Source organism: Miscanthus floridulus, chromosome 6 (assembly GCF_019320115.1).
Source record: "Miscanthus floridulus cultivar M001 chromosome 6, ASM1932011v1, whole genome shotgun sequence".
Taxonomy (NCBI): Eukaryota; Viridiplantae; Streptophyta; class Magnoliopsida; order Poales; family Poaceae; genus Miscanthus; species Miscanthus floridulus.
Window position 1 is genome coordinate 29,596,736 of NC_089585.1, and position 72,089 is coordinate 29,668,824.

General features: G+C 44.2%; 2 protein-coding genes and 1 pseudogene across 2 annotated transcripts; 2 read left to right on the top strand and 1 right to left on the bottom strand.

The window, feature by feature from the left end:
* The first annotated feature begins 6,800 nt into the window (after nt 1-6,800).
* On the top strand, nt 6,801-7,453 carry LOC136457982 (proteinase inhibitor PSI-1.2-like). The gene is made up of 2 exons (XM_066457998.1): nt 6,801-6,919; nt 7,099-7,453. The coding sequence occupies exons 1-2, from the start codon at nt 6,874-6,876 to the stop codon at nt 7,293-7,295; spliced, it is 243 nt and encodes an 80-aa protein (XP_066314095.1). The 5' UTR covers nt 6,801-6,873; the 3' UTR covers nt 7,296-7,453.
* Nucleotides 7,454-22,247: 14,794 nt separating this feature from the next.
* Nucleotides 22,248-22,755, bottom strand: LOC136460420 (uncharacterized). Its single transcript, XM_066460122.1, has 2 exons — nt 22,488-22,755; nt 22,248-22,414 (listed from the first exon to the last, which is right to left on the bottom strand). Exons 1-2 carry the CDS (start codon nt 22,753-22,755, stop codon nt 22,248-22,250), a joined length of 435 nt encoding a protein of 144 aa, XP_066316219.1.
* A 15,385-nt stretch (nt 22,756-38,140) lies between these two features.
* LOC136457983 (temperature-sensitive sn-2 acyl-lipid omega-3 desaturase (ferredoxin), chloroplastic-like) lies at nt 38,141-39,143 on the top strand (annotated as a pseudogene).
* The last annotated feature ends 32,946 nt before the right edge of the window (nt 39,144-72,089 follow it).

A 72,089-nucleotide genomic window follows, 5' to 3' on the forward strand; every position in this document is an offset into this window, starting at 1 on the left:
TTCTCTGAACACGTTGGGTGGTAAGCCTTTTGTAAGCGGATCCGCGAGCATCTTTACTGTACTTATATGCTCAAGACTTATGACTTGATCTCGGACTTTATCTTTCACAACATAATACTTTATGTCAATGTGTTTGGCAGCACCATTTAACTTATTGTTGTAAACATACTGTACTGCCGGATTATTATCGCAATATAATTTTAGTGGTCTATAGATGTCAACCACCTTCAAACCGGGTATGAACTTCTTTAACCAGTTCACTTGCCCCGTTGCCTCATAACACGCTACAAATTCGGCATACATTGTGGACGATGTAGTGATAGTTTGTTTTGAGCTTTTCCATGAAATAACTCCCCCTGCGAGAGTGAATACATATCCAGACGTGGATTTTCTATCATCTCCCGCATAATCAGAATCTGAATACCCCACTATATGGAGTGAATCAGATCTTCTATACGTCATCATGAGGCCTTTCGTTCCTTGCAAATAACGCAAGACTTTCTTTACTAATTTCCAATGTTCTATTCCAGGATTGCTCTGGAATTTGCCAAGTAACCCGGTAACAAATGCCAAGTCAGGGCACGTGCATACTTGAGCATATTGCAAGCTTCCGACAGCTGAAGCATATGGAACCACTTTCATTTGATCGATCTTATATTGGTTCCTGGGGCATTGAAAATCCCCATATCTATCGCCCTTGACTATAGGAGCAGGTGAGGGACTACATTTGTGCATACTGAATTTCTTTAAGATTTTCTCTATGTATGCCTTTTGTGACAGTCCTAATACCCCTTTACTTCTATCTCGGTGAATCTCGATCCCAAAAACGAACGAAGCTTCACCAAGATCTTTCATATCAAATTTTGAGGACAAAAACTTCTTTGTCTCCAGTAGTAGACTGACATCACTACTAGCAAGTAAGATATCATCCACATACAGGAAGGAAGATGAACTTCCCATTCTTAAACTTTGTATAGACACAATTGTCCTCTACATTCTCTTTAAACCCAAAATTCTTTATTGTCTGATCAAACTTCAAGTACTACTGTCTTGAAGCTTGTTTTAATCCATAAATGGATTTCTTTAGACAGCATCCCATTCGTTCTTTTCCTTCCATGACAAAACCTTTCGGTTATGCCATGTAAACATTTTCCTCCAAGTCTCCGTTGAGAAATGTCGTCTTTACATCCATCTGATGTAATTCTAGATTGTAATGTTTCACTAATGCTATTATGATTCTAAAGGAATCCTTACATGAGACTGGAGAAAAGGTCTCATTGTAATCAATCCCTTCTCTTTGCATAAAGCCTTTTGCCATAAGTCAGGCTTTATATCTCTCTATATTCCCTTGAGAGTCAAGCTTTGTTTTGTAGACCCATTTACAGCCTACTATTTTTGCTCCTTTAAGAATTATCTCCAAATCCCAAACTTTATTGGCATTCATAGATTTTATTTCATCTTCCATGGCCTCAAGCCACTTTGATAAATGATTACTTCTCATGGCTTCTTCAAATGAGGTGGGATCATCCTCCATTTGAAATTCCTCAGTATTGTATACTTCATAATCAGCAGGAATAGCTGATTTTCTAACTCTTTGAGACCTTCTAGGGCCCTCCATATTTGGCACATCTTCTGTTTGAGGCTGTTGTTGCTCTCCCTCATGTGTGGTAATTGGTTCTATAGGATCCTGAAGAATAGGTTTCTCATCATCATTCATTGTTACCACAGACGGAATAACAACAGGTGCTAGCACCACAGTATCTTGTATTGTCGGTGCAGCGACAGCAGGTAGTGAGAAAAATGGCCCATGAATCATCGGAGTGGCCGCATACACCCGCTTCTCTTCAAGGTCAATTTCTCGAGCTACCATGCTCCCCTCATCAATTTATTCTCTAGGAAGACAGCATGTCTCGTTTCCACAAACTTTGTATGTCTATCTGGACAGTAGAAACGAAAACCTTTTGACTTTTTTGGGTAGCCAATGAAATGGCAACTTACTGTTTTGGGATCTAGCTACCCAATGTTTGGGTTAAATATTTTAGCCTCAGCAGGACTCCCCCCCACACATAAGTGGTTTAGTGAGGGTACTCTTTCTATCCACAACTCATACGGTGCTTTGGGCACCGACTTACTTGGTACTCTATTAAGAATATGAATGGCGGTTTTTAACGCCTCCATCCATAGGCTCATCAGTAAGGTGGAGTAACTTATCATACTGTGCACCATATCCATCAGGGTACGATTGCGCCTTTCAGCTACTCTATTCTGCTGAGGTTCGCCCGGTGTAGAATACTGGGCTACTATGCCATTCTCCTGTAAGAACCTTGCAAAAGGTCCAGGAACTTGGCCATATGGGGTATGCCGACCGTAGTACTCCCCCCCACGGTCGGACCTAACTATCTTAATCTTTAAGTTGTGTTGGTTTTCAACTTCTGCCTTAAATATCTTAAATTTATCCAATGCTTCTGTTCTTTCTTTGATTGGATAAATATAGCCATAACGGGAGTAATCATCTGTGAATGTTATGAATGAATCATAACCATCCACACTCTTTACAGGAAACGGACCACAGATGTCTGTGTGAATAATCTGTAGAATTCCTGCACTTCGTTTGGCATCTTTCTTAATTTTCTTTACATACTTTCCTTTTATGCAATCTCTGCATTGTTCTAAATTTGAGAACTCTAATGGAGGAAGAATATCATTCTTAACTAGTCTTTCTATTCTCCCCTTCGAAATATGGCCTAAACGATAGTGCCATAATTTCGATAACTCATCGTGAGCTCTCTTTTGTTTTTTGTTTAGATCCACAGACGAGGATACATTCACATTATCGCATGCAACGTTCCCATCATCGCATACAACATTCACATCATCACGTAGTGATAACAAATAAAGCTCATTTTGTAAGATAGCAAGACCAACACATGCATCATTAAATGTTATCTTACATTTGCCATTTCCAAAATAGCAATCATATCCATCATTGTCCAAACATGAAACACTTATTAAGTTTCTCTGTAACGAGGGAACATAAAGAACATCTCTAAGTATAAGTTTGAAACCATCAGCAAGCTCTAGAGAAAGATCGCCAACGGCTTCAACTTTTGCTTAGACTCTATTTGCTACTTTAACGTGTCTTTCGCTTCTTTCCGTAGTCCTTGTCGAATGAAATCCCTGTAAAGAATTAGCAACATGAACAGTTGCACCTGAGTCAATCCACCAAGTAGATTTCGAATACTGTACATACAGGGATTCATTTATGAACGTAATAATGTTCTCACCTTTCTTTGTCATGATCATCTTTAAGTAATCGGGATATTTTTTCTTATAATGTCCCGTCTTCTTGCAATAGAGACATTGGTCTTTCTCTACTGTGAACTGGTTCTGCTAAGGCTTATGCAGCATGGGGCTCTTTCTCTTTGACTTTGAGGAGAAGTTGGCATTATTATTCTATTTCTTGTTGTCTTTCAAATAATTGATAGTGCCACCATTGGCAGCTTTCATTCTCTCCTCCTCTTGCACACACATAGCCATGAGCCTCTCCATGTTCCACTTTTCGAGCTGTATGTTGTAGTTGACAACAAACGTGTCAAACTCTTTTGGCAAAGAAGCAAAAATTAGATGGATAAGGAACTCATCCTTGAGAGCCAGATCCATTGTTTTTAGCTTGGATGCCAGATTGCTCATCCTTAGTATGTGCTCTCTTATGCCACCATTACCTAAGTACATCTCTGTCACCAGCTGCTTTATCAGCTGGGTAGCATATGTCTTTGAAGAGCCAGTGAACTGACTCTTTATTCTTTCGAGATACGCGATGACGGTGTCATACTTTGGGATTGAGCCCACAATTACAGGCTCAATCGTGTTCTTTATCACAGCCAAACACTTCTTGTTGGTAGTAACCCATTTCCTATGCTCAAGGTCATAGGACATCTTTAGGGATGCAAAATCTCTCTCTCTGGTTGCCCAAGCGGCATCAGCCTCGTTTGTCTCCCTCACCGGTGTCATAGGCTCTGTGGGACATGGTGTGGTGACTACCCGGTCCACCTCAGCCAAGATAAAAGGCCAGGTCTATCTTTTTCTTCCACTCAATGTAGTTATCACCTTTGAGAGTGGGGATCTTTTTGATACAACTCATCAAGTTGCATCTGCCTAAAAACACAATTCAAATAGAGTGAAAACATAAATAATAACAATAACAATTGCATGCCTTAGTTCCAATGTTGGTCAAAATTAAAACATGCAATTGTTCTCTATGCTAATTCTACATCACCGTTGGGCAGAAACAGAATTAATGTATGATAAAGCATCATAATATTGCCATTAATCAACGTTGGTCAGAATAATAACAATATTATGATCAATTAAAACATATCCATTTTTCAAAATTAAATTCTCCCGTTGGTTCGAATTTAATAATGAAAATAACATATTTAAATACGCAGCGGAAAATAATTCAATTTGATGAATTTTACCCACAGGAAAATCCTCTTTTCTATTTTCTTTTAGTCATTTATCTATTTTTCAATTTTCTGGAAAAGAAAAAAATGCAAAAACGGGCTCATTCTTTACTGTTTCGGCCCAAAACCGGTAAAAAGCCGGCTCGGCCCACCTCTCCGCGCGCACACAGGCCGCAACCTGGGCCTGGGCCGGCAAAGTCGCTCGGGCTTGCGCGCCCGCCTGGGCCGCGAGTTGGCCTGCTCTATCTCGGCCATCCGCGCCGATCCGTTCAGATCCGACGGCCGAGCAGTGAGATTGGGTGAATAAAACCCGCTGACGCCGGCCTCCTCCCGAAAACCCTAACTCACTTTCTCCTCTTCTCTCTCTCTCTCTTCGCCGCTCTCTTCTTTCTTTCCTCAGCGCAACTACAGCAGCCACCGAGTGACTCGAGCGGGCGAAAACGGTGGAGCGGGTAGAGCCTCGGCGCCGTCGCCGGCCCCCTCACCGGCGTGCACGCTCCCCAGATGGTGAGCGCGCCGCCGTCGAGCGGCCTGGCCGCGGCGCCCCTTTTGGCCAGAGCTCGGCGAGTTGCGCCCCCGGCTCGGTCTTCTTTTCCCCGCGCGCCGGCGTGATAGCAGCGCTGCGCAGCGGCGAGGTAGGCCACCCCTTCCCCATCGTCCCCCTTTGGATTTACTTCGTTTGTTCGGATTCAACCGATTTGGGGATTAGAGTTAGGGTTAGGGTTTTACTGTTTCTCTTCCCCGTTGAAGACTTTTACGGGTTTAGGGTTCGGCTCTTACGTTCTTAAGGCCGAAACCCTCTTCTTTTTATCCTTTCCTTAACCCAGTTAGGGTTAGGGTTCAACCGAACCTTCTTTCCTTAACCCAGTTAGGGTTAGGGTTCATCCGAACCCTCTTTCCTTTTCTTAGATCCGAACGGATCTAAACTGATAAGCTAGATCTATACCTAAACATGGCTCTGGTACCATTGTTAGAACTGTAGGATCAAAGGGATCATAGATCTAGCCATAGATTGACACTATTCGGGATAAAAGACGTAGTACTTCCTAATGCATGTAGAACTAGAGAGAAGGGAGAGATAGAAGATGGTCGTGTCAGACCTGAGACCACAGTGGAAGAAGATCCGCTTGTGTCCGCCATGGGATCGATGTCTGCGCTAAGGCAGCGTCGGTCGGTGAAGACGGGGTCGGTGATGCGCGGTGGCGACCGGCGGTGAAGAAAGTGGAGTCTGGTGGCGACGCGGCTGGTGTCTTCCCGTCACTGGCTGCGCGTCCTCTAGATCGGACTAGGGTTTTGGTGTCGGTGGGGAGCTCGGCTCTGATCAACCTCGTAATAAGAGTCGCTGCCCCCCACCTCTTTTTATAGCGCAGGGTGACAGGGGCCCTCCAGCCATGGTGGGCTAGGCGCCCCCGATCAGGGCGCGAATCAAAGGCCCAACTGGGCCGTTGGATCCAGTTAGGTTAGAGATGGCGAAATCTATACCGGTCTTTATGTGGGTCTCGACCGTGATGTCACCTTTATATAAGTGCCATTATCCTCCTTAGAGGCGACATTGTTGCATCTCATCCTACCCCATCATTAGGTGTTCAGGTCAAAACGTTGCCCTATTCTAGACAAGTGGCGGCGGCAACTATAGTCGTATCTTTGTTGGAAGTGCCCCTTTGGAGGATTTTTGTGTGGCTGTCCTATTTATGCATTTATCATGATTGCCCAATTCAAAGTCTTCAATAGCTTACTCGCAAAAAAAAGTCTTCAATAGCTATTGGTATCCAGCATATTCCCGATGCCTATTCCGGTGGAAGTGTGGATGCTTATGTTAGAGGTATTGGTTTGGTGGTTAGAGTTTCAAGTAGCAGATAGAGCTGTTTCTCTTCTCCTATACTATTCAGCTCGTATACACATTATGGGACAAGCTAGCCACGAAAGGACGATTACTCAAGCTGCAATCTGAAGATTTTGAATCTCTTGCTTTACTTTAGTATCTCTTTGTAATGATTGTCAATGCATGCATCTTTATTAATTAGAAGAAAGTACGGGTACAAGAAAGTCCGTTACCTCTTGCAACAATTATCTTTCCTTGGTCAAGCCGAACCATGGACAAACCGCAACCTGCAACAGTTCGTTACCATTGCAATGACGATTCTGGTCCAAGATCCAAAAAGGTCAACATCATTATCATGTAGGCATGTGGCCACCAACAATTCAAGCCTGACTTAGTTGACTTCAGATTCGGAGAAGTGTGCATTTCAACGTAGACGTACGCTGGAGCACACAGCAGTGTTCCAAAAGAGATGGCCAGCAGCAGTTTCCTATATATAAAGGGACCAGCCGGCCGCTTGCATTGGCGAAGACACCACCATTTCACAGTTGCCGTGGTCAGATCGACTCAGCGCTGCTCAAGGGTGAAGGCATGGCTGCATCCAGATTCTACGTCACCTGCGCCCTCCTCCTGATCGGTAAAATCCTCAATCCTGTATCATCGAACTACTCAGATTGAAGGCATAGATAGATCAACTAATGAGCGGAGAAACCATTGAGCTGTTCATGGTTTCTATGGCCGATAAGTTGGCTAATGCTGTTTTGTTGTCTTTTATTTCATTATAAAACAAGGATGCATGTGCGTGTGTGACCGCAGGTGTCGTGCTGCTGGGGCAGCAGGGGCAGGAGGGGATAGAGGGCGCCGTCGCCTGCCCCCAGTACTGCCTCGAAGTGGACTACGTGACCTGCCCGTCGTCCGGCTCCGAGAAGCTCCCGGCGAGGTGCAACTGCTGCCTAGCGCCCAAAGGCTGCACGCTCCATCTCTCCGACGGAACGCAGCAGACTTGCTCTTAACTGGGATGGCCGATCTGGACCAACCTGCTGCTTTGCCTGCGGGCTTTGGCAAATAAAGCTATATGGCGTCTATGGCCTGGCCGTCTGAATAATGTGCGATCGTCTATCGATTTGCACGAACATCTATATAAAATAAAAACTAGTCCTTTTTCTTTAAAGATTGGTGTGCAGTGCATGTTGTTCCCTTTGACGGCTCATTTTCGAAGGCTAGGGGGTTAATGGATGGTTAGATCTACGGAAAATGTCACATCTAATCTACCTCTTGCTTAGTTCGATTTTCCTCCTTGATTCTAAATCAGACATCTTTTTTCCCTCAATTCTTAAAATGATTTAAATTACCGCACTATCCATATTATCTAGATTAGAAATATTTTTAATGTAATGACAGGAACTCTGTCATTCATCAATTAATAAATAGAGAAAAAAGTTTATATACAAGAGGCTCTAAGACTGTCTCCAATAATGTTACCCAGACGCAAAATGAGTCCTACACAGTATTTTGCGTATCAGGAAACGCGGTCCAACGGAGCACGCAAAGAGATGACCCATTTTGCATACCGCCCGAAACGAGAGGCAAATAAGTGTCTTCCAGGGAGAAGACGTAAATCTCGGACGCCCGGTGGATCCCGGCGAGGCGAGCCCACGGCCGGGAGCCGCCGGCGCTTCCAGACGGGTCGACAGCGGGGCGCGGCCGGCGGGGCAAGGCAGGGAGCGGGGCAAGGCGGGTCCACGGCGGGCGCGGCCTGCGCGTCCAGGCGGGCCCGCGGCGGGGAGCCGCCAGCGCGGAGAGGAGCGTGGCCGGCGCGACCGCGCCGAGGAGCCGTCGACGCTCCGATCAGGCGGCCGCGCGGCCTAGATCCGGGTGGCGCGCTCACGCTCCATGTTGAGGAGGCTGGGGCGCGCGTAGAGGGAGGAGGATGGGGCGCGACGGAGCTGGCCGGGGGGAGCGGCGGTCGGCTTGGGGCGGCACGGAGGCAGAGGAGGAGGCGCGGAAGCGGAGGGGCGGGGAGGAGCGGCGCCTGCGGAGAGAGAGAGAGAGAGGAGAGGGAGCAGGGGAGGAATTTTTTTTTTTGCATCGGCTGTTGGAGAACATATGTAATGGGTGCGGTACTCATTCACTGTGCGTGACTTAAATCCGGGAATGGATATCTGGTTTGGGTATGCACGGTTGGAGATAGCCTAAGGCCAGGAAGACATAAGTGCAACATGAAAGGATCGGGCGACTAGGAGCTGACCAATTCGGCCCACTCTTTTTATTCTTGGGCCACGCTCCGCCACTGTGGTTGACACAGTAGAACGGAACAGTTAACTAAAAAGGTATTTCTAAAAAAAAGTTAACTCAAAGGTTTGAATCTGAAGCAAAAAAAAAAAAAAAAAACAGCAGAAAGCTAATAGGAGCGTGTTCTGAAGTACCTCCTATATTTCTCCAAATTTTCTTTGGTTTGCTCAGCCACCTGAACGGCTGAAGAGTGATAGTTGTCGAAAAATCTAGTGGCTGAACTGAATGGAAAGGCTGCGCTCTTTCAGCAGGCTCCGCATGATGTAAATGGCCTATCCATTGAAGGTGCGCCATTGATCTTTAGGAATTGAAAGCAGCGTTGTTTTCCACTAGTCCAATATATTAGATATTAAAAAAACTACTCTCTCCATTCCAAATTATAAGACGTTTTGATATTTCTAGATACATAATAATTTTTTTTGTTATGTATCTAGATATAACTTATATCTAGGTGCATAGCAAAAGTTACAAATCTAGAAAAGCCAAAACGCCTTATAATTTGAAATGAAGTGAGTAGTAAATACCTAATAAGGTTTTGAAACCACAAAAAAAAAAACGTTTTTGCAAATCTAAAGTCCTATGGCCTTCATATAAGTGGTATTTTAAAAACCTTAGGTAAATTAATGTTATGTAAATACCATTGAGGCCTCCATGGCACCGCATACTACACTACTGCCATTTGAATTGGCAGTAACTAGTAAGCAGGTACCGCTAATTGAACATGTGATTTTCTTGTGCAAAACAAATTGAACATGTGATTTAAATGCAGTTGGCAGAACTAGTTGTTTTAAAAATCATTTGGTTGGAATGACTGGTTTTGTAGTCCAGTCAATTGAACTCATCAATTGGTTGTTTCTAAATAGACCCAATTGCCCTGAGTCCTTTTGCAAGGATAAAAGGTCACATAAAAATACATTTGAGCAATTTTGTTAATAAAAGGCTAAGAAATGTAAATAATACACTTTATAAAAAAAATCTAAGGTTTTATTATGTATGTTGGAAAACATGTATGTGAGATAATGGATCTAAAACCATCTTCAGAAGTTTCTTAAAAACGCTTGGTAAACCAATGTTTATGCCAAGTGAATTAAAATGATTGGAGAGCTCTATTTTTTCTTCATTTCTCCAATAGTTTCTAATAGTTAGATTCCTAAAACTCACAAAACGCAAGCGCAGAAGGCATGCTCAATGTGGGAGTTGAGAGGGAGATTTAACAAGTGGTTATTTTTAGAGAGTTGTTTTGCAAAACTGTTGAGGACCTTTTCCCCCTCTTCCTTAAACAAATTTATGAATTGTTTTAAGGAGCTTTTGGAGGTGCTCCTCAATACCAAAATGGTAAGTGTATTTGAACAGGGAAAAATCATATGAAATAGATTTTGTTCCTTAATGCAATATGTTGTCATTTGCTAAAGGATCAACATCATTTTAAATTCGTGCACTCTGAATACAAAACTATTGATTCAAGTTTTATGTCCTGAACTTATATATAATATTATAATTTGACTCATTGCTCGTTGAAGTTCGTAATATTTGACGTTTTCCTATACGGAATATATGCTTGTCATACTAGGACGGAGGTACATGAGTTTGCACATTATCTTGTTATTTTTAAAGTGGAAGTGAATATGTATAAGCATTTTCACGTAAGGAGTAACATTTATAATATTTGCGAAATTAGAAAATAGTAGAGAATAACCAAAAGAATCATGTTTTTTTTAGCAAAGCTAGCATCGTAACAGGAAAATTTTACTAAATAAAAGCATGTAAAAGCTATTTACTCATCATCACAAATTGGCAAGAAAAGAACATGCAGAGCACACTAGTATCTCACAAGAAAAAATAGTATAATAATAATAAACTCCATATAGCGCCTGAAAGCCGCGGTACCGCAACGATCCTGGTTACTGTTCATGTATCGGCCCTCCAGTCGCTGCCCTCCACGTAGTCTGCTCCCGCAAACGATCCCCACCTCCTCTGCTCGGCGCTGCGGCTGCCTACGCGGCTACGCCCGTCTCACGGTTGGGACACGCGTTTCCTCAGGGCCACTCAGGGCTCCTTTGGGTGCTGGGTCAAAAAAAAACACATGGGTTTAAGCCTCCAAGGGGGAATTCTCCACTGAACTTGCCACCCCTGTTTCCCTTGGGAGAATAAATTCTTATTGGGATAAAATTATCGGGTGCCATTTGGGAGACACAGGGATATAAATCCCGGTGTGGGGGGGTATGACCCCGGATACCCACGACATACCATATGGGCTGCGCCCCCAGGGGCGGCCCAGCCCACAAGACGAAGCCTTGCGAGGCACGACTCTGCTCGGCGCCTCCCACAAGATATCTAAAGGATATCCTGAAGATACTGCGAGATCTGTTAGGATATGTATGATCCCTAGATTCTTGTAATCAGTTATTACTTTTCGTTTATCTCCTAGATCTAACCGACTTGTAACCCTGCTCCCCGGACTATATAAGGCGGGCAGGGACCCCCTCTAAACACACGCAATATCATACGATAGCTAATACAAACCAACAGACCACATGAGTAGGATATTACGTCATACTGACGGCCTAAACCTGTCTAACTCATGTCTCTGTTGCCTTCTTATTCTTGATCTCACGCTCCCTTGCCGATCAATCTACATTCGTGGGATACCCCTCGGAGGACTGCCGACGATATTTTGTCGACAGTTGGCGCACCAGGTAGGGGTTGTGCGTGTTGTTTTCCTTGTCGAACAAGATGGTTTTTTCCGTAGGCTCTTCATTCCTCCCGTAGCCCGGCCAGATCTTCACAGTCGGATCAATCTCGTGGATCATCAATGCTGATGGAGTCGGAGAGCTCCTCGAGCCGGTGTAGATCAATTCTGTGCTGACCACCCCTGCACCTATGACTGTAGATCCGATCTCGGAACCACTTCCGAGGTCGTCTTCGTCAACAACCCGTTGCCTGCTTCCTCGCTACCAAAGGAGGCAGATCAACAGCAACGATCTAATCGCATCCATCGATTAGGTTGGTCACAAGCTCGTCGATTGCCTCTCCATCGCCGAATCGACTCTAGACATCCTTGTTCAGCGCCGACCACCCACCAATCTACAGCTCTCGGAGGCTGCTCGGAAGATTCCAGGAGTTATGGCTCTGCCCTTTGGGCTCACCAACACCGCCACCACTTTTCAAGATGCCCTAAGGGGCAAATTCGCCGACCAGGTGGGAGACGCTCATCCTTCACCGACCAGTTCGCCGACCAACCTCCGCCAGCCATCAACATGCTCCATGTCAGCCGGTACCCTGGGGCGTCCCTCCACACCATCCTGGAGGAGAGTCCAGGCTTAGAGTCCCAAGACTCCATAGAGACCCTCGCCGAAACCTCCGCTGAACAATTTCCTCTCCCTCCTCTCCGGGGGGGGGTGCGATCTTCAACGTCAGCGTCGATAGCCCCCCTCGAAACGGTGAGACCGAGGAGGAACGCGCCGCTCGCGAGAACAGGAACATCAACCGCGCACAACACCAAGCAAACGAGCACACCCTCGTGATGGCCGAGCAGTAGCTTGACTCGTAAGGGAGGCCACTCTAGTGCAACCTCGATGAAGAGTTTCTCCGCGTTGATGGCCATGACGTTTTCAGGACTCCGAGCGCCAATCTGGCAGTAGCCGCCAACAAGCTCACCCGCCTCCCGTAGATGCCCGAGCTCGCTAAGGTCACTGCCATGCTTAAAGCAGCGCACTGTCAGGTCAATGAGATCCGCCAGGATCAGAGACCCTCTTACTCCACCACTTCAATTCACCGATCAGTTGCCACAAGGACCGACCGCCGCCAAAGTCGCTTCATCGACTAGCACCGCGACGACAGGCAGCCCCCCAAGGTGGAGCTAGGGGCAATCACGCCGAACATCACCGCCAACATGACTAGGAGGTCGACCAGGACGTCCAGGTGCATCTCAACAATCGTCAAGATGCATGATGGCGCATCGACGAACACCGATTTGGTCGCCATGAAGATGAAATCCGCCGCCGTTAGGAGTACGAACAAGAGTACGGTAACCCAGACTCAAATGTTGAACCACTCGCCGGTGGCAATACCATTGACGACGGCGTTGACAACTCCGAGGGGCCTCCAGCATTTACAAGGACACTCTGAATGCTTCAGTGGCCCTGTGGTTTCAAGATCACTGGGGTCGAGCCCTACGAAGGAAGAATGAACCCGACGCAGTGGCTACAGGCTTATGCCACTGCTGTTTGCACCACCGGAGGAGACTCTAATGTCATGGCAAACTATCTTCCTGTCATGCTGACGCTTGCCACCATGAGCTGGTTTACCAGCCTTGCCCCGGACTCCATTAGATCCTAGGAGGATTTGAAAAAGGTCTTCACCGATAACTACATGGCCACGTGCACTCGGCCGGGCACCAAGCACGACCTAAACCGCATCGACCAGAAGCCGCCTGAGCTCCGCCGTAGCTACATCCAACGCTTTTCCGAGATGAGAAACTCTATCCCCAACATCATCACCGCCTTCATCTGAGGACTCCACCACCGTGAGCTCCGCTCCAAGTTCAACCGCAAGCCGCCTACTAGGATTAGCGAGATGATCACAACCGCCAACCAGTACACCGATGCTAAGGAGGCCAAGGTGCGCTTCAACGAGGATGTGGGCACCCAACGACCAACATGCCGGTATGACGACCGCCCCGCCGACCGACGCCATAGTGACTGTTGTTTCGACGACCATAGTTATCCTTATAACAGCAGTCGAGATCGACAAGAAGGACCTAGTCTGGCCAAAATCACCACCGCCGGCCAGACCACATCGTTGCTGCCATCAACGAACCTCGAGCCAAGCGCAACTATGATGAGCAGTACAGGAAGATCCTCGATGGCCCGTGCCCGCTCCACAAGAACACCAAGCACAAAATGAAGGACTGCCTCGGGTTGGCTAAGGAATTCTAGAACAAAAAGCTGGACGATGATGCCAATGATGGAGCCAGAGGTCACCGACCACCTGGGGGTAATGGCAATGCCTTCTAGGACCACGATAAGGTGGTCGCCACCATCTTCGGGGGCCTTGCCTCCACCGAAAGCAGAAGGGAATGGAAGCTCGCCATACGGTGGGTGCTCAATGTCACCACAGAGGACGCTGTCGCCAACCCCAGCTATCGCCCATGGTCTGAGGTCTAGAAGTTGTTATACGTCGTCCTGATTACGTCGTGCAAACTCCGCCACTACTTTGAGTATTATAAGATCACCGTGGTCACCGAGTTCCCTCTGGAGGACATCCTCCGCAACAAAGAGGCCAACGGTCGTATCATCAAGTGGGCTGTCGAGCTCGGCACTTACTCCATTGAATTCAGAAGCAGGCCTACAATTAAGTCTCAAGCGCTCGCTGATTTCGTCGCTGAGTGGACCGAGATCTAAGAGCCCATCGCTGCTACCTACCCTAAGCACTGGATGATGTACTTTGACGGTGCTCTCAACATCAATGGTGTTGGTGCGGGCATTCTGTTCATCACACCGACCAAGGATAAGCTCCGATACATCCTCCGGATACACTTTATGGCCTCCAACAATGCTGCCGAATACGAAGCATGTCTCCACGGACTCCGTATAGCTATTGAGCTCGGCGTCAAATGCCTTATGGTATACGAGGACTCTACGCTGGTCATCAACTAGCTTAACAAAGATTGGTCTTGTTCCAACGATAAGATGGACGCTTATTGTGCTGAAATCAGGAAGCTTGAAGGGAAGTTTTATGGTATCAAGTACCACCACGTGGTACGCGACCAAAATTAGATCGCCGATTACTTGTACAAGTTGGGCTCCTCTCGTGTCTTGGTTCCGCCCGAGGTCTTCGTCCAAGATCTTGTGGCACCGTCCATTAAAGAAGAAAAAGAAATTCAAGAAGTTCCACCCGCCGAGCAGCTGGTACTTAAGGTACCTTTGCCGGCCACCGATTGGAGGGAACAATTCATCAAGTACCTCTCTAGCGCCGAGGTACCAACCGATAAAACTAAAACCGAACGCCTAACTCATCGGAGCAAACATTACGTGCTGGTAAACGACAACTTGATGAGGAAAAGTGCCAAGGAAGGGATTTTACAAAAATGCATCACCCAAGAAGACGGAGTGAAGTTGCACCTCGAAATTCACTCTGGTTCCTGCGGCAACCATGCGGCCTCGAGAACACTGGTCGGCAAGGCTTTCTAAGCTAGTTTCTATTGGCCCACAGCCATCTCTGATGCAGAAGACCTCGTTCGACGTTGTGAAGGATGCCAATTTTTCGCTAAGCAAATACACGTGCCGGCGCAAGAACTACAAACCATCCCAGCTTCCTAGCCCTTCGCATGCTAGGGACTAGATATGATCGGCCCTTTCAAACCAGCACTAGGTGGTTTCCGGTATGTGTATGTCGCCATCGACAAGTTCTCCAAGTGGATTGAATATAAATCGCTCGTCTCGGCTACTGCAAAGAAAGCAGTTGAGCTCTTTGAAGATATCGTCCACAGATTTGGTCTCCCAAACAGCATCATCATCAACCTCGGAACTACATTCACTGGCCATCACTTTTGGGATTTCTACGAAGACCGTTGTATCTCTGTCAATTACATCTCCGTTGCCCATCCTAGAGCCAACAGTCAGGTCGAACGGGCGAACGGTATGATACTGGATGCCATCAAAAAGAGATTATTTTAGAAAGACGATAAACATCCGGGCAGATGGCTCAAAGAGCTACCAGCTATAGTCTGGGGATTGCATACTCAAGCTAGCCGCAGCATCGGCGTGTCTCCATACTTCTTGGTTTATGGCTCAGAAGCCATACTTCCAGCAGATATCGCCTTCCGAGCACCTAGGGTGGAAAATTTTGATGAAGAACAAGCCACAACTGTTCAGACAGAGGACGTCGATAGGGCCGAGGAGGAACGCCTAATCACTTGTGTCCGCATAGCCAAGTATCTAGAAGGCTTGTGAAGGTACTACAACCGCAACGTCAAGGTCATTCATTTGCTGTCGGCGACCTTGTCCTTCGCAGAAAGCAGAAAACTGAAGGGATGCACAAGCTCTCCTCCCCCTAGGAAGGACCTTACGTCGTCAAAGACATTACCTGACCAGGGTCTTATCACCTATGTGACTTAGATAGAATTGATGTTCCTAACTCCTGGCATATAGAGCACCTCATACATTTCTATCCCTGAAACGCCTCAGATATGTACTCTCCACTTTATGATGAATAAAGTTTTGATTTCCATAATTTTTCTCCATTTTTTCTCCACTATGGTTTAAATCTCCACTTACAATCACCAGGTTTTTACGCCACTTCATGACGAGCTCCACCAACATTGTCGCTGACCACGTTTCTCCAAAATTTCAATTCACCAAACGTATTCTCCAATTCGCCGAACGTATTCTCCAATTCGCCGAACACGTAATCTCCAATTCATCGAACGTATTCTCCAATTCGCCGAGCGTATTCTCCAATTCGCCGAACATATTCTCCAATTCGCCGAACATATTCTCCAATATGCTGAACACGTAATCTCTAATTCGCCGAACGTATTCTCCAATTCGCTGAACACATAATCTCCAGTTCGTAGAATACGTTCTCTCCGAACCGTCACAAAATATTTCTCCAAAACGCCGAACATTTTGCTCCAAATCTCTAAGATATTTTGCCGATCAACGAGCAACATACTTTGTTTTCTGTTCTCTTCAGAGAAAACCCAGTCTCCGATCTCTCCCTACACGTGCTACGGGCTCCGCGCTCTGCGTTATGGGTGGTCGGTAATGGTTCCTTGGTCACGCCTGTTCATCCTACATGTCTACAGGCTCCGCGCTCGACGTTATGGACTACGGGCTAGCCAAGGCCGAGGGCTCAGCATAGAATTAATTTCTCGGAAGCTGGTTATATTACCTATATCTCCAAGTTATTTTGATAACCGCCATGCAGCCCACATTCCGTTCTTTTCTCTATGGAGAAGACCCAGTCTCTGATCTCTCCCTACATGTGCTACGGGCTCCACGCTCTACGTTATGAGTGGTCGGCTATGGTTCCTTGGTCATGCCTGTTCCTCCTACACGTGCACGGGCTCAAGCTCGACGCTATGGACTATGGGCTATCCGAGGCCATATGGGTAAGTAGCGAACCAACTGCTCGAACTCTACTTACACTATGTGGTTAAAACTATGAAGATTATTTTCACTAAAATTCAATCTAACCGCATCCACATGCACCATATAATATTTATCGTATACATAAGTGTTTTTTACGCCTTCGTGCGTTCTAGCTACACTGTCTAGAAATTACAAATGATATCCGCTAGGTAGATCATTGTGCTCCGCCACTGCCGTCCATTTCGCCGAACAGGTCTATATCGCTTGCCAACTTCTTCGCTACATCCTCCACCTCATCCTCCAGCTGCTGGGTCTCTGCCTCACTCAGTCCTTTGGTGAACCCGTGATGAGTACAGGCCCGATCTTCCGAGAGGTAGCCGGTAAGTTCGATTTGTGGAGATCTCGACGTTGGCGATCCGGCTTCAAATCAGACATGATTCGAACCCTGCAACCGTTACACCACCGCTCCGTTGGTTATCAACCAAGCACAACTTGATTGACCTCGCCAAGAAGGCTTTTCCTGCAAGCGAATCGAAGAGCACAAGCAAGAAGGTAAAATACGCAATCTGAAATTGCAAATATGAATGACGCGAATATCAATAGAGGGTTCAAGAACTCGGTTACAAAGGACTAATCGACACAGTGGAGGAGATCAAGAACGGGGGCCCTGGATCACTGTAAAAGGATTTGTCACCACAGTTACAATGAACGATTCAGTTTCTCGAGGGAAAACTAAACTCTAAACAAAACCCAATTGTGTAGCAGCGGCGACGGCTGTGTTTATAGTCTAAGACTCGACCTAGGGTTGGGGACGGCCAGGGGTTGGGCGCCCACAACTTGGGCTTAAGGCCCGACACGATACATGGCCAAGTTGGCCCAAATAGGTGATGCAGCACCTTGCCGTGGTCACACAGAATGATCCATGGACCTTCTGGAGCTGGGACCAGATCCAAAACGACGGCATCATCGTCCCCTTTCCAACGCATCCAAGAACAGCCCGTTTCGATGTCGTATGAGGAAGTTATGACCAAAATAGTAACGACGTGTCTGCTGAATCCGAGGACGACATGGCAGCTGAGTTGGAAACGAATTGCAACTTGGGGAAGACCATGGCGTCGGTGTGTCCAGCATGGCGATGTCCTCATCATCCTCCCCTTCTCGAATTGGAGTCGTCCTCGACTCCATCTTGGCGATGTCCTCATTATCCCCTCCTTGTAGAATTGGAGTCGTCCTCGACTCCATCCCATCATCAGCGAACTCCTGCAAAAGGTTAGTGACAGCAGGCAATGCACCAGACATAAAAGGTTGACAAAACATAGTATAACATGGTGCATCAGGATTATCACATAACTCAGCAGTAGCAGGAGTTGTAGCAAGAAAAGCACCTCCTTTTAACTTAATCCCATTATTTTTAGCAATGTCTGTTGGAGGTTTATTTTTGATCTCATTAGCATGTTTAATAATATCCGTAGGAGACAAAGGCAGCAATGTAATTTTCTTGTCCTTATGTATGATAGTGTATGTATTAGTTCTACCATGGTGTAAGGCATCATTATCAAATTCCCATGGGCGACCTAACAAAATGGAACAAGCTTGCATAGGGACAACATCAAAATCAGCAGTATCATGATAAGAGCCTGTGAAAAAGCTAATGCGTGCTGATTTAGTTACCTTAGTCTTACCACTATTATTGAACCATTGAAGTTTATATGGATACGAATGTTGTCGTGTGGTCAAGCCAAGCTTGTCAACCAAATCTGAACTCATCAAGTTGTTGCAACTCCCGCTATCAATGATAGTGAGAACACGACAACCCTGCACAATGAGATACATGTGGAATAAATTATGGCGTTGGATCTTCATCTCTTCTTCATGACCCACACGTGTACTCAACACACGCTGCACAAGAAGGCTAGGGTAGTCCGCGGCAGCAGCCACAGAGTCAATGGTGATGGCCTCCTTGTCATGATCGCCCTCGATGGGATCTGCATCAATGTTAGCAGCAAGGGCTAAATCATCTTCAACATCACTAGCACTTACATATCCATCCTCGGTAGCAATGAAAGCGCGACGACTGGGGCATTCCTTCATGACATGTCCCATGCCTTTGCATCGGTGGCAAATGATTTTAGAGCTGGACGAGGAGGAGCTAATAGAAGCACTCGGAGTGCCACCTTTCTTCAGCTGTGGAAACTGCACATTAGACAATTTACTTACCCCGGAAGAAAATGGAGGTGTAGATGGCTGTGGTGCAACAGGAAGCTTGGGCGTCTCCGGCTCGGAACGCTGCTGAAAATTCCTCCCATTGTTAGACCTGAGAGGCTGGTGTTGTTTGCGTCCCTGTACTTCTGGTTCGGCCTTAATAGCAAGACGATACAATTGGGAAAAATTGTGCCATTCTTTGTAATCAAGTATGTTCTGTATATCATGGTTTAAACCACCAAAAAATCTAGCACTAGCATCATCATCATCTTCATTTATACCACAACGTGCTAAACCAATAAGCAATTCTTGATAGTATGCTTCTACTCCTTTATCACCTTGTTTTAAAGTTTGTAGTTTCAAACGTAAATCACGTTGGTAATAAGGAGGAACAAAACGAGATTTCATACGTTGCTTTAAAACATTCCAAGTTTGAGGCACAGCAACAGCATTATTGGCATTGCAAAGATCACTCCACCAGAACAAAGCAAAATTAGTAAACTCACTGGTAGCAAGTCTAACTCTATGCTCAGTAGGAACATTAATGGAATCAAATTTTTGTTGAACAGCAAGCTCCCAATCTAAATATGCCTCTGGATCAACATTACCAGCAAAAGGTGGTAGACTAAATTTAATTTTAGCAAAAGGATCATTATTACCATGATTATTACCTGCCATACCGCGACGATTGAAGCTGAGGCGGCGACGGGCACCACCGTCAGCATACGCATCTTCATCACCAGCATCTTCATCATCAGCACGATAAGGTGGAGGGCGTTGCTCAAGCTGTTCAATGCGGGTGACCAGATTGTTCACGTTGCGCGTCAGCTCGGTCATAAGATTACGTTGTTCAGTCATGAACGTTGCAAGCTCGCCCTTGGACACGCACTCATTGAAGTCCGTCGGAGTTCCTGCCATGGTTAGAAGATAGAAAAAGACAACACCAAAGTATTATCCCTATCAACTAAAAGGAAACAAGTGGTGGTGGTGAAAGTGGAATGCAAAATCACAAGCGGCTTACTACCGTCTTGCCTGTATTCTTACCAACGCCAAACAGGAGCAAAACCAAAGTGGCGAAGCAATCTGTTGTTGAGCATGGGTAACAGTTGCAAGATGAACCTGTGCTGACAGAAGAATATGTGGAGCTATGGGTAGGCACACAATATGACAGCAAGGATTAGCAATTAACGAGTGTAGAGTAGCGATTGTTCAATCTGGATCCAAAGTACAAATCACAGTTGCTGGCTAAGACGTGTCGAGATGTAGCGCAACAAGGTGAAAACAAAGAACGATCGAAAGAACTCACAGAACAAGCAAATAGCCCAGATTTCTCCTTTTTCCTGAATTTTCCTGGATTTTCCCAAAAGGCACTAGTAGGAAACAAACTTTTTTTTTACTATTTTTTTTATACTTTTCTCTGAACAAGGATCACAAAAGATGCAACCACAAAAATTGGCACCTACAACTGAGGTGGGATGTGGTATACAGAAATTCAGCACGTTCTCTGAAAAGCGTGCAAAAACTTTGACAATTTTTTTTTCTATATTTTCCCGAATTTTTTTGGCAATTCTGATGAAACCAAACAAGGCGAAGCCGAGTTTGGGTCGGGTCCAAATGGTGTCAAGAAGCTGCACAAAAAATTTCAGATTTTTTTGATAAACGAGCGAAAAGTTATGCCTGTTTTACCGAAGGTATCTCAAGGTATGTTTTCCGGGAGGCACAACACGGCGGCGGCAGTTAGGGCAAAGCGTCCCTAAACTCTAACACTGATCACAGTAGTAGGTATTCGCCTGATGATGTAAGGAGGGCTGCGATGCAGGCAAAATAAGAGCGGCTGGCAACCTATCTAGGGTTTGCGCGGCGGCGAGAAGTTACACAAGGCGGCTAGCGGGGCAAGTCGAGTAATGTGGTGGCTTCGACTTGTTGTTTGGGAACGGTGGATGGGATAGCGGCGGAAAACAAAATCACAGCAACGGGCGATTGAACTACGACCACGAACACAATCCTAAACCAGCAACAAGACTCGACCACGGACACAAACTCAACAACACGAATCTGAAACGAAATTGCAAAGGCACAAAGGGCGATAGGACAGCAGAAATTGAAATATTTTTGGGCTTTTTGTGGACTCTAGGTAATGAACAAATATGAATCTAAGGCAAACGAGATTATACCTCACGGTAAACCTAAAATATCTGATACCAATTGATGAGTACAGGCCCGATCTTCCGAGAGGTAGCCGGTAAGTTCGATTTGTGGAGATCTCGACGTTGGCGATCCAGCTTCAAATCAGACACGATTCGAACCCTGCAACCGTTACACCACCGCTCCGTTGGTTATCAACCAAGCATAACTTGATTGACCTCACCAAGAAGGCTTTTCCTGTAAGCGAATCGAAGAGCACAAGCAAGAAGGTAAAACACGCAATCTGAAATTGCAAATATGAATGACGCGAATATCAATAGAGGGTTCAAGAACTCGGTTCCAAAGGACTAATCGACACAGTGGAGGAGATCAAGAACGGGGGCCCTGGATCACTGTAAAAGGATTTGTCACCACAGTTACAATGAACGATTCAGTTTCTCGAGGGAAAACTAAACTCTAAACAAAACCCAATTGTGTAGCAGCGGCGGCGGCTGTGTTTATAGTCTAAGACTTGACCTAGGGTTGGGGACGGCCAGGGGTTGGGCGCCCACAACTTGGGCTTAAGGCCCGACACGATACATGGCCAAGTTGGCCCAAATAGGTGACGCAGCACCTTGCCGTGGTCACACAGAATGATCCACGGACCTTCTGGAGCTGGGACTAGATCCAAAACGACGGCATCGTCGTCCCCTTTCCAATGCATCCAAGAACAGCCCGTTTCGATGTCGTATGAGGAAGTTATGACCGAAACAGTAACGACGTGTCTGCTGAATCCGAGGACGACGTGGCAGCTGAGTTGGAAACGAATTGCAACTTGGGGAAGACCATGGCGTCGGTGTGTCCAGCGTGGCGATGTCCTCATCATCCTCCCCTTCTCGAATTGGAGTCGTCCTTGACTCCATCTTGGTGATGTCCTCATTAACCCGCCCCCTATCGCCTGAAGGCCAGTGGCTGGATAGTGGGACTGAACCACAGCAAGGGCGTGGGTAGCGGCGGTAACAACGGCGTCACGGTTGAAGCCCTTGAAGCTCTCCCATGTCGTCTTGCATCTTTCGATGACGATGTCTGGGCGCGGTGGCCTACCATCAGGCTTAGGAGCCACTTCTGGTTCGATGTAGTCGAGCACTGGTTTGATTCTGGTAACTATGGCATCAAATTTGTCCCTTTAGGTCCGGGCGTCCTGCTCTAGCACATTGAATTGTGCCTTTACCCTCCGACGGTAGTCTGCAAGCATTACAAAGTTCCATCAAGCGAGGAAGTTACTTCAACCATAACCCCGAATAGAGAATAATCACCGTTCAGCTCCTCGGCTAGCTTGCTCGCTCGCTCTGTCTCCTTCGCCTTCTCCTCTCGGAGTTGCTCGAGGGCCTGGCGCAGCTGGCCAAGCTCTACATCTTGTTCTATAAGTACAACAGTCAGCACCACAAGTAAGTGTATCTAACTATGCAAAGCACTTTCATCGATCACACATACCTTTCTTCTGCTCAGAGACTTTCTGCAACTGTTCCAAATGCTTGGAAGCATCCTTTAGTTGTGTGGAGGCAGTGGCCAGCTGCTCAGACTTGCTCTGTAGCTGTTCTTTCACAGTCGCCAGCTGTTTAGACAGGACTCTCTTCTGGTGTTCCAGGTCCCGCGCGTTGGATTCAGCAAGGTCTCGCTCACATCGGGCCCTCTGGGTGTGTCTCTCCAAGAGGTTTATCGCCTCCTTGAGTTTTTGGTTCTCCTCGGCAAGGGGTTCCATCCTCTTTATCAATTGGTGCCGCTGCTCGGTAGTCTAATTTATTCCCTAAAATTTACAAGGACAATAATGGTATTCGATCTCCCACGTCAAAACTAAATACTCAGGATTGAGTACTAACCTTGATTTGTTTTATTACTCCGGCAAGGGCGAATTTCAGCCTCCTTACCTCCTTGGGGGTGTCCTCTTCCTCGACAACTACCACCTCGTCACCGCGCCTGCGGAGGATTCGGATGGATTGGGTTCGAGGTTTGGCATGAACGATCTCCTCCACCTCATCCTCCTCTTCCACAGCAGCGGGAGAAACCGCTAGGGGGCTCTGTGGCCAGACAGTGGGTCCAACCATGCCCTATGATGCCTCCAGGGGCGTCATTAGCTCCTTAGGCGCCATTGGTTTCGCTGACTTGGCCTCTGGTGCTTCGCTAACAACTCCAGTTTTAGCTCCCGAGGGCCCGACAGTAACTACCATTGCTTCAGGTATTGTCACCGACCTGTCCCCCACCGACGCCGACCTCTCACCGTCTCCTAGTCCACCCGTAGCGGTGGTTGACTTTTCCACCTACTGCCGAGCACTCGGGGACCTCGACATGGGAGCTAACGGTGTTACCTCCACTCTAGGATTGGCCCGAGGCTGCTCGTTAGTCTGGGCGGATGGGTCTAGACCCTCCGTATGACTTGCACTGCATCATATCATTTGGTCAATCTGCAAAAAAGCTCAGACAAGACAGCAAAGTAACTCCAATACGAGAGTACTTACTGTTTGGTCTACCGGTGCAATTTTTTAAATCGACGATGCCTGCCCGAGCCCCCAGGCTCGGCTGTTGGATCGACTCCCTTATTTTGGGGTGAAGGTCTCGCCTCCTCCACAGTCGGCCTCTGCTCCGCCTGCTACTCCGGGGTTTTCTCCGCCCGTCGCTCTGGATTTACCTTCGCCTATTGCTCAGGGACTCCCATCGCCTACCCAGTGGGAACCTCTATCGCCTGGTGCTTAGGGACTTCTTCGCTTCCCCTAGGTTGCTCCTCCATGCATGTGCTGCTTGGAGGTGCTTGGGTGCTCAGAGGAGGAGCAATTGGATCTTCATCATCATTAGACCACTCGAGCACCGCGGTCCTTTGCGGTCGAGTGGTCTGGTCGCCACCAAGCGAGATGCCGCCTCGTTTGAGAGGAGCGGCAACCACTGTTTTTCTCTTCTTTTGGGGCAGCTCATATGCCACTGCCCTCTTCCCCCAGACTTTCTCCGTCACCGGGGGCGAACTCCCCGTCCGACCAGCGTCGGTGCCTCCGAATTCTGATGGGGCGCTGGCCGCATCTTCTTCAAACCGAGCTAGTGGCCGAGCATCTACTCCCCTCGGCCAATCACCCCTCAGGATGTCAGAGAAATACACCACTCTCTCTTATGAATGGATCTTTGCATAAGAAAATCAGTTCACTGCTCGTTAATGCTTCAGGATTAAAAGTATTGGGAAAAAAATCGAGATGATTACCTCCAAGGGCGGATATGTGCAATTGAAGGCCCTCGTTTGCTTTGGCCAGGTGAACAAAATGTTGGGAGCGAACAGCTCTACGGCCCGCTCTAGGACATTCTTTCTCGTCAGTCGTTCCGTTCTCTCCCGGGTCCCATCGTCGTCACCTCTGTAGTCAAAACCTAGGTGGGCCCTCTCCTTGCAGGGCTGGACGCGGTGCACTATGAAGCTTGCTGCCACCAGTTTTCCTCTAATTTCCACGCCTCTAATCAGGTCGAGGAGCTCCATCACTTATTCCATGTCAACACTGTTTGGTTTCTCCGACCAGTTCCTTTGGTTCTTCAGGATATGGTGGACGTCGCAGTAAATTGCAGGGTTGCTCTGTTTCATGTAGAACCACTTGGAATTCCACCCATTCAGAGAAGTATTCAGCGGTACGTAAATATACTCATTGGCCATTCCATCCTGGAGCTGCAAATAGACGCCACCGACCACCCTGGAGCCACCACCGCCTTTCTTCTTCAACCAGAAGAGATGTCTGAAGAGGTTGAAGTGCGGCAAAACCCCAACCCACGCTAGAAATAATCTTCAAAGACTACAACTTCATCGGTGTTGGTGAAAGGTCCTTGTGTGGTTTTGGTAATTGAGTGACAACCTAGGTGGAATAATTGTGTTTATGTGAGATACACAGGTGATTAGTCCATAGGTACATATGTGTGATCAACATATGCCATGAAGATGAAAATGGCTTGGAGATGTTGCAAAGCTCACATATGTGATGATGAAGGAGCTCATTGCACATGAGACATGACATTGAGTCATGTGATCAAGGTGGAGAAGATCAAGACATGACTTGGCTTGATGGACCGGTTGCAAGCATGAAGGGCAAGTCGGAGGCTTTGGAGCGATGGACCGCATGGCGGTAAAGCTTGAGCAAGACTTGGCGCCGATGGACAAAGGCAATGGTGAAAAGCAAGTGAAGTCAAGATCGATGAATCAATATGATCACATGATGATATGAAGTGGATCATATCATTGTTGATCATGTTGGTGCATGTGTTGCATCGACATTGGATAAATTCAAAATATTTAAAGCTAAAGTTGAAAATCAGCACAATAAGAAAATCAAGATAGTACGATCAGACCGAGGTGGAGAGTACTATGGGCGACATACCCCATATGGCCAAATTCCTAGACCATTTGCAAGGTTCCTACAGGAAAATGGCATAGTTGCTCAGTACTCCACACCGGGGGAGCCTCAGTAGAATGGAGTGGCTGAAAGACGTAACCGTACCTTAATAGATATGGTAAGAAGCATGATGAGTTACTCCACATTACCGATTAGTTTATGGATGGAGGCACTGAAAACCGCCATTCACATACTTAATCGAGTACCAAGTAAATCGGTGCCTAAAACACCGTATGAATTATGGACAAGAAGGGAACCCTCACTTAACCATTTGCGTGTGTGGGGCTGTCTAGCTAAGGCAAAAGTGTTTAACCCAAACATAGGAAAGTTAGACACCAAGATAGTCAGCTGCCATTTTATTGGCTATCCAGAAAGATCGAAAGGATATCGCTTCTATTGTCCTGACAGACATACAAAGATTGTAGAAACAAGACACGTTGTGTTCTTGGAGGATAACATGATTAGGGGGAGCATGGTAGCACGAGAAATTAGCCTACAGGAGAAGCGGGTACATGTACCCACTCCGATGGTTGAAGAACCATTTTTCACGCTACCTGCTGCTGTTGCACTGACAGTGCAGGACACTGTAGTGCCAACACCTATTGCAAGTTCTCCCGTGGTGACAATGAATGAACATGAGGAACCTGTCCTTGAGGAACCTATCCTTGAGGAACCTATAGAACCAAATGCTACACATAAGGAAGAACAACAATAGCCAAATGTGGAACAAGTGCCGGAGGCACCTAGAAGGTCTCAAAGAATAAGAAGATCAGCTATTACTAATGACTATAAAGTTTATGAAATAGAAGAATGTCAGATGGGGGATGATCCCACCTCATTTGAAGAAGCCATGAGAAGCGACCACTCATCAAAGTGGCTTAAGGCCATGGAAGATGAATTGAAATCAATGAGTACCAATAAAGTTTGGGACTTAGAAAATATTCCTAAAGGAGCCAAAACAGTAGGCTGTAAATGGGTCTACAAAACAAAATATGACTCCCAAGGGAATATAGAAAGATTTAAAGCGCGACTTATGGCGAAAGACTTCACGCAAAGAGAAGGGATTGATTACAATGAGACGTTTTCTCCAGTCTCATGTAAAGATTCCTTTAGAATTATAATGGCACTTGTAGGCCACTATGATTTGTTGTTACATCAAATGGATGTAAAGATGGCTTTCCTAAACGGGGATTTGGAAGAAAATGTTTATATGGCACAACTGAAAGGTTTTGTCGTAAAAGGAAAGGAAAATATGGGATGTCGCCTGAAGAAATCAATCTATGGATTGAAGCAAGCTTCAAGACAGTGGTATTTGAAGTTTGATAGAACGATAAAAGGTTTTGGGTTTGAAGAAAATGTTGAGGACAATTGCGTTTATGCAAAGTTTAGGAATGGAAAGTACATATTCCTAATTTTGTATGTGGATGATATCTTGCTTGCTAGTAGTGATATCAATCTACTAATGGAAACAAAGAAATTCTTGTCCTCAAACTTTGATATGAAAAATCTCGGTGAGGCCTCATTCGTTTTGGGAATAGAGATTCACCGAGATAGAAGAAAAGGGGTTCTAGGATTATCACAAAAGGCATACATAGAAAAGGTCCTAAAGAAATTTAGTATGCATGCGTGCAGTCCTTCACCTGCTCCTATAGTCAAGGGCGATAGATTTGGGGAACATCAGTGTCCCAAGAACCAATATGAAATTGATCGAATGAAAGCGGTACCGTATGCTTCAGCTGTTGGAAGTTTACAATATGCTCAAGTGTGTACACGCCCTGACTTAGCTTTTGTTACCAGGTTACTTGGCAGATATCAAAAGAATCCAGGAATTGAACATTGGAAATTAGTGAAGAAAGTCCTGCGTTATTTGCAGGGTACGAAAGGCCTCATGCTTACGTATAGAAGATCTGATTCCCTGCAGATAGAGGGGTATTCAGATTCTGATTATGCGGGAGATGAAAGAAAATCCACGTCAGGATATGTATTTACTCTCACAGGAGGGGCTATATCGTGGAAAAGCTCCAAACAAACCGTAACTACATCCTCGACAATGTATGCTGAGTTTGTAGCATGCTATGAGGCAACGGGGCAGGTGAATTGGCTGAAGAAATTCATACTCGGATTGAAAGTGATTGATGATATAAATGAACCACTGAGATTGTATTGTGATAACAATCCAGCGGTACAGTACGCTCACAACAATAGATCAAGTGGTGCTGCCAAACACATTGACATAAAGTACTATATTGTGAAAGATAAAGTTCGGGATCATATAATAAATCCTAACAATCTCCACCCGCGGATCAGACCGGGATACCCTCGGATGCTCCTATCCAAACGAGCCCTCATACGCGCGGCACACCCCTCCTTTCCCTCTTCTATAATTTTAATTGATTGATGAGCCCAAGTTTGGTCTGGCCCAGTCCCAGCGTAGGCGTTGCGCCTAGGAGCTGTCGCCCACCCTCGGAGGCGCGCTTCTCTACGCGCCACGCCATGACCTCGGCGCCTGCTCCTTATGCCCCTGCCACGCTGCATCCGTCACCTGCGCCTTATGCCTCTATCTCGCTTGCTCACTGCCCTTTCTTCTCCGCGCGGCTGCTTCGACAGGCCCGACTGCTCCTGCCGCGGCCGCACCATTGTCGTCGAGGTTGCTGCACCTGCATAGGTCTATGCCTCCCTCGCGTCCATCGATTGGTCCCCGTCTTGCTTCCTTTTCTCCATTCATCTATGCTTGCTGTCTTTTCGATCTCATGTGTTGTGCACGGCTTCCGTCGTTTTCCACTCCCAGTCCTCGCTGTCGCACGGCACGTGCTGGCTGCATGCACCAAGGATGAGGCAGGGGCAAAGCTCTGCTGATGGGGCGCCAGCAGAGGTGCCGAACGCACTGCCGAAAATGCAAGCCGTCCGGGAGTCAAAGTCCGGTGATGGGTGGCCGGCTTGCAGTCGTTGAGGATCTGGGCAACGATTCAGGTATGACCATTCTTTGCTTTTTTTTTTAAATTTTTTTGATTTAGCCTGTGCAATAGAACACCTTGCATTTGCTACAGAATGCCTGCTAATGGATTTGAGGCTGCGAATCTTTCTGCTCTCTTCTCTCTGAAAATTTTGCTTATTCTAACTTCAGTGGTATCATTATCAAAAAAAAAAAAACTTCAGTGACATTGCAAACAGTGATATAAAACCAGTTCTGTCGAATTTATTTATTATGTTTCCAGGTCTGTTCTTATTGTACATCCGAGGAACTTTCTTCATGGTGTTTTTACTAAATCCATGCTCTGTTTCTAGGTGTAATACTAATATACTCTGTATATGTCTTTGCTGATGTCAGACTACCTATTCATATTCTTAGCTGGCTAACAATTATGTCATACCTGTGTCCCGAAGGACCACAAATATTCATATTCTGTTTCATGTATGCAATTACTGTTTGTTTTGATTCCTCTATTTTGCAGGTTATGGATTTAATTTTCAGTGCAAAAGAGCTATTCCCTGTGCCTTCTATTGCTAAAAAGGTGAATGCTTAGCTAAAGAAATTTGTTGTCGTCGTATTCTTCATTAGCCAATTTACTCCTACTTGCCATTTATTTGTTCATCACTATCCATATTAGCTGTATAGGTGCTACATTTTTTTTTATAAAATCTATGTTGCACCAATCCATGTTGGCAGCATTGTGCCATCCTGCAGATCGATCGACCATCAATGGAAAGAACAAAACAATGGTGACAAATATTCCTGCTCCCATGTCACTTGCTGGGCATGGAACTTTGCAAGGAGCAGGCTATATAGAGATGACAAGCATTCCAACATTTTTTTAATCTTCCTGCTCCTAGATCTTGAGATGAGCAGGCCATTTATTGGGCATTCAATGGTTAGTCTCCTTATGTTTTTAAGTTTGGAGCTTTTTTGTTATATTACTCTCATGCTTTGTTATCCTTAATCAGTTCAGTTGGTGATTGGTTAAATGGTGACTGTCGTTGCCAATTCTTCCTGTTGCACATGTGCATGATTTTGGAACAAGTTGCCTGAGAGAGACCTTGCCAAGGAGGTGTCAGGATTACTGGACCTCAAAACAAGACTCTCGGCCTAGGTTTCACATCCAATGCTGTTCTGTTATTGCTATATAGTGTCTATAAGGAAAGGCTAATTGGTTATGTTAAAATAGAGGTTACTAACTCACATTTCTGGTTCCTGCCATAATGTAAAAATCTCATTACAAGTTGTCAACGTGTACTTATATTCTTTTGCAAAACTAATTTATTTTTCATCTTCCCTATGGGCTATGGCTTTGTTTCTACATGATCTATTTCAAACTCTGCTATGCCAACATACCTCATATTTTTTGTCAGACATGTGCTGTTCAAATTAGAAATAACAAAATAGAAATGCCCTCCTTTCTTTGCATGTGATTTGCCTTATCTGAGTTGTGTGCAGAATTAATTCCGTCTTTATTAATTGGTATTCCTTTATTATATTGACATTAACCTCACAATCTTTTTTTTTGCTTCCAGACATAATCAGGGACGACCAAAACATTCAAAGGGTGTCCCACGTATTTTGTTTCCCCCTTTTTATTCAGGCACTGTCCCTTGACTAATCTTCGTCTATGGTTTGCTGTAGCAATTGACATCAAATCGTGTATGCATTGCTGTAGTTTGACCCCGAAGGGAGCAATGGCATGTTCCTAATGAATAATCCAATTCAAAGTTCATCCGTGATCAATCCAAACCATCATTCGAATTTACTTCAGCAAAGGAGTCTTTAGGTTTTCTACAGTACATATGGTTAGGATATCACCAGTTGATCTAACATCTTAGTTTCTCTTTATTCAGTGTTGAATATATGGGCACAACAAAGTGTGTCATCTAGGTCTGTGCTGGAGTGAAAATGTGAACAACTATTTCAGCTTGCAGCTATGGAAGTATTTTCGCTTCGTGTAAATATTTTATTTTGAACTTCGTAAGAGAGCTGCCTGTCTTTTCTTCATGCAAATATGCTTAATCCCTTACTCTGCTGAAGTGCTAAGGGTGTCTGAATTATTTTGCTGTTTGCATCACCTAGTAAGAGGCATCTATTTCCAATCTTAAGGCTTGTGTGTGGTTCAGTTGTTTGATAAATCATTGCCAACTATGTTTTCAGGAGTACTGAGATTCAGAATATTGTTGGGTCCAATGATGTCAATTTCCCGACTAGGCTTAAGGGTCTTGCATACTCACATGGTGCTTCTCAGGTCTAAATTGCAATTTGTAGCTGCTTAGCTACAGCTTTATCACCTTCCATATCTTATTTCTTGATTTTTCATGTGTGTGTTATGAAACTAATGTTTTGCTTCAATCTCTCGCAGTCTAAACCTCTCTTCGCTGCCTTGATCTATTGAATGAAGCAACCAAAGATTGCCCTGGTGAATTTGCTTTAGGCAAGATCGTTCTGACTGCACTAAAGGTTAGCTGCAGTTTCCCATGCATTTGTCTGTCCTGATTTTGTAGTATATCCAAGCAAAACTCTCTCTAGGTGAGAGAATAGACATACACCGCCTTTTGTTATATTTACCCTGTCCTCACAAAGTTCGAACAAGTCCAACAATGGTATCCAGTATCTAGGTACAAGTTTAATGAGCATGCATACAGTTGTATTTTTCTGCCTATTGGTTGTGGTTCCTTTTTTTTATTTTATTTATGGCCATTTCTAAATGGGACGTGTGATCACGTTTTTAGAAAATCAATGTTTGTGATCTCTTGGTGTTGGCTGATAGCTCATTGTGGTGGTGAGCAGAAATGCAGAACGGGACATGTTATAGCTGCCTGCCACTTTCAACTTTCAAAGTTAAATATATTATGGACCCTCCTTTCAAAAAAAAAAATATATATTATAGACCCAGGAGGAGCTTATGCTGTCCATCAATCTCATGAGGTTCGATGTGATGGTATACATGTTCCCGTCTTCAACGGCTCAAGTATTTGTCATACACGTTGTACCTGCAATGCTCTATAGAATTGGAATGCCAATGAGACTCATAAGCATGTTTTGGTTGCCGATTTTCAATAGTCTTTCCTGAATGTTTTGTACAAGGAAAAGGCAAAGTAATGTATTTATACTCTTGATTCACCTATTGGTATATTATTTTTTATCAAACATTATGTAAATGGCTGGAACCCAACCTGCGCGCGCAGCGAAGCGCGCAGACCATCCTAGTAATACTATACCGAAAGCAAACCTTGCTACAGCAGTTCTTATATATCTAATGCAAATTCTGGACAGTTGAACAATAAATCTGTAGAAATAGTGACCATTAACCATTATAGCCATACAAGTAATACTTCCAAGAAGTGTGAAATCTTGATTTTCTATCTAGAGTCGTATTAATGTGAAAAGTATCAAGGCACACATTAGTTGATACAAAAGATCTAGTGGGGCATTTCAAACAAAAATAAGGTAATGTAGCCACGAGACCTTTCATTTGAGTACACATGCGCCTGTGGTTCTGCATCAAGGCCTCTATAAGTTCTTGTTGATCTCCGTGTCAGACAGAGATTTATATTTACTAGAAAGTTTTGCGCGCTTCGCGGCGCCCTACCACCCAAATTGTGAAGCACTGGTTTAACAAAGGAACCGTAGAGTCAATGGCAGCTGCAGAAAACTTTGCGTCTAAGGCAAAAGACAAAAGGAGACAAAGCGAAGATCCAATCAAACATTGTAGAGTATTATCCTCATCAACACATCGTAACCGCAGGAAATATTTCTGTTGTTATGTGGCATAGACATCATTGTTGAGGACTGCAGAATTTCATAGATTGCTATGGGAGACATTATTAGAAAATTATATCAGCACTCAGCATTGTGGCTTTCGATCTGAGAAAAAAAATACATCGTGACCCACATCTTCCCAGTAAAGCTTCCAAGCAGGATCAACGCCTCTCTTATTGATCACCATTACATCATTCAAATGTAGGGCTCGTCTGCCTGTTCAAATCGCTCGGCTAGAACAGCGGTAGCTTCCAATAGCAACACCACCTTCACTCCCTTGTAGTCGAAAGGTACACTCTCTTGCTTCACGAGGTTGACAAAGGCATTGCCGTCAACATTGTTTTTGGGAAAAATGCATGTGCAAATATAAATTTGAGTAGACAAGGCTGATAGTTTGTAGTCTTTAGGATAATTATGACTTAGGGCACAAGGCTTATGAATCATAAAATTAGATTACCAATGCTCAAAACTTCACTGATCAAGGTGAAGTTACAAATTTATGTAAACACATGTCTCCTGTTCAATGTTACATAGAAGCGCATGAATTATGATGGGTCTCTTCCAAAAAAGGGAATGAAGTACTGGACTGAGGAGCAAAAATCTATACAGGAAATGTTTAGACTGGTTCTTATATCTGATATGTGCATTTGTCAGAGTTGAAAATAAGGAACCAGCTACTGGTCTAAACATTTCCTGAATCAAAAACACTTATAAATAGTGCAGAATTGTGAAGACTCGTCTGAAATTTTGAATAAACAAATCTCACAGAGACCATGTACCTTTGAATTTGACTCATACTTCTATTTTTTTGGTTTGATAGCAAACCGATTTTACATAATGGCTTCCAGCATGAGTACTTATGTCATTCCAGCATGAGTACTCGTGTGACAATATGGACAAACTATTTCTGTCATCAACCTATCCATTGGAAATTACCTCCCTTGAAAGAATGGTAGGGAGAAAGAGTGAAGCCGAGCTTAGGTCGAAGGAACGACTAGGGCTCGAAGCAGACAACGACCATACCCTGCAGGATGCAGCTCTGGCGTGAGGACGATCTAGCAACCCAGGCGCCCAGGAGGGCCCCACATTGCCGCGGTCCCGTCATCGAACTTCTGCAAAGCATACACGAATTAGCATGTAAAGCCAGAAACTGGTCCGTCATCTAACTTCCGTAAAGCATAAACGAAAAAAATTAGCACACAAAGCCAGAAGTGTTTTGCTGCAGTACGATGCCACATACCTTGGTGAAAGTGTCGCCTTGCCAATGACGATCAATGAGGGAAAGGAGGACTGGCAGTAGATCGATGTAGGGTGCGCGTGGGGTATAGGTGTCAGATGGAAACCGCAAGCGTTGGAGCCAGATGCTGAGATGCCAGCTCCATCACGTCGGCAGCCGAGATCCGCTGCGTGCCTGCGTGAAACATCTGGATCCACCTTGAGGCTGCCTTTGCCCTCTGCTACACGCGTATGGCGAGTGCATCTTCGGGGCGCCCGGTTGTGAGTGGATAGCCGAGGAGCACGAGCGTCACCACCTGGAAAAACATTAGGAGGGGCTAAACAACAGTAATTAGCAAGAAAAGAGGTTCAGCAAATCTCAGCCCCTCCTAGCTGTACATCTACAGCTGAAATTTCAGACGGTGGCTCTACGGGGCTTCGCTTGCTCACGAGCGGTAGGGGGGCTGGAGCCCCCTAGCCCCACCGCTGGCTCCGTGCCTGGTCACCACCATCCCGCGAACTCCTCCTCCATGCCGCCGGCATTGAGGGGGACGCCAGATCTCGCATCACCGGATCTGGGAGAGAGGACCGACGTCTTTGAGACAGCTGCCGGATCCCACCTCCTATCCGACATGTCACAGCTGTGTGCCGTCGGGCCACAAGCTGTAGACGTGAGGGGCAGGTGAGCGGCGGCAGCGGCGACGGTGGGGGGAAGAGGAAAGAAAAGGAGAGGAAGGAACAAGGCGATCTAGGTCTGGTGCTGGGGAGGAGGCGGTGGCGCCGTCCGCGAAACGAGATAATTGCAATTTTGCCATTACGAAATGTGGGGTTCGCTCGTCTGTCATCTACCCTACCCTATAATACACTAGTTAGAATAAATCTATAGTCACACAACAAATGTCTGCTCCACAGTCATGACCTATGCTACATCCACACCCAGGAATGCACCCAAAAAATATAACACCATCAAAACGGATGCACTAGATTATCTCTTAGTCATTCTCTCTCGTTACTCATCCAAATCTGACGGCTCATGTTTAATGTGTTTGCCCCCTTCTTCCTTCATCTGCAGTGCCACATCTCCCACACCCGCGCCCGGAGGCCGGCTCACCGAAGCCAGAGTTCAATTCCTCAGAACTTGACCTGTCTTTTTTCCATGGAAATAAAAAAAATACCGCCCCTCCCTCTCTATCCCGAGGCGGCGGCGGGGGCAGGGCGACGGCGCCCCAGCGAGAGCAAGCCCCGGCGGCCCTTCCTTCCTCACCCCCACGCGAGCGCCTCCCCCTCTCCCTCCGGCGCTTGCACGGCCAGTCGGCCCCTCGTGCGCGGGGAACGGTGTCGGGGAAGGCGAAGGAGGCGGCGGCTCCGATGACCTCGACCTTGATCCACTCGAGGAAGGCCCAGATGCGCCGAGGAGGCTGTGGATCGGGCCTTCGTGGCGACTACCTCCACTCATCCATCCTCGTTCCGGAGGTAGCCGGCCCAAAGGCGTGGCGGGCCTGGAGGGGCGCCCCAGCGATTGCCGTCGCCACCCCATCCCTACCCCACCGAGGCAGCGAGGCCGACGCCTGATCCGGAGTCCGGTCCTGTCACGACGCCGCTGGTGGCGAGATGATGGACACTGCACGGAGAGCCACCAGAAAATATGCCGTGATGGGTTCCTTGCCTCCATAACCGACGCTGTGTCGCCATTCGCCAATGGGCCACTCTCCTCGATTCTCCACCAGAAGGTGCGGCGGCCCTCCCTTGCTCTTTTCCTCACGATATGATCTGCCGGTTCGTTAGGGCCTGGGTGTCCAAGTGGTCTCGATCTAACAAGTTAAGATCTGATTTTCTCCTTGTCTGTGTGTGCGGTTTGAAGGTTTCTAGCGATGGAGTTGGTGCCTTCTCCACAAAACTATTGAATAATCCTTTCATCAATATTCCAGTGCAAATGCATGAGCGAGGTAGCCATACATATACTAACATCTTTTCTTTTCCTCCTGTTTTTGTTTTTAGATTTTGTCACCGACACCTCAGGATAAGCATTGCAGTGCTCTAACTGGTATTGATTTGCAGTTGCAACGCTCCTATTTTTGATAGATCTCTGATTGATTGATGCTCATTTTAGATTTTGAGTCGAGTTTAGGTTCATACGAGCATCTCCAAGAGACTCTTTATATCTTTCCTAATTTACAGGAATAGAGATTTTGGTCATCCAGCATACGCTATATGATTATATATATGTCTGTTCAGATGTTATTTAGCTTTTTAATTTCTTTGGAAACACTGAAATAACATCTTGCCGGCAATGAATACGAAGATAACTCTCCCCTGCAACTTATATTTACTGAAGATTTACTAATTACGTGATGGCTTGGAAATTCTTGCCAAATAACTGATCCAGCTTTGGCATTTTTTGCTACCCTGAGAGAAGACCAAGATTTTTTTATTTAAATTATGCTGCCCTGAAAGTTGTAGGTTGTTTTTGTGCTTTCTGGAGGAGAAAAGATAGCTACAATGCAAGTTCTTGGCATTTTCCATATAGGGAAATAAGCGAGCAGTCAAAACCATATGTCATTTCTTAAATTAGATGTCTGCAGCAGGCTATGGTGGCGGCAGTATTAGCTCTACAGAGTTGAGTAAGTCTTAGCTTCACATTGATGCAACCTACATGTTACTGGATGGAATTATGATATATTGGATCACAGCCAGTTTAGGGGCATTGGAGAAGGCATGAAGTTTTTCTCTGTACAAGCCATTAATTATGAAATATTCAAATGACCTAAACAACCTTCTCAGTTTGTGCTGGCACTTCCGGAATTATACACCCTTTCATCTAAATTTATGATGACTTTTCTAAATTTGAAGATGGAAGAACATTTTGCAGCTTCTGAAAAATTGAATATGGGAGAAGATTTTGCAGCTTCTGAAAATTTCAGTGAGCCAAGGGTGTAGTTTAGCCCATTTGGACTCGGGGGTTTTGTGTGTTTGTGATTTTCACATCTAACCTACTGTAGAACCTTTTTTCAGGTTTCTGAAGAACAGCCCAGAGGGTAAGGTGCATGTGTATAACGGTGGTGATAGCAAATGGATTGCTAATTCTGATGTGATCACCCAAATCATTGAGTAGAAGTACCCAACTCCATCTCTGATCACCCCTCCAGAATATGCATCAGTGTAGTAAGATGTCTTGCTCATATCCATCTTACTTGGGAAGTAGCTAGGCTGTGTATAAATTCCTAGGGAATTTAAAATATTTTAATGTGAAATCTTCATGTTCCAAGCGGGACCTAAGTTCAATCGGTGCTTGTTTCTGAAGATCCTTGCTATATATTTAGCTCTGTAATTTTTTTTTGTTAAAAGCTTGAGGGCTTTTTTTAAAAAAAAGCTTGAGTGCTTAGTAAGATTGACATTCAACTCTGAGGTGCCTTGTGTTCATATAGTTGTTGGTTCATAGTTCAAACGCCTGATGTATCACAATTCTAACAGCATTTTTGGTTAGAACCTTGTACTTGTAATTTTCATAGGAGATACCTCCTAAAGGAAAAAGGAAGTAATGCATTTCTCAGGTATATACAGATCATAAGTTTTAGTGGGAAGCAGCTGCACAATCTGTCATGCAATTGATTTTTAACCTGCAAAATACTTGTAAATTGCAAGATTTCCATCTTCTTTATTAGGACTGTTTTTAAAGACTGCTATTTTGCTGTCAACTTTATTAGGACTCTTTTTAAAGACTGCTATTTTACTGTCAATATACAGGCAATTCTCAGAATGTCAACATTCAGCATCACAAGGACTTGTAAACCAAACCATAGCACGGGCAATATAATATTCCTTAAATTAGATGGCTCCAGCAGCCTATGGTTTTGCTCTCTCAGGTTTCATCAATTCCTCAGTTCTAACTCTGATACATGCACTTGGCTGCCTCTTGCAGATGTGACTTCCCTGCAGACGCTTCAGAGCCCCGACAACTCGGTCCAGCAAGATTTCTACACAAATCAAATCACAGATTTTCTCACCCTCAAAGCAGCAACTGTCTGAATAAAGATCCCCGCCTTCCATTTGCATATGCAGCATCGAGCATTTTTTTGTAACAGATAAGGAAACACAACGGATAGTTTTGTTTTTCACTGTTGTGTAATCATGAGATATCTTCATGTGAACATCAGTCATCCACAGATCATGAGGATGCCAAGAATCTGCTACTATTACTTATTATAGTGCCGAGTGCAAAGTATACTGGATGATTACCTGATCGTTTATTTTATCACAAGGAGCATTTTTTTCTTACTGCAATTTTTAATAAGAATTAATCCTTATATGGAAGTATCTTTTCTCAATACACCATATCAACAACTAAAAATTGCACGGTTTCACATCACATTGGAATTGGAACTCACTGAATTACAGGACCAATACTCCTATGACCACAAGCACTTGGGAGTCATTGCAAGGGGGCTTGATTTGTTAGCAAACCATAAAACAAACTTTGGCCAGACTTCTCGGAGCAGCTTCCACTCCTCTCTCTGTTCGGTTGTTTTTATGTACATCCTGAAATAAAGCCGTGGCGTTAGCACGGGCACTATACTAGTCCCGTAAAAAGAATTTGTTCGTTTGCCATTATGAAATTGGACACACCGGTTGGAATGTTATTTGAGTTTTTTTTGCCAAATTTATTAAATTTTTTTTCGCGGACTCTTTTCTTTTATGTTTTGCCCCTTCGTCTTCTTCAACGGCAGAGGCAGAGGAGCTTGGCCAAGCGCCCAAGCGACGGCTGGACCTTGAGAGCCGCCATGGCACGCCTGCTCCTCCCCGTCTCCGTCCCTGTCCCAGTCCCCATCTCCGCTAGTATTGTGTTGTTGTCGTCGTCTAGTACTGGTACTAGTACCGCGCGGCGCCGAGGCCGCAGCGTCCGCGTCCCTGTGCCCGCCACGCAAGGACAAGAAGGACCGGCGTTTGACCCTGCGGCGGCGCCACCGTTCGGGTTGGCTGACATCTGCGCCGCCATCCCCAAGCACTGCTAGGTGAAGGACCCTAGGCGCTCCATGGCCTACGTCCTGTGTGACGTCGTCCTGGTGCTGGGTCTCGTCGCCGCCGCCGCGCGCCTCGACAGCTGGCTCGTCTGGGCGCTGTACTGGGCGGCGCAGGGCACCATGTTCTGGGCGCTCTTCGTGCTGGGACACGACTGCGGGCACGGCAGCTTCTCCAACAACCCCAGCCTCAATAGGGTCGTCGGCCACATTCTGCACTCCTCCATCCTGGTGCCATACCATGGCTGGTGTGTATTCTACTGTACTGAACTAAAATAGTAGTGATTCAATTCAAATCAATTCTGCTGCTGCTTCTCGACCACTTAGCCGATCGACACAAGTTTGACAATGCAATGCAATGCAACTATGTCTATCTATTGTGCAAGTGCAGGCGGATTAGCCACAGGACGCACCACCAGAACCACGGCCACGTCGACAAGGACGAGTCATGGCATCCCGTACGCCTCCTGCTCCTGCCCTGCAATTATCTTGCATTGCATGTTTGCACTAATAATCTAGGATGATGTATCAGCTCCCTGAGCGGCTGTACAAGAGTCTGGGCAGCGTCGTCCTGATGCTGCGCTTCAGGCTGCCCTTCCCCATGCTCGCCTACCCATTCTACCTGGCCAACAGGAGCCCCCGCAAGTCAGGCTCCCACTTCCACCCGGCCAGCGACCTCTTCCAGCCCAGCGAGAGCAACGACGTGCTCACCTCCACGGCGTGCTGGCTCGCCATGGCCGCCCTCCTAGCTGCCCTCACCTTATGAAAAGTAGGGGCAAAACGGGAAAGAAAAGAGGTCGTGAAAAAAAAATTAAATTTGGCAAAAAAAATACTCAAAGAGCATTTCAGCGAGTGTGTCCAGTTTCATAATGGCAAACGAGCAAATCCCTTTTGCGGAATGGCAAACAAGCGAAGCCCACGTTTCGTAATGGCAAAATTCCAATTATCTCCCGTGAAATGGCCCACAGGGGCTTTTCTATAAAAACGATGAGGATCTCGAATTTTCTCTTCTTTACGTTGGAATAAAGTTTAGATAAATGGTCTATACGTGAAATATCCGAACGTGGTACTGTAGATGACCGACTGAGTTGGACTGTGGGTTGATTATTAAAAAATGAAAGGGCTTTTTTGCTAAACCTCCGGGAGCACGTGTCTGCAGACCAGGGCTCGCTGTGACAGTGAAACGCGGAGAGAGCTTGAATCCGCGGTAAGTTTTAAGGGCCCTGATGTCCTTGCTCTACGCGTCACCGATACACCTGTAGCGTTGCCAAGGAAGTAAGGAACCCATCCATTACTCCTTTTCTCATATAAAAAAAGGGTCGGAGATTCATGTGGGTCAAACATTATCAAGTTTTACTAGATTTGTAAAAAATATTATCACTATTTATATCTCTAAATAAGTTTATTATAAAAATATATTTAACGATTTATCTAATGATAATAATAATGTACCACAAATATTAATATTTTCTTACATATTTGATCAAAGTTAAAATGTGTGATTTTTTGAGAGGTGAGAATGATACTTTTTATGGGACAGAAGTACCTTTAGACACGCTATGTGTAGCTGTGTTCTGAGGGGAATTAAATCGAACAGGTTACCTGCACGTCACTGGTTCAGAGGACGCCCTTGATTTGCAGAAAGAACTCACACTAAGTAGATGTGATCCAGCAATCATTCAAGTATTGATGTCTCATCCTAATCCGCAACTTATTCTTCATATAATTCACTATTGAAAACATTCTCTCTAAGGTAGCAACTGAGGTTCGACAAAACTGAGCAAAGTAAATGGGGGCTATGAGATTTTACGTCTAAATTTGATTAAGGAAGAAATTGAATTGGGCTATGATGGACGGTAGCTGTGCTGGCGTGCACTGTTGCGCTGGCTGGATGGGCGGCGACGGCCGAGCAGCGAGTGCCCTTGTGGACAGCGGGGCAAGTAGAGCTTACAACGCTAGCCGCTGCCCGCTAGGGTTCTCGGTTTGGCAGACGGCGGCTCTGCGTCTAGTTGAGTCATGGGCCTCATTCGCGTGCTTTTAAACTTGGCTTGATCTGTTTATTTTTTTATCTAGAATAGTGTTTTCTTCTCATAAATTCCTTCAGATTCTTCCAGAATTCTTCTAAAACGAACGGGGCCATGGCATATAGGACTCGGCCACTCAGGGTCAGGAGGCGCGATCATTAGGAGAAACGTGGGATTAGCCTGGGACGTCGGGTACGGCGTTGATGGTGGGCCAGTGAAAATTGGGTGGGTGCGATAAACAGATAGGCCATATAGGCTGGTTTGAATGAATAGACTAGTAATTTGAAACTTAACTATATTATAAATATGTAGTATATACCTACTGACTACTAATTTTTGAAGTACAGATTTTAATTCTAAAAGTATATATTTTCATCAGTTAATATATGTAGGTAGACGCGTTAATTCAAAATACTCCGTGCAACAATTTTTGAACGCACTTTTAACACTTTATATACGGGGATTTGTCGTGGTAGTACATTTAAATATTTAGGGCAAGGTACATTCATTTGAATCATTTCTTTCTTTTGCAAAGATATGAAATTAAAATATACTCATTATACATATCTTTTAGCCGTGGCCAATTGGTGTGCGTCATGCCAATTGGATAGCCATGTCCCCGTCCACCAGCGGCTCGGCCCTCACATCACGTCTTCTCGACGACGGGTCTCTGCTCCCAACGTCGATGGCTAGAGGGAGATCCTATCTCGACAGGAGGCGCAGCCTGCAGAGCCTAGGAGCCTCGCCGCCAGCGGTCGCCGCAAGCCCGGAAGATCCCCGCAGAGCTTTGTGAAAGATGTTTCAACTGTCTGTCCTACTCGCACCGAGTAGCGACTTGTCGGTTGTCACGTCGTTGTCTACGCTGCCATGGCTTTCGCCTCCTCGCCAGAGATTGCAAGCGGCCCAGGTATGTTGCGACGACGGTAGCAAAGGGTGCCGACCTACCACGGCACTCGGCTCGTGGTGTTAGGCCACCGACCCCAGCACGCACCCCACGGTGGTCCACCGAGCTCAAACGGGCCGCACAAGGTGCCGCGGGGGCGTCGGCGGAATCCGACGACGACGTTGGCGGCACCGGAGTAAACCGGTGAGGGACGTCTGTAAGTGCAATCAAGCCCTAATGTGGGTTTTGGTGTTGATGATCACCTAATTAGAGAACTAATGAGATTTATTAAGATGACAAGCAGGGAATTCATTATAGAGGACGTTACATGGAAAGGAGGAGCCCCCAATTACAAATAAGGACGGCATCGCGTCAAAGGAGTTTTGAATTCTTTTGTCTTTTGAAATTGAGTATGAGAAAAGCCGTACTATAAAGGGGGACACTACAACTGGTTAAAAGTGTGCAACCAAATGCTCAATCTTTATACAAAACATCCTCACACCTCAGCAAAGACAGCCAACTTAACAACTCCTTCACCCTTGTTGTCTTGTTGGGTGCGGCAGTGCCGCACTTAAGTAACCGTTGGGAGGCAGAGGGGGTATTTATACTTTTCCTTGTCCTCCATAACGGCTCTCTCTTCTTCCCCAACGGTTTAGATCGACAAAAATCAGTAGGTGCTCATCTCCTCTCTCCTCCATTGGTGCCCTTCAAGCTCTCAAGCTTTCTCTTTGACTTCCCCATCAATCCTTGAGAGAAAAAGGTGTCAAAAGTGATTAGAAAGTAGCTCCACTGATTCCCAAAGCCTAAAGAGCATTTGGTTCATGTTTTGGTCGACGGTTGTGTTTGTTACTCTTGGAGCTTGGCTCCTAGCCGGCTAGAGCGTTGCCCGGTGAGCTTGCCAATTTTGTGGTAGCCCTAGGAGGTTTGTAACCACCTCTTGCAACGAGTAAAATCACCCCTCATCTTAAGAGTTTACTCTCTTGATTTGAGAACGATGTAGGGTTGCAAAGCCCTAAGCCTTAGTGGTATACCTCAACAACATGGATTTAGGCAAGCCTTAATAGCGAGCTGAACCACAGGATAAATCCTTGTGTCATCTTGTGCTTGTGTTGCTATACTTATGTTCTTGTTGTTGTTGAGGTGATTTCTAGGGTTTGAGGCTGATCTACTTGTGTGTGGTGTTTCCACCACTTTCAGCTGTCGATCTGTGATCTACTACCCTGCAGGAAGCTAAGAAATTTACCCGATCTAAATTTCGTTGGGTAGATTTTGAACTGTGAACTAATCTCTCATGCAGGTATGGCAGTGCCGCTGTTTGGTGTGACAGTGCCGCTGTGCGGCAGTGCCATGGGTGAATTTACTTTGGTTTGAGTTGAATTTTTATAGGCCTATTCACCCTCCCTCTAGGCGTACCTGAGATCCTACAAGTGGTATCAAAGCGGGTTACCTCGTGTGTGCTTCACCGCATGAGGTATGGAGCCCGTGGGAGGATCCGGTGTTGTGAAGCCCATCAACGTCGGTCCAGAGGATGTTGGGCTGCATGACACCAAGAAGAGTGAGCTTAGTGCCTCTACATCGAGCAACTCCATGCTCCCGTAGCTAGAGGCAACCAATGATGAAAAAGCTCAAAATGAAGAAGAAAGAAGAAGAAGGGCAGCTAGAAAAGAGAAAAGAGAAGCAAGAGAGAAGAAGAAGAAGGAGCAGCACCGGTTAGAAGAGAAGAAAGCAAGAAAAGAAGAAAGAAGACTCAAGAGAGAAGCTAGAAGAAAAAGAAGAGAAGCAAGAAAGAAGAAGGAACAAGAAGCAAAAGCCTCCAATGCATCTTCAAGTGAGCTATCTAGCAGCTCCAAAGATGGTGATGATGATGAGTCCTACCAAGTGCATAGCAAGAATGACAAGAAAGGAAAGGGCAAGAAGAATGACGACAACAAATATGTCGCCGTATCCTTTAACTATTCTTCTATATCGATGACTAACCATGATCGCAAGTCTTTCATCAATGTGCCCATAGGCAAGTTACCTCATTTCGATGGGACTAACTTTATCAAGTGGAAGCACTTGATGAGAGCCTATCTTATAGGTCTTCATCCTAACATTTGGGAGGTTGTTTGCAATTGATTTGAGCCACCGGTTGATCCCAAGAATCCAACCATGGAAGAAATGAGAATCATCCACCTCAATGGTCAAGCTACTAGTGTGCTACTTAGTGCCTTGGATGGTGATGAGTATAATAGAGTGATTGGTGTGGATGTTGCCAAGCAAATTTGGGATACTTTGCATCTTGCACATGAAGGGGTTGACAAAGTGAGAAAGGCAAGAATTGATTTGTTGATGTCCAAGCTCAACCAATTTGTTATCTTGGATGGAGAAGGGCCACAAGAGATGTTTGATAGGCTGATGACCATGGTGGGCAAGATTAGAGACTATGGTTGTGATGAGCTAGATGATCACAAAGTTGTCAAGATTATGTTGGAAGCTTATTCACCAAGAAATGAGGCCATAGTAACTCTAATTAGAGACAAGAAGAAGTTTGAGTACTTCACACCAAATGATGTACTTGGGAGGATCTTGACCTTTGACATGCAAAGAGAAGAAGCAAATGAGAGGAGGAAGGTTGGAGAATTGTAAGCAAAACTAGAAGGCATCAAGATCAACAAGGATGTAGCTCTCAAGGCCAACAAATCAAGCAAGCAAGGCTCTACTAGCAAGTCCAAGACCAACAAGCAAGCTTCAATTAGCAAGCCCAAAGCAATCAAGCAAGTTCAAGAAAGAGTAGAGACCACCTCGTCCTCTAGTGAGAGTGAACATGATGATGACCAATATGAGAAAGTGGATGATGTTGCTCTCTTTATGAGGAGGTTTCACAAAGGGTTCAAGAAGCAAGGATACAAGGTAGTAAAGAGGAAGTTTCCAAACAAGAAGAAGAGGATATGCTACAATTGTGGAAGCACCGATCACTTTATTGCCAAGTGCCCACATGAGATCAAGGAGAACAAGTATAAGAAAGAGAAGAAGGAGGACAAGGCCGACCAGAGAAAGAGCAAGAAAAACATGGGAGAAGCTCACATTGGGCATGAATGGGATTCATCTATTGAAAGCTCAAGTGAAGAAGATGAGAAAGTTGCAACCATTGCTATCCATGAGCCATCTTCTTCACCAAGACTCTTCACCAACATGTCCGATGATGACTACTACTCCCCTCATATTTGTTTTATGGCAAAGGGTCAGAAGGTAAAATCTAAATCCAAGGCTAAAGCTCCTCCACCTCCACCTCCTAGTGATATCTCTAGTAGTGATATTAGTGATAGCTCTAGTGATGAAGAAATTGATAAATTAACTAAGAACTTAGATGGAAAGACTAAACTATTCATCACTAAACTAATGGAGGACTTAGAGAGTGTCCAAGCTAAGCTAGAATCTAGAGAGGAAACTCTTATCCAACAAGAGGATCACTGCATTGCTAACAAGGAAGCTCTTGCATTAGAGAGAAGTGAGGTTAAATCCTTGCGCAAGGCCTTGGCCAAAGAACAAGGGGACCATGCTATCACAAAGAAAGAAAATATTGCTCTCAAGAAAAAGTATTGTGACTTAGATGAAAAGCACAAAGAACTTGAGCTGCAATATAACATTCTTTGGGATAGCAACTCACATCCCTCTAATGCAAAGGATGCCTCTACTACCTCCACTAGTCAAGGTTGTGGAAAATGTTATAATATTGATTTGAATGCTTATTCCACTAACCTTGCAAACATGGAGGCAATGAGAAAAGAAATTGCTAGACTCAATGAGATCATTGGCAAGGGCTGCTTGAGTGGTAAGGCTCAAGCAAGTGATAAGAAGACAAATGACTCAAAAGTGCCTCAATTCAAGCAAGGGAGACACCCCTCAATCATGTATGGGCTTGGTCACACTACAAGAGCCAAGACAAATGGAAGAAAGATCATAAATGCCTATGAGTGTGTCAAGTTTGAGAGAAAGGAAAGAGTTGGTACAGATCAGCCTACACAGACAGCGGCAGTGCTGCAGTGAAGGCCAGCTGTGCCGCTCCCCTAAAAAATGGGAAGTCTACCAATTCTTCTCCTGATCAAACTAAGCCCAAGAAGAAGGTGTCCCATCAGAAACAGGTTCAGCAGAAGCCAAAGGAATCAGTGTGGGCCACTATGAACAAGTATGCCTACCAACCAAAGTTTCAAACACCTCGACAAAGCTTGACTTCGTGTTTTGTTTTAAGGAACAACAACAATGGAAAAGTAGTTGCTAAATATGTTGGAAAGGAAGCCAACATGTATAGGAATACTTCTATTTGGGTTCCTAAATTTCTTATAACTAACATGCAAGGACCCAAGTCTAATTGGGGATCTAAATCAAGCAACTAAATCTGTTTTGCAGGCATACTCCTCCGGTGGGTCAAGTTGGGTGCTTGATAGTGGATGTACAAATCATATGACTGGAGAAAGGAGTATGTTCTCATCATATACCCCGAAGATGGACTCAAATGAAAATATTCTCTTTGGAGACAACTCTAAGGAGGATGTGATTGGTCTCGGTAAAGTTGGTATAACCCTTGAGCATTCAATTATAAATGTTTTACATGTTGATTCGTTAGGTTACAATTTGTTATCCGTCTCTCAATTATGTGAGATGGGCTTCAATTGTCTCTTTACGGATAAGGGTGTGGAAGTCTTTAGAAGGGAGGATTTCTCTATTATCTTTATGGGTCATTTAAAGAATAAGCTTTACCTAGTTGATTTCAACAAAAGTAAAGCTAAACTTGAGACTTGTTTAGTGGCAAAATCTAGCATGGGGTGGCTTTGGCATCATTGACTAGCCCATGTTGGGATGAGGAACTTAGTCAAACTTCAAAAGGACGAACACATCCTTGGGCTAACAAATGTTCACTTTGAGAAAGATAGGATATGTAGCGCTTGTCAAGCCAGAACGCAAGTTGGCGTACCTCACCCACCAAAGAGCATCATGACCACAACGCAACCATTGGAGCTCATACACATGGATCTCTTTGGACCGGTCACCTACCTAAGTATCAGGGGTAACAAATATGGTCTTGTTATTGTTGATGATTATTCCTGTTTCACTTGGGTATTTTTCTTGTTTGATAAGTATCAGGTTAGAGACAAAGTGAAGACTTTTATTAGAAGAGCTCAAAAGGAGTTTGGTCTCCCTATGAAGAAAATGAGAAGCGACAATGGGACCGAATTCAAGAACACCCAAGTTGAGGAGTTTCTTGATGAAGAAAGCATCAAGCATGAGTTCTCAACTCCATACACCCCTCAACAAAATGGTGTAGTAGAGAGGAAGAATCATACACTAATTGACATGGCAAGGACAATGCTTGATGAGTACAAGACACTGGACCTCTTTTGGTGCAAAGCCGTCAACACTGCTTGCCATGCCATCAACCGCCTCTACCTACACAAGAAGTTGAAGAAAGCTTCATATGAGCTTCTAACCGGTAACAAACCAAAGGTGTCCTACTTTAGAGTGTTTGGGTGCAAGTGTTACATACTTAATAAGAAACACAAAACCTCTAAGTTTGCACCTAAAGTTGATGAAGGTTTTCTTCTTAGTTATGGATCAAATGAGCATGCCTATCGTGTTTTCAACAAAACCTCCGGGAGAGTTGAAATAGCGGTACATGTGACATTTGATGAATCTAATGGCTCTCAAGTGGAGCAAGTTGATTCAAGTGTTGTAGGAAAGGAGGATCCACCATGTGAAGCAATCAAGCAATTGGCTATTGGTGATATAAGACTATAAGAATACAAAGTCACTAAAGAGGAGGTTACTCAAGCTTCTGATGAACAAAGTTCTGTTGATGTACCTGATGCTGAGGGGGAGCAGATCCCTGCTGCAAATCAGCAGAGCGACAGTGTTGCACATAAGAGTGGTAGTGCCGCACTCCCTCTGACAGCAGTAGTACGTCCAACTCTGATTCAAGGACAAAACCTACAACTCATATTCGAGCAAGAAGATAATGAAGATCCAGAAGATGGACAAGAGGCCATTGATCATCCAAGGCTAAGGCAAACAATACAACGGGATTATCTCGTTGACAACATCCTTGGGAGTCTTCAAAAGGGGGTAACAACTCGTTCACATTTAGCAAACTTTTGCTAATATTACTCATTTGTTTCCTCTTTGGAACCTCTTAAGGTTGAGCAAGCACTTGGTGATCCAGATTGGGTGATGGCTATGCAAGATGAGCTCAACAATTTCGAAAGAAACCAAGTATGGACCTTGGTGGAGAGACCCAACACCAATATCATTGGCACCAAGTGGGTCTTCTACAACAAGCAAGATAAGAATGGCGTGGTGACAAGAAACAAGGCAAGATTGGTTGCTCAAGGTTTCACTCAAGTAGAGGGCTTGGACTTTGAGGAAACATATGCATCGGTGGCAAGACTTGAAGCAATCCGAATGCTTCTAGCCTATGCCACTCATCACAATTTCAAGCTATATCAAATGGATGTGAAGAGTGCATTCCTCAATGGCCCCATTCAAGAACTTGTCTACGTTGAGCAACCACTGGGTTTTGAAGATCCCAAGTTCCCCAACCACGTCTACAAACTCCAAAAGGCGCTCTATGGACTTAAGCAAGCACCAAGAGCATGGTATGAATACCTTAAGGAATTCTTGCTTAAACAAGGCTTTAAAATAGCCAAAGCCGACCCTACCTTTTTCACTCACAAAGTTGGTAAAGATATATTTGTGTGCCAAATATATGTCGATGACATAATATTTGGTAGTACTAATCATACTTTTTATGAGAAATTTAGTAGGATCACGACGAAGAGATTTGAGATGTCCATGATAGGTGAGTTGAAGTTCTTCCTTGGATTTCAAATCAAGCAAGTGAAGGATGGAACTTTTATTAGTCAAACGAAGTACACCCATGATATGCTCAAGAAGTTTGACATGGTGAATGCCAAGCCTATCAAAACTCCCATACCAACCAATGGACATCTTGATCTCAACATTGAAGGGAAAGTCGTGGATACCAAGGTATATCATTCCATGATCGGCTCTCTACTTTATTTGTGCGCATCTAGGCCCGATATTATGCTTAGTGTGTGCATGTGTGCTAGATTTCAAGCTAACCCGAAAGAGTGTCACTTGGTGGTCGTTAAGAGAATCTTGAGATATTTAGTACACACTCCTAACCTTGGTTTGTGGTATCCTAAGGGCTCTAAGTTTAATCTACTTGGGTATTTGGATTCCGATTACGCCGGTTGCAAAGTAGATCGAAAAAGCACTTTGGGGACATGTCAATTCCTTGGATGATCCCTAGTGTCTTGGAGTTCTAAAAAGCAAAATTGTGTAGCCCTTTCCACTGCCAAGGCCGAGTACGTTGCGGTCGGTGCATGTTGTGCCCAACTACTTTGGATGAGGCAAACTCTTCGTGATTTCGGATGTCATTTTACCAAAATCCCATTATTATGTGGCAATGAGAGTGCCATTAAGCTTGCAAACAATCCTGTAAGCCACTCTAGAACCAAGCACATAGACATCCGTCATCATTTCTTAAGAGACCACGAAACCAAAGGAGATATCAAAATTCGCCATGTGAGCACCGAAAAGCAACTAGCCGATATCTTCACAAAGCCCCTCGATGAGTCAAGGTTTTGTGCTTTGCATAGTGAGCTAAATATACTTGATTCTCATAACGTGGTTTGAATTTTAGCATGCCTCTATTTGATAAACTAGTATCTAGGCAAAAGAGTTGAAAATTTTTATATTGTGCATGAAAATGATTTATAAAAGGCAACTTATGTATCATGATCATGGTCTGAATTGATTATTTGTTTCTGGTTATGGTATATAGGTGATATGTGTCCATATCTTATATAGAGAGAGTCATATAGATTATAGCTCACTCCCACTATTTTGGGGAGTGCGGCAGTGCCGCACTTTGAATCTCAATTGAGATTTGGCCCAAACAGTTGTACTGTAGGGCCCATTTATTCTTCCTCTTATCCTTAGGTCTGTAGTAACTTCTTTCCCTCTCTCTTCCCCCCGAGGCTGACGCCCGTGCCTCTCTCTCCTCTCACACCCATGCCGTTGCCGTCACTCGTGCCCGCACGTTGCTGGTCTCTAGTAGTGCCACGGCAGCTGTCAGCCCTTCCTCAATGTTGCTGATGTCTGCTACTGCCCCTGGCCCAAGCAGTTTCTTCCCTCTCCTTTCCAATCCTCATTTGAGAAGGTAGAACACTAAACCTACTCGATCTATGCAATGTGAGTGTTTCTATGATGGATTCGGGTTGTTAGTGGTACTATGAATGAGTGGGAGGGAGATTTGATGGACAAATTGAATCAATAGGTCGATTCATTTGGGGGCGGTGCACAGCACGTGCGGCAGTGCCGCGGTAAGGTGTGGCAGTACCGCACCCTGCAGTTTGAGATTGCATCTGGTTGTGACTTTCCCTAGATGAATCGATGTATTGGTTGGATTTATTCACCACATGCTCTTCCACTCAAAATGTTATCACTATTCCCATCTATTACATGACATCATGTGTTTTTATCTTGAACTATGCTCTGGAACTGTTTGGTGATGTGGGAAGACATTTGAAAAATGGATTTGCTAAGAAAGAAGAAGGAGGTCATGAGCTTGTGGAGATACTGTGGCAGAACCTCCTAAGTTATAGGGCCCACATGCACCTGTCACTGTCCGACGACCATTGACATCTATGCATATGTTTCCATGAATTTAAAAAGATTGTCGGGTGTCCTCGGGGAACCCCGAATCATCCATGATTTCTGAGCAGGATCACGTTATAGAGTCATTGTAGTATTACAACATTTATTCAAATATCAAAACTAGAGTAAAAACAGCGGAAGTCTTACAGTAATATAGTTTACAAACTAGTTGTTTCAAACCTTACAAACTAAGTTCGATAATTATTACAAACCATAGTAGTAGTGGAGTGGCATAACTAACATATACTTAACACACAATTTAAGCATCCTGCCCAAGGATCACACATTTACTTCTCATCGTCAGAACGAACGATAGTCATGCAGCACGATCCAAAACAGATCTGCTCATGAGGCTCACCTGCAACAAGGGGTCAACGAACCCTGAGTACAAAAGTACTCAACAAGACTTATCCAAAATATTAACTGATAAACTCAGTAATGCAGGCTCAGGGATTCAAGGTATAGCTTTAACAATGATCAAAGTTCTTTTGCATAAAAGCTCTTTTAACAAAATTCTTTATATAGAAAACTTCATAAGAATTATATACAAAGCTGACACGATCCGTGCTGAGATCATGAAACTTCATATCCAACACCTTCACAAGCCTTATTCAAGTTCTAGTTATTAATATTATGATGATGAACAGTGAGTTGAGTCTCCATAATCAAGGAGCAACGACGATTCGAACTGATTAAAAACCCAGCTAGGGATTCCAGACCACACGACATATGCAGGTCCCCGACCTACATATACCAACCTACCCTTGGATCCTCTAAAACAAGAATGGGTCCGCGCCACCCGAGAACACAGTACTCCACCATTCCAGCCCATGGCCACGTGGGTACACGCTATTCCTGCCATCTCTCCACTCCCAGTGTGTGAGTAGCCATTCTCGTAATAGAATTGCCAAGTTCAGGCTTACCAGAGTATGTGGTTAGTACTACAAATTCTCACCTCATGCAATTCAACAATGGACGTGCCTTAATCGACACAGGCAGAAAGGACCCGCTCACAAGACCTCCATGTCTTGTGGCTCACACACACCGAGTCCTCCACCTGGTCTAGATTTATTACTCCACATTCCCATATCACATGCTAACATAGTTAACCAATGTTCCGTTTAAAACTTGCAGGTAACAGGTAGTCATCCGACTTTCATCATTCTACGCATAGCTAAGCAAGACTAGGCATATACGAGTTTGAAACTAGTAATATGGTAAATATGGAATAACAAGGGTGGTAATGCACCAATTAGGCTTTTACTTAACTCCTAATCACTTAATGCAGTAACGGAAAGCAAAAGCGAAATTAATTTATAAAACACAAGGTAGAGTTGTATGCATCTGGGGCTTGCCTTCGTTGACGGAAAAGTCCGATTCCTGCGACGTTACACAAGGATTCGATCCGACCTCAACAGACGGATTAACCTCCTCAACAGCTTGATTAACTACCACGTTTTCACCTTCGTTCACTACACGTAATAACAATGCCATATTTAACATGATGTGGAATACGAAACATGATGCTCGATGATGGATGCAAAATTAACAATTTGAATACAACTTTCCTTCGCGGTACAGTTGCAAGTCAAACAACTAAATCTTTTTCATAACACATACATCAATTGCCAAGGATCATCATCAACTAATGACCCAAGGGCATCACTCAATCCAAAATTTTAAACAAAACCTAAATCATTAAAGGTTACTATTTGCTTTTATGAATTAATTATTTAATTCAAAATTATGAAATAAATCAACTTATTCTAATTGGGCTCAAAATTTTAGTAAATGTTCATTACATGATAACTAAGTGGCAAAACAAATTTCATAATTTTTGGACAAGTAAATAAGTCTAGAAAAATCATGGAATTCCATTTATTAATAAATTGAGCAATTTTTATCACATTTAAAATGTACTGAAAAAACATTATTTCATATTTTTCTTAAATACTATACATCACAGAGAGGTCACACAAAAATTTTCATAATTTTTGGAGCTCTAAATAAATCTACACAAAAAGAACAAAAATAGACACTATTCATTCAAATATGAAAATAGAAAAATCCATTTGAACGCTGAGTCACTGACAACCCGACCCTACCTGTCACCCCTAACCTCGCGTGCTGACCACGATGGCGACGGCGCTGACCAACGATTTCTCACCGATGGTGAGTCCAACGGCGACGGCCAACATACCAAAATGATCACCAAGACTAGGTGCATCAATTGACGTCCCTAGCACCACTGATTATGACCCTATACTAGCTCGTCGTCGGCCATGGCGGACGCGGTGGCACGGCAGCGCTACGCTGGCGGCTACAGGCCGATAGAGCTCAAACAAGGGATCTAGGAAGCACCAGTGGCTCACCCCGAACACGTTGAAGCAAGGAGCGAGGTCGGAGAAACAACGGAGAGGCGTGACGACGATCACGGTGATCATGGCGGAGCAAAACATCATCGGCGATGGTGTACCGGCGACTGCAGTGGTCAAAATGAGCAACTAGCTATGGATTAAGTACGACATCATCGAGACAAAACAGAATCAGCCAAAACCAGGGACGGAGATGCACCGTGGAGCTCTGGCCGCGGCGAATCGTGCTCGGCGGAGGAGTTGCCGGCCGCGAGGAAGAAGGGCGTGCACCGTGAGTTTCCGGTGAAGACAAGCCACAAGGACTAGTTTGCTGGATGCGCAAGGAACTAGTGGAGCTGGAACATGCTTTGCTGCGATGGCATGGGCACTGGTTCGACGACAAAAGCTCAACGGAGCTGCGACGGCGGTGACTGGAAAACAGAGGAAAGGGGCGGGGGCAAACGGCGACGGCTCTGGTTATTAAGGATGGCCAGGAAGCTCAAGGAAGTGACGCAGGAGACGTTTCCGTGCTAGCGCGAAGCTGAGGACGTCCACGCGCGCGCCTGGAAGCGAACCGAAGGTCGCCGACGGTGTAGCTACGGCGGTGAACACTGTTCATAGTATTTACAAGTTTGCCATTCGCCAAAATTCACAAATTACTCCCAAATTTTCATAACCACTCAAAAATCTCCAAAAATAAAAGTTGTTTAAAATCAAAAGTTCTACAACTTTGCTTTTATAACCATCTCCTAATTCAGTCTAGATTTTGAAATGAACTTTTGAATTTGAATCGAGAAATTTAATGAATTACGCCTTTTTTATTTACTCAAAAATTTTCTAAACAACTTGAAAAACACCAAAGATAAACTTTGCTTAACTTGTCAAGCACTACAATTTTGCTTTAAGGCTCAACCCCAAAATATGCTTAGATTTTGAAATGGATTTTTAGGGTAGGGTTTAAATACTGAAAAGCGGGGTTTTCTCGAAAAATTCAAAACCCAGACAAACTTTGAACTTAAGTCAAATAATACAATTCAACATTCATTACACAATTGTAAACTTGTTTTAGTAAATGCACATCAAAGTTTTCACCAAATGCCAAATGCTTTACAATGCATATGATGACATGTCAGATTTTAATATTTAAACGCCCGAGGTGTTACAATCCTTCCCCCTAAAAGAAATCTCGCCCCGAGATTCAAAGCCATAGGGTAAGTAATGGAAAAGGAAATGTGTCGCGAGAACACATACAAACTCTATCCATAGAACAGCTGAGGTCCCTTTACAAAACACAATTTGTACTACCGAACTCAACTAACATTACTCTATTCTATATTGACGCTAGAAATTCTGGAAACTTTTCTAACAAGTAATCTTCTGATTCCCAAGTAGCTTCCTCTTCTGAATATTGATTCCATTGTATTTTATAGAACTTGATTGTCCGTCTTCGAGTAACATGATCTTTTTGATCTAACACTCGGATAGGATATTTGGAATAAGTTAAATCCAGTTCTAGTTCCACTCCTTCAACTTCAACATTCTGTTCAGGCACTCGAAGACACTTCTTCAATTGAGAAACATGGAACACATCATGCACAGCTGCAAGATATTCAGGTAACTTCAAGCGATATGCCACTTTTCCATACCTCTCCAAAATTTGATATGGTTCAATATATCGGGGTGCCAACTTTCCTTTAACACCAAAATGGGTAACTCCCTTCATTGGTGATACTTTCAGATATACAAAATCTCCTTTGTTAAATATCAATGGTCTCCGTCTTCTATCCGCATAACTCTTTTGGCAGGACTGAGCTATCTTCAAATTACTCTGTATTTGCCTAACCTTGTCTTCTGTTTCTTTCACAAGGTTGACTCCAAAGAATCTTCTTTCTCCAGGCTCAGACCAACTCAATGATGTCCTGCATCTACGACCATAGAGTGCTTCAAATGGAGCCATTCTAATGCTTTCCTGATAATTATTGTTGTATGAGAACTCAGCTAAAGGTAAGCATTCATCCCACTTATTGGAATAGTTAAGGACACAACACCTTAACATATCTTCAAGTACTTGATTAACTCTTTCAGTCTGTCCATCAGTATGCGGATGATAAGTTGTACTGTACAGAAGTTTGGTACCCAACGAAGAATGCAATTGTTTCCAAAAGTTGGAGACAAACTGTGTACCCCTATCTGACACAATAGTCTTGGGTACTCCATAGAGACTCATGATTCTTGCTAAATACATCTTGGCATATTGGATCGTAGGATATATTGTTTTGACCGAAAGAAAATGTGCTGACTTAGTGAGTCGATCTACAATAACCCATACTAAGTCAAATCCCTTTGATGTCTTGGGTAGACCAACAATAAAGTCCATACTTATGTCCTCCCACTTCCAAGATGGAATAGGTAATGGTTGTAATTCACCAGCAGACCTCAAATGTATAGCTTTCACCTTTTGACAAGTATCACACTTGCCTATGTATCTAGCAATCTCTATTTTTATTTTAGTCCACCAGAATCTTTGCTTCAAGTCATGGTACATCTTGTTACTTCTCGGATGGATTGATAACCTAGTAACATGTGCCTCATCTAGAATTGACTGCTGCAACTCAGGAACTTTTGGTACCACCAGGCGATCCTTGAACCACAACACATCTTTATCATCTATGCTAAAGCATTCCGCCTTTCCATTCTTGACTCTTTCCTTGATATGAGTTATACCCTTGTTTTCCTTCTGAGCAGCAATAACTTGATCTCGAATAGTGGCTTCAACAATTATGTTGGTCAAACTTCCTTGTTGAATTACTTCTACATTCAACTTTTTCATTTCTTGACATAAATTCAAACCCATTGTTCTCACTGCTAGACAATTGCAATAACTTTTGCAACTGAGGGCATCTGCAACTACATTTGCTTTACCAGGGTGATAATGTACTTCCAAATCATAATCCTTAATCAGTTCTAACCATCTTCTTTGTCGCATGTTTAACTCTAACTGAGTAAAGATATACTTTAAGCTCTTGTGGTCTGTATACATATGGCACGTATTACCAAGCAGGTAATGCCGCCAAATCTTCAGAGCATGAACCACAGCTGCTAACTCCAAGTCATGAGTCAGATAGTGTTCTTCATGTTGCTTAAGTTGCCGGGATGCATAAGCAATGACTTGGCCTTCTTGCATCAACACACATCCAATACCAATACCGGAAGCATCATAATAAACATCAAATGACTTTTCGATATTAGGTTGGGCTAATACTGGTGCAGTGGTTAATAGTCTCTTCAAAGTCTGGAAAGCCTCCTCACAATCTGATGACCAGACAAACTTAACTTGGTTCTTCAACAATTCAGTTATGGACTTTGATATTTTTGAGAAATCTGGAATAAACCGACGGTAATACCCCGCCAATCCCAGAAAACTCCGAACTTAATGAACTGTGGCTGGCGGTTTCCAATCAAGCACATCCTTCAATTTGCTAGGATCAACTGCAACTCCTTCGGCTGATAAGACATGTCCAAGAAATTGCACTTCCTTAAGCCAAAAATCACACTTGCTGAACTTGGCATATAGTTGGTGTTCTCTCAAGCGGGTCAGAACAATTCTGAGATGTTCCGCATGTTCTTTCTTATTCTTAGAATATACTAAAATGTCATCAATAAACACTACTACAAACTTATCTAGCTCAGGCATGAATACTGAGTTCATTAGATACATGAAATGAGCTAGAGCATTTGTCAAACCAAAAGACATTACCAAGTATTCATATAATCCATATCTTGTGTTAAATGCTGTTTTGGGAATATCTTCAGGCTTTATCTTTATTTGGTGATATCCTGATCTCAAATCTATCTTGGAGAAAACTTTGGGTCCGGCCAATTGATCAAAAAGTAGATCTATCCGAGGTAATGGATACTTATTCTTGATGGTCACTTCATTCAATGGACGATAGTCAACACATAACCTCAGAGTCTCATCTTTCTTTTTCACAAAAATTGCTGGACATCCCCAAGGTGAGGAACTAGGTTGGATAAACCCTTTCTCAATCAATTCTTGTAACTGAGTTTTCAACTTGGCCAATTCCTTAGGTGGCATCCTATAAGCTCTCCGAGAAATCAGAGCTATTCCAGGTTGTAACTCTATATTGAACTGTACATCCCTATCATGTGGTAGACCGGGTAAATCTTCAGGAAACACATCCGGAAATTCACACACTACCGGAATATCTCTAATCTCTTTAACAGCAGTTGCACAAATCTTGCCCACTGATCTTCTTAGGGTTGGAAGTTGGATGAGAAGTTGAGAATTACTATCAGGCAAACTCACTCTTAGGGTCCTATTCAAAGCATCTATAACAGCCTTATGCTGATACATCCAATTCATTCCCAAAATTACATCTATATTCTGATCCTTAAGGATAATCATGGTAGTGGGAAAAATATGCCCACCCAGGTTTACAGGTACTTGGTATACCATTTCCTTAGTACACAGACGTCCCCCGGGCGACTGTATAAAGAAACTTTCCTTTGTTGCCCCTAATCGAAATTTCATGCTTCACGACAAATATTCTATTGATGAATGAATGCGATGCGCCAGAATCAAAAAGTATAATTGTAGGGTGATCGGCAACAGGAAACATACCCATCATCACTGGCTCCCCTTCCAGAATTTCTCCAGCTTGAATATAGAACACCCGTCCTGTCTTCCTCTCATCTTTGCCCTTCTGAGCATTTTGATTGGGATTCTTGTTTGGTGCCTGACCCTGTTGTTGATTGGCAAGGGCCTTCTGATAATTTTGATTAACCTACCTAGGATACGAACATTCCCTAGAGAAATGACCAGTCCTTCCACAATTGTAACACGGATAGTTGTGACCCTAGGATGTTGGAGCATTGCCACCAGGAGCATTGGTTGACTGTGAATTCAGATAGGTTATAGCAGGACGGACATTTGACTGTTGCCCAGCTTGGAACTGCGGCGGATGATAAGGAGGACGATTATGATGTACTGGATGATAAATCACCCTCTGCCTCTTCTGATTTCCCCCAAAGGATCCAGACGGCACACTCTTTTTCTTTTTAAGCTCCATATGCTGCCGATACTTTGACTCTGAAGCAATTGCAATATTTACTGCCTCATGATAAGTAACATTGGTGCAAGTGGTCATCATAGTTTGCAACTTGGTATTCAGGCCTCTCATAAACCACCTCTTCTTCTTGGCATCAGTATTGACATGTTCGGATGCATATTGGGATAGATGATTAAATCTTCCCACGTACTGCATCATGGTTTGATCTCCTTGTTTCAAAGCAAGGAATTCATCTAGCTTCATAGACATCACTCCTTCAGGGATATAATGGGCTCTGAAGGCAGTATGGAACTCAGCCCAAGTTATTGGAATGCCAGCTAGTTGCATAGCCACTAAGTTTGCCCACCAAGCACTTGCTGCTCCTCTAAGTTGCTGGGCGGCAAACGTAGGTTTCTGATAGTCCGTGCATGGGATAAGGTCAAATTTCTGCTCCATGGTTCAAAGTCAGTCATCAGCCTCTAATGGTTCATCTGCCTTGGTGAACACCGGGGGTCTTGTGTCTGTGAAATCAACATATGTAGCCTCCTGTCGGTTATGGTGGCGTCCACGGTTTCCATACATCTGATTCTGATTACTCTGAGCCATCTCATGAAGCAAATGAGAATTTTCAGCCGTCACATTGACAAGTGCAGTTATAGCATCAGCTAAATTGGTTGGAACTAGTGGCGGATCTGGAATACCGTCCTCATCTTGTGAAGTTCCTGGAATAAACGAACCCCACGTACGACGCATCTGCTCATAACAAACCAAACTTTATTCACATGTCTTTATTGAATTGTACCAAGGCTTACTCTAGACACATTACATAGAGTTTACTAATGTACAAACAAACCCACGAGTATGAAAATAGAACTACATAACTTAACTAGAGCTACTATTATACAACTCTACTCTTTTCCTCAATTTCCTCAAACTTTAGGCTCGGTATCCATTCCGGAATTATTACCGCCTTCATCATCACTTTCATCGATCATTACTAATTCTTCAGGATCTTCTTCCTCTTCCTCTCCTGGTTCATCATCATCGGCAAGGATGACACCGGGGTCCATGATATCAGCTTGAGGCTCATGATTCAGATTTAGTAGATTGCTAAGCCTATGAACTTCCTCATGTAGATATGTATTATGTTCTTCTAAATCTTCTACATAGAATTCTAGCTCATGAGTTCTAGCTCTAGCTACATTTTCCCTATGCCAAGCTTCATTTCTTCCTTCCACCGTATGAACTAACATACTTTCGCAGTTCCTATGCGCGGTGGTGAGCTACCTCAATTAACCCTATAATTCTCCTATTTATATAACATCCAAAGCCCTATCTCTAGTAGATTGTTCTAGCTCCATAGAAACCCTCAATATCTCTGCCTGGGGATCAGGCCTAGTACTGCTACTGCTAGCACCATCATTTCTAGGGGCAAGTTGGTGACGAGGAACTCCTTTGGGTCCGGTGGACTTACGGGGTGTCATCTTGGCATGAGCCATACTGTAGGAAACCAATTTAATCCAAGTAAGACCATTTGATCAAAATCTAAAAAGTAGCTAAGATGGATTACATTCCTCAAACCAGACTCACTACTCAACTCCAGACTAAGAGGTGAAGGAAGTAACGAGTGAATTATTCATGATGCATGCATCGTTCTTACGAACAAAAACATCAAAGTTTATAATGCACATAAACCACATTTATTTTTATATAGGGCATAGTAATATTACTACTCCACCACACAAAACCCTTTTAATCAAATATGAAATGGTGAGAAAGAAACAAGATAAGTCAGAAGCAATTTGGACCAAATTATCAAGTTAAATTTAGTCATCCCAAATCATTTTGAAGTTTTTGTAAAACAATACAACAAAAAACCTTATAACGAGCGCTCTGATACTATTCTGTGGCAGAACCTCCTAAGTTATAGGGCCCACATGCACCTGTCACTGTCCAACGACCATTGACATCTATGCATATGTTTCCATGAACTTAAAAAGATTGTCGGGTGTCCTCGGGGAACCCCGAATCATCCATGATTTCCGAGCAGGATCACGTTACAGAGTCATTGCAGTATTACAACATTTATTCAAATATCAAAACCAGAGTAAAAACAGCGGAAGTCTTACGGTAATATAGTTTACAAACTAGTTGTTTCAAACCTTACAAACTAAGTTCGATAATTATTACAAACCATAGTAGTAGTGGAGTGGCATAACTAACATATACTTAACACACAATTTAAGCATCCTGCCCAAGGATCACACATTTACTTCTCATCATCAGAACGAACGATAGTCATGCAGCACGATCCAAAACAGATCTGCTCATGAGGCTCACCTGCAATAAGGGGTCAACGAACCCTAAGTACAAAAGTACTCAACAAGACTTATCCGAAATTTTAACTGATAAACTCAGTAATGCAGGCTCAGGGATTCAAGGTATAGCTTTAACAATGATCAAAGTTCTTTTGCATAAAAGCTCTTTTAACAAAATTCTTTATATAGAAAACTTCATAAGAATTATATACAAAGCTAACACGATCTGCGCTGAGATCATGAAACTTCATATCCAACACCTTCATAAGCCTTATTCAAGTTCCAGTTATTAATACTACGATGATGAACAGTGAGTTGAGTCTCCATAATCGAGGAGCAATGACGATTCGAACCGATTAAAAACCCAGTTGGGGATTCCAGACCACACGACATATGCAGGTCCTCGACCTACATATACCAACCTACCCTTGGATCCTCTAAAACAAGAATGGGTCTGTGCCACCCGAGAACACAGTACTCCACCATTCCAGCCCATGGCCACGTGGGTACACGCTATTCCTGCCATCTCTCCACTCCTAGTGTGCGAGTAGCCATTCTCGTAATAGAATTGCCAAGTTCAGGCTTACCGGAGTATGTGGTTAGTACTACAAATTCTCACCTCATGTAATTCAACAACGGACGTGCCTTAATCGACACAGGCGGAAAGAACCCGCTCACAAGACCTCCATGTCTTGTGGCTCACACACACCGAGTCTGCCCAGTCTAGATTTATTACTCCACATTCCCATATCACATGCTAACATAGTTAACCAATGTTCCGTTTGAAACTTCTAGGTAACAGGTAGTCATCCGACTTTCATCATTCTACGCATAGCTAAGCAAGACTAGGCATATACGAGTTTGAAACTGGTAATATGGTAAATATGAAATAACAAGGGTGGTAATGCACCAATTAGGCTTTTACTTAACTCCTAATCACTTAATGCAGTAACGGAAAGCAAAAGCAAAATTAATTTATAAAACACAAGGTAGAGTTGTATGCATCCGGGGCTTGCCTTTGTTGACGGAAAAGACCGATTCCTGTGACGTTACACAAGGATTCGATCCAACCTCAACAGACGGATTAACCTCCTCAACAGCTTGATTAACTACCATGTTTTCACCTTCGTTCACTACACGTAATAACAATGCCATGTTTAACATGATGCGGAAAACGAAACATGATGCTCGATGATGGATGCAAATTTAACAATTTGAATACAACTTTCCTTCGCGGTATAGTTGCAAGTCAAACAACTAAATCTTTTTCATAACACATACATCAATTGCCAAGGATCATCATCAACTAATGACCCAAGGGCATCACTCAATCCAAAATTTCAAACAAAACCTAAATCATTAAAGGTTACTATTTGCTTTTATGAATTAATTATTTAATTCAAAATTATGAAATAAATCAACTTATTCTAATTGAGCTCAAAATTTTAGTAAATGTTCATTACATGATAACTAAGTGGCAAAACAAATTTCATAATTTTTGGACAAGTAAATAAGTCTAGAAAAATCATGGAATTCCATTTATTAATAAATTGAGCAATTTTATCACATTTAAAATGTATTGAAAAACATTATTTCATATTTTTCTTAAATACTATACATCACAGAGAGCTCACACAAAAATTTTCATAATTTTTGGAGCTCTAAATAAATCTACACAAAAAGAACAAAAATAGACACTATTCATTCAAATCTAAAAATAGAAAAATCTATTTGAACGCTGAGTCACTGACAACCCGACCCCACCTGTCATCCCTAACCTCGCGTGCTGACCACGACGGCGACGGCGCTGACCAGCGATTTCTCACCGACGGTGAGTCCAACGGCGACGGCCAACGTAACAAAATGATCACCAAGGCTAGACGCATCAATTGACGTCCCTAGCATCACTGATTACGACCCTATACTAGCTCGTCGTCGGCCATGGGGACGCGGTGGCACGGCAGCGCTACGCCGGCGGCTATAGGCCGGTAGAGCTCAAACAAGGGATCCAGGAAGCACCAGTGGCTCACCCCGAACATGTTGAAGCAAGGAGCGAGGTCGGAGAAACAACGGAGAGGCGTGACGACGATCACGGTGATCACGGCGGAGCAAAATGTCGTCGGCGATGGTGTATCGGCGACTGTAGTGGTCAAAATGAGCAACCAGCTATGGATTAAGTACTACATCATCGAGACAAAACAGAATCAGCCAAAACCAGGGACGGAGATGCACCATGGAGCTCTGGCCGCGGCGAATCGCGCTCGACAGAGGAGTTGCCGGCCGCGAGGAAGAAGGGCGTGCACTGCGAGTTTCCGGTGAAGACAAGCCACAAGGACTGGTTTGCTGGACGCGTAAGGAACTAGCGGAGCTAGAACATGCTTTGCTGTGATGGCGTGGGTGCTGGTTCGACGGCAAAAGCTCAACGGATCTGCGACGACGGTGACTGGAAAACAGAGGAAAGGGGCGGGGGCAAACGGCGACGGCTCTGGTTATAAAGGATGGCCAAGAAGCTCAAGGAAGCGATGCAGGAGACGTTTCCGCACCAGCGTGAAGCCGAGGACGTCCACGCGCGCGCCTGGAAGCGAACCGAAGGTCGCCGGTGGTGTAGCTATGGTGGTGAACACTGTTCATAGTATTTACAAGTTTGCCATTCGCCAAAATTCACAAATTACTCCCAAATTTTCATAACCACTCAAAAATCTCCAAAAATAAAAGTTGTTCAAAATCAAAAGTTCTACAACTTTGCTTTTATAACCATCTCCTAATTCAGTCTAGATTTTGAAATGAACTTTTGAATTTGAATCGGGAAATTTAATGAATTACGCCTTGTTGATTTACTCAAAAAATTTCTAAACAACTTGAAAAACTCCAAAGATAAACTTTGCTTAACTTGTCAAGCACTACACTTTTGCTTTAAGGCTCAACCCCAAAATATGCTTAGATTTTGAAATGGATTTTTAGGGTAGGGTTTAAATACTGAAAAGCGGGGTTTTTTTCGAAAAATTCAAAACCCAGACAAACTTTGAACTTGAGTCAAACAATACAATTCAACATTCATTACACAATTGTAAACTTGTTTTAGTAAATGCACATTAAAGTTTTCACCAAATGCCAAATGCTTTGCAATGCATATGATGACATGTCAGATTTTAATATTTAAACACTCGAGGTGTTACAGATACTAAGTGCGGTAGTGCCGCTCGCTGGGTGCGGCAGTGCCGCACTACCTGGGCAGCACTATCCATAGTGTCTCTCAAGTTCATGATCTAAGTCCTTTTTCTTATCAAGACTATTCTTCAAGTGATTTTCTATGTCCCATTTGTATAGTTCTTATCTAGTTCATTCTATGCATAGATGGAGCATGGAGATAGTGACTGAAGGGGGAAAAGGAAGATGAATGAGAAAAGGGACAAGGATCCACCTTGCCATGGTCGAGGGAGGTCAACAGCAGTAGACAGTAGTGTAGCTCCAAGGGGACTTGGTGATAGGGGGAGGCGCAAGCAATACATTGAAGATGAGAAGAGACTAGAGATGACAGGTCGTATCACTGATGCCATTCCTGTCACCCCACAACATCTCTCTAAGTTTGATGGCAGATACATAAGAGATTTTGAGGGTGAGATCATCACGAGACCTCCAAAGAACTCCCGCTAGCATGTAGTTGTCAACTATTCCAAGAGTTGAAAGATGGTGGAAGAGGCAAGAGGGATCAATCCCTATGCAGTGCATAAGGATTTGAGCATTGATTATAGATTCTGGAATAAGTTTCATTCCAACTTTTATGCCTCTGCCATTCTTGCATCCAAGAAAACCAAGATCATTAAGATGTAGTATATTGATTGTGATGAGATACAGGAGAAGGAGCCTGAGTTTGACAAGGTAATCAAAATTTGTGATAGGTTCTAGCTTTTAGACATCATGGGTTTCCAGTATAACTGGAATGAGGAGGTCCTTGCACAGTTTCATGTCACATACTTCTATGACCAGACCTCTGATGAGATTCACTAGATGACTGATGGTTGGCACTATCGAGTTGACTTTGTCACTTTTAGCTGGATTCTTGGCTTTGGAGAGGAGCACAGAGGTTACACTTACATTCATGATGAGCCTCGAGCTGAGATCCATGACATCAGTTACATGTGGAGATAGAAGGATTGTAGATGGCAAGAGGAGTGGTCTACATAGTTTCTATTACATCCTCAACAACCTCATCAGGAACACCATCAACCCAAAGGATGGAGCAGCCCTAGATATTAATGGCTATGTGAGAAATGTGTTGGCTAGATTTGCTCTAGGTGCGGATAGGTTCAATGTCCCTAGATTCATGTGGACTGAGTTGAGATTTGCAGTGAAGGATGGGAGGAGGGGGCTGCCCTATGCCCCTTACCTCATGTTCATGATTGAGAGGGTCACTGGATTTTATTTTCTGAAGGATGGGATGCACTCCGTCTATAAAATTGAGAAGACCCAACCAGCTACAGCTACTTAGGGAGCGGGGAGCTCTCATGCTCATGTAGATATCCCTGAGTCTTCCCGCTCTAGGTCTCGCAAAGGAGGCAAGATGAAGAAGTTTGGCAAGTGGTTGAAGGCAATCTTCAGCAAGTGCACCTATGCAGCTGACAGAGCATATAAGACACAGCTTGAGCAGCATCAGCAGCATGGATAGGACCTTCCACCACTTCCTCCTATTCCACCTACTCCACAGTATGACCTTCCGAGTCTCTCCAACATAGATTCAGATGATGAGGATGATGATGAGGAGGAGGAGCAGTAGGGACGAGCAGCAGATTGGGATAAGACCCTAGAGGGATACCGTCAGAGACAGGAGCCTAGGCATTCCACTCGCTACACTGCCACTACTCACTATCAGGGCCATGCACGTATTGACTCCGACGACGATGATGGTGATGGTGGTGCCGAGACTGCTATAGGAGGTGCTACGGTTGCAGGAGGTGATGATATTGATTGGACGGACATCCAGGGAGATGATGAGTAGGTGTTGATCTTTCTTCTTTTTTTCTCTTTTTGGTGCTTTATGCCAAAGGGGGAGAAAATTAGAGGGGTGAAAGGACCTAGGATGCCGCCTAGAGGGGGGGTGAATAGGCGTTTCTGAAAATTAACACCTTTAAATGCGGAAACGATAAGTAAAGAGAGTTTCCAAAATGGAAACTCCAAATAACGAGTAGTACCACCCCTCACAAGTTAGCCACAGAGTATATAAAAGATACTAAATAAATCTAGGAGCCAAATGCCTGCAACCAAAGAGTTAGAACACAATACAATTCAGTTTGGCGCAGGGGCTAATACCGGACGTGTCCGGTATTCATGACTTCAGTGGAACAGCCCCGAATTTGCTCCTTTTGATTTCTATCTTCAATCCAAACTGTAGAAAACTATTAGAGATAGTAATATACACAGAGTACCTGCAGAATAGCTAAAGCAACACAAATATCAAATGAAATGCGAATTGAGACACGATATTTGTTTTACCAAAGTTTAGACTCGTTTGAGTCCTACTCTCCGTGGAGGGGGCTACGGGCGACCCAGCGAAGGTCAGCCCTAGAGGATACTACGAAGGTCACTCTAGCCGGAGTCTTTTCCAACTCCTTTTCCTCCTTCCACTAAATGATTCCGAGGCGGCGGAATCGACCGTTACAAACTTTCCAAAGCAACCACAATCTCTCGGTTGCTCTCCGGCAATGCCTAGCCGTCTAGGACCGAAGAGTCCAAGAGTAACAAATGCGAATCACAAGATTGACAATATGCACAAGTGCTCAAGTGGTGGCTTGCTCTCTTTTTCAAATTCTTTCTCAACCCACAAATTGATTTTGCAATTTGGATCACACACTCACTAAGAGAGAGTTTAGGAGAGTTGGCAAGGCTCAAAAACGTGTGTCTATCTCAGCAGAATCAGCAGCCTCCAAAGGTGAAGGCTTGGGGGTATTTATAGCCCCCTTGAAAAACTAGCCCTTTTATAGCTGTTGCAATACTGGACATGTCCGGTATGCATACCGGACACGTTCGGTATGACTCACACTGCGCCAACGGTAACTAAGTTACAGTGATATTGTGAGGCGTCGAAACTCCCAAAGAATGCCAGGACTTCCGACCGTCGGAACCCCTGACCCTCAGCAATTTTGAAAAACATGTAACTGAGTTAAAGTTAGTGAGGTGTTGGAACTCCCGACGCATGTCGGAACTCCCGACCATCGGAACTCCCGACCCTCAAGGCTTTTGAAAACTAGTCGTTGGCTTCTGGTCATCCATACCGGACACGTCCGGTATGACTAGGACAGTGTAACCTCCAAGTCAGTTGAAGTGCAAGACGTCGGAACTCCCAACCCATGCCGGGACTCCCGACCGTCGGAACTCCCGACCAACGTCGAAACTCCTGACGAACCAACCCGAGAGCAACAATTTTACAGCTGCTGGACAAATACCGGATACGTCCGGTATTGCTAGACCAGCAACAAATCAGTTAGCTCTTTTGTCGCTCAAACACTCAAAACTCACATGGGTTGGCTTGAGCACTTATGAATCATTATCTATCAATATGATGCATCCCTCTTAATAGAACGGCATACCTATTAAACTCAAGATCAAAGGAAAAATGACTTTTATAACACTTGAGTTGATTTCTTTTGAATTGATGCCGTCCCTTCCAATCTTCATCAAGTAAGGGTGCTAACAAGTTGATGTTGATCTTTTCACTTGAGCATAGCCATCTTGAGCATGTGACTTGATTCCATTCATCAGATTTGAATAATCCCAAATGTATCAAGTCACTTCCATCAAATACTTCATTATAGATTTGATCCTTCACATCAATATGACCATCTTAGCTTGGTTAGTACCTCAACTAAATGCAAGTACTTTCTTCTTCATCCTAGCTAGGTTCTTCGGTCGCCAAGCCGTCGCTTGCCCTTCACCCTTGCTTAGTACCTCGAAGCCTTTCCTTGCTATCTTCACCATCTCAAGCCATCAGGTCACATCTTGTGTTGAATCATCCATTCATATGTATTGTTACCTTTTTCAATTTAATTTAGCAAGCTTCAAATATGAGACCATTCCATATGCAATCCCTCGTATCTCATTAACTAATAATCACGAGCTTGCTTTCACATAGTACATGGAAATCCCACAATGAATAAGCCTTCACATGAATTCCATTTGCATTGTTGTCTTGTGCTTGAACTAGATTGTTTATACAACAACATATCATTTTGGTTTTCATTAAGTACCTATGAGATAACCTATTACCTGTCCACACTTAGCAAATGGGTTAGTCCTTTAATCACGTTGTCATTCAATCATCCAAAACCCATTAAAGGGCTAGATGCACTTTCAATCTCCCCCTTTTTGGTGATTGATGACAACTTGATTAAAGCTTATAAGATGATATAAACATTTAAACTTTTGGGTTTAATGATTTATGAGAGGCTCCCCCTTAATATGTGCTTATGATTAGAATTCACAAACTGTCCTCAAATGTCAATTGCACATACTAAAACAAATAGGAGACTTCCCCTAAATCATTGCATCCGTGGGGTGCATGTGTGTGTGACAAAGAGAAACCATGATGCATATGACAAGATATATCATACAAGAATCAATATAAAGGCATCACATCAAATATTTTCATTCTAGCATGCATAGTCCTTATGAAAATAAATATGACACATGTAATTCACACATAGCACTCATTACAAATTTTCTCAAGTCCAGAAACCACTGATATATAGATAAAGATCATGTCTCAAGAGATACATAGATAAAGCATAAGTCTCATCTCTCACAAGATATAATCTATGAAGCTCAAAAACAAACTACAGCCTGTAGTACATATCTTCAGGTACAAAGATAAGCAAATGAAACAATCCTGAAGCTTTAATTAGTCTCTCTCCCCCTTTGTCATCTATCACCACAAAGGTCCAACAATGACATACTAAGGACAAAGGGGCTACAAGCTGTCACTAATCTCTGGCATCACTCATCATCATCATCGTCTCTCCCAGCATCTTCATCATCAGAGCGGGTAACACCAGCTGGACGAGAACCACTGGCACCAGATGGGTCGTAGCCACCAGAGCCATAGTAGCCGCCACCACCTATCAAGTCACTCCACCAATTTGTAGCATAGTCGTCGGTAGTGTTGGGACATGGCTGAGAATGAGTAGGCACATGAGCCTGAAGTGGTAGAGTGTCAGGGTGCTCAGGTGCCTGCTACTGCTGCTGTTGCTGTATGAACTCAACATACTCTCTATCATATCTGGCCTGCTGCTGCTCCTCAGTCTACTGCTCACTAGCTGCCTCATCTGATAGAGGAGACCTAGGAAGATCAAGCTCAAGCCTAGAAGCAATTTGCTTCAAGGTTCAAGTGTCCTTTCTCCTAGCCTCCCTCTCCTTCTGTTGCCAAGTCTAGATGTCACAGCACATCCCAAATATAGAGCTGAAAAGCCAGCGGATAGGTGAGGGAGGACTACCATGGCGTGAAGTAGAATGCGAAGGAGCACGTGGTGAAGGTGAAGCTCCTGCTGCCGCACCACTCCCAGGTGCATCTACCTCTGGTGCTACTGCTCCTCCTCCTGGTCCTGCTGGAGGTAACCCTGTCTTAGGCAAATCTACAATAATCTTCAGGACCTTGTGAATCTTATCATACTCAAATGTGTGCCTAGTCACCTGCTCAATCATATGCATGATATAAGGAGCAAAACCATAGCCCTTGAGGGGCCTCTCTCCAACACTCCTGATCTCGGACCAAATAAAATCAAACACGCTGAAGGGCTGAGCATTAGGTGCCATCCTGTGGAGTAGGTTCCTAGAGTAATCAGCAATGTTGCCCTTGTCTCCACCCTTGCAGTCAATAGTCTTCCTGAACATCCTGTCCAGGTACCTGTAGGTAGGGTGAAGACCTAGAATGATGAGTACAGGCCTGATCTTCCGAGAGGTAGCCGGTAAGTTCGATTTGTGGAGATCTCGATGTTGGCGATCCGGCTTCAAATCAGACATGATTCGAACCCTGCAACCGTTACATCACCGCTCCGTTGGTTATCAACCAAGCACAACTTGATTGACCTCGCCAAGAAGGCTTTTCCTGCAAGCGAATCGAAGAGCACAAGCAAGAAGGTAAAACACGCAATCTGAAATTGCAAATATGAATGACGCGAATATCAATAGAGGGTTCAAGAACTCAGTTCCAAAGGACTAATCGACACAGTGGAGGAGATCAAGAACGGGGGCCCTGGATCACTGTAAAAGGATTTGTCACCACAGTTACAATGAACGATTCAGTTTCTCGAGGGAAAACTAAACTCTAAATAAAACCCAATTGTGTAGCAGCGGCGGCGGCTGTGTTTATAGTCTAAGACTCGACCTAGGGTTGGGGACGGCTAAGGGTTGGGCGCCCACAACTTGGGCTTAAGGCCCGACACGATACATGGCCAAGTTGGCCCAAATAGGTGACGCAGCACCTTGCCGTGGTCACACAGAATGATCCATGGACCTTCTGGAGCTGGGACCAGATCCAAAACGACGGCATCGTCGTCCCCTTTCCAATGCATCCAAGAACGGCCCGTTTCGATGTCGTATGAGGAAGTTATGACCGAAACAGTAACGACGTGTCTGCTGAATCCGAGGACGACGTGGTAGCTGAGTTGGAAACGAATTGCAACTTGGGGAAGACCATGGCGTCGGTGTGTCCAGCGTGGCGATGTCCTCATCATCCTCCCCTTCTCGAATTGGAGTCGTCCTCGACTCCATCTTGGCGATGTCCTCATTATCCCCTCCTTGTAGAATTGGAGTCGTCCTCGACTCCATCCCATCATCAGCGAACTCCTGCAAAAGGTTAGTGACAGCAGGCAATGCACCAGACATAAAAGGTTGACAAAACATAGTATAACATGGTGCATCAGGATTATCACATAACTCAGCAGTAGCAGGAGTTGTAGCAAGAAAAGCACCTCCTTTTAACTTAATCCCATTATTTTTAGCAATGTCTGTTGGAGGTTTATTTTTGATCTCATTAGCATGTTTAATAATATCCGTAGGAGACAAAGGCAGCAATGTAATTTTCTTGTCCTTATGTATGATAGTGTATGTATTAGTTCTACCATGGTGTAAGGCATCATTATCAAATTCCCATGGGCAACCTAACAAAATGGAACAAGCTTGCATAGGGACAACATCAAAATCAGCAGTATCATGATAAGAGCCTGTGAAAAAGCTAATGCGTGCTGATTTAGTTACCTTAGTCTTACCACTATTATTGAACCATTGAAGTTTATATGGATACGAATGTTGTCGTGTGGTCAAGCCAAGCTTGTCAACCAAATCTGAACTCACCAAGTTGTTGCAACTCCCGCTATCAATGATAGTGAGAACACGATAACCCTGCACAATGAGATACATGTGGAACAAATTGTGGCGTTGGATCTTCATCTCTTCTTCATGACCCACACGTGTACTCAACACACGCTGCACAAGAAGGCTAGGGTAGTCCACGGCAGCAGCCACAGAGTCAATGGTGATGGCCTCCTTGTCATGATCGCCCTCGATGGGATCTGCATCAATGTTAGCAGCAAGGGCTAAATCATCTTCAACATCACTAGCACTTACATATCCATCCTCGGTAGCAATGAAAGCGCGACGACTGGGGCATTCCTTCATGACATGTCCCATGCCTTTGCATTGGTGGCAAATGATTTTAGAGCTGGACGAGGAGGAGCTAGTAGAAGCACCCGGAGTGCCACCTTTCTTCAGCTGTGGAAACTGCACATTAGACAATTTACTTACCCCAGAAGAAAATGGAGGTGTAGATGGCTGTGGTGCAACAGGAAGCTTGGGCGTCTCCGGCTCGGAACGCTGCTGAAAATTCCTCCCATTGTTAGACCTGAGAGGCTGGTGTTGTTTGCGTCCCTGTACTTCTGGTTCGGCCTTAATAGCAAGATGATACAATTGGAAAAAATTGCGCCATTCTTTGTAATCAAGTATGTTCTGTATATCATGGTTTAAACCACCAAAAAATCTAGCACTAGCATCATCATCATCTTCATTTATACCACAACGTGCTAAACCAATAAGCAATTCTTGATAGTATGCTTCTACTCCTTTATCACCTTGTTTTAAAGTTTGTAGTTTCAAACATAAATCACGTTGGTAATAAGGAGGAACAAAACGAGATTTCATACGTTGCTTTAAAACATTCCAAGTTTGAGGCACAGCAGCAGCATTATTGGCATTGCAAAGATCACTCCACCAGAACAAAGCAAAATTAGTAAACTCACTGGTAGCAAGTCTAACTCTATGCTCAGTAGGAACATTATGAGAATCAAATTTTTGTTGAACAGCAAGCTCCCAATCTAAATATGCCTTTGGATCAACATTACCAGCAAAAGGTGGTAGACTAAATTTAATTTTAGCAAAAGGATCATTATTACCATGATTATTACCTGCCATACCGCGACAATTGAAGTTGAGGCGGCGACGGGCACCACCGTCAGCATACGCATCTTCATCACCAGCATCTTCATCATCAGCACGATAAGGTGGAGGGCGTTGCTCAAGCTGTTCAATGCGGGTGACCAGATTGTTCACGTTGCGCGTCAGCTCGGTCATAAGATTGCGTTGTTCAGTCATGAACGTTGCAAGCTCACCCTTGGACACGCACTCATTGAAGTCCGTCGGAGTTCCTGCCATGGTTAGAAGATAGAAAAAGACAACACCAAAGTATTATCCCTATCAACTAAAAGGAAACAAGTGGTGGTGGTGAAAGTGGAATGCAAAATCATAAGCGGCTTACCACCGTCTTGCCTGTATTCTTACCAATGCCAAACAGGAGCAAAACTAAAGTGGCGAAGCAATCTGTTGTTGAGCGTGGGTAACAGTTGCAAGATGAACCTGTGCTGACAGAAGAATATGTGGAGCTATGGGTAGGCACACAATATGACAGCAAGGATTAGCAATTAACGAGTGCAGAGTAGCGATTGTTCAATCTGGATCCAAAGTACAAATCACAGTTGCTGGCTAAGACGTGTCGAGATGTAGCGCAACAAGGTGAAAACAAAGAACGATCGAAAGAACTCACAGAACAAGCAAATAGCCCGGATTTCTCCTTTTTCCTGAATTTTTCCCGGATTTTCCCAAAAGGCACTAGTAGGAAACAAACTTTTTTTTTACTATTTTTTTTATACTTTTCTCTGAACAAGGATCACAAAAGATGCAACCACAAAAATTGGCACCTACAACTGAGGTGGGATGTGGTCTACAGAAATTCAGCACGTTCTCTGAAAAGCGTGCAAAAACTTTGACAATTTTTTTTCTATATTTTCTCGAATTTTTTTGGCAATTCTGA

Coding starts and splice junctions, on each gene's coding strand:
- LOC136460420 (XM_066460122.1), bottom strand. CDS start 22,755: ATGGAACCCCTTGCCGAGGAGAACCAAAAACTCAAGGAGGCGATAAAC. Junction 22,415..22,487: donor AGTCTCTGAGCAGAAGAAAG/GTATGTGTGATC, acceptor TTGTACTTATAG/AACAAGATGTAGAGCTTGGC.
- LOC136457982 (XM_066457998.1), top strand. CDS start 6,874: ATGGCTGCATCCAGATTCTACGTCACCTGCGCCCTCCTCCTGATCG. Junction 6,920..7,098: donor CTGCGCCCTCCTCCTGATCG/GTAAAATCCTCA, acceptor GTGTGACCGCAG/GTGTCGTGCTGCTGGGGCAG.